This window comes from Protopterus annectens, chromosome 1.part0 (genome assembly GCF_019279795.1).
Source record: "Protopterus annectens isolate FY-2018-M chromosome 1.part0, PAN1.0, whole genome shotgun sequence".
In the NCBI taxonomy this organism is placed as follows: domain Eukaryota; kingdom Metazoa; phylum Chordata; order Ceratodontiformes; family Protopteridae; genus Protopterus; species Protopterus annectens.
The window spans coordinates 166,203,062-166,275,150 of record NC_056725.1 but is presented as its reverse complement, the minus strand read 5'-3'; the positions used below and the strand labels follow the sequence as shown (position 1 = coordinate 166,275,150).

Here is a 72,089-nt window from a genome sequence, read left to right as displayed (position 1 = left end):
GGCCCTAGGGCCAACAGCCTAGTACCTACCTATGAACCTATGAACCTATATTTGTATGTATATCACATTCAACAGATCCAGATAAATCTTATATGTACCACATATGGATAGATGGGGGTAAACATGTCTCATGGGGTGGGGATAGACAGTTAAGGTGTATGTAGCTGTCTGTATGCACAAGGGATATATGTACATCCCAGTTCTATAGTCAGATGTGGATTCAGACATAGGCTGAAAGTAGCTAAGTGTAGGAGGATGCCCAGTATGACCATCAATAGTAACAGTTAGACTCCAGACGAGACCTACCTGTACTCTGGTCCAGGATTTGTGTGCTACAGCTGATTGGCTGATGAACCAGTGTAAACAGTCCTGCACCTCAGTGATATACTGGCTGAGGGATCTCCTGGATGTGTGCTGCTGCCCTTATTTAGTGAGTCATATCTAGGGTAGGTACAGAGTGTATTGGATTGAGCAAAGTTCTCCATAATATGTGAGGTACATTTTACACAGCACTATGATGTCCTGGTATGTTGGTGGCAGATCAGTATAGATTAATGTGAAGATCCACTGACAGACATTTGTCTACTGACTCCATACACTGCAAGGAACCCATGCTACTGCACAAATTGTTCTAGTCTGCACAGTCTGCATTTGTCTGGCCAGTGGTTCCTCGTTCCCCTTATATATTGTCCTTTGTCCTGCTCTGCTCCAGTTGCAGGCTTTGTCCACAGTTGCTGCTCTTATGTAGTTGTAGTTATGGTGTGACTGGGGTAGATGTCGTAACATCACACACAGGGTTACGGACTTCACACCTCTGACTGTACCTGTTTAGCAGGTTGGACAGCATTGTGCCCCATATATCTGCTCTGGTCCTGAGACAGTTTGTGTTGCACTGTTATTAAAAGACTACATGCTGGCCATACCTCTCAAAGTGTTACAGCCAGACATCTGGACAAGGCCATATATAACAGTTGGACATAGGCCCAAACATGGGACAGGATCTTAATATTGTTTTTCCAAATATAGACAGTTGGTAGAATGGTTTGGCATTACTTTGCATTTTCTTATAGGTATATAGTCTGCATCTCAACTGTCTGTCATTGATGTTTTCACATTAACCTTTATTGGTTTGCCAGTAGTTTGCCAGACAAATGCAATGTTATAACAAACAGAACAGATGTATAAGGCATACAAGTGGACATTCTTAGAAACCTTGTTATTCGTGGGGTATGAATGGTGCCCACTGGACTTGTTGTCAGTACTACCACAGTTATGTGGCAGCCTTTATATCCTGGTGCTAGACTGAGTTGTCACAACCTGCTGTTCTACTAGGCACTATCTAGGTTACTCAGAGCTGTGTACTGTCCATATCTGTGGCCCCCTATCCCTCCATTGTCCAGCTTTCCTGCAGTTACAAATATTGACTTGAGGACAGTCTGTAGAACTCCTACTGCAGGTGTAGCTGATATGCAAAATAGTAGCCATGGCCAGTCATGAACCATGGACCCTATCAACCACAGTAATGTACTTAGCCCACTAAGCCACAACAGCCACCAGTCAGTGCTGTCTACTTCCTGACGCTATTAACCACACACATACATAGCACATTGACCCCTACATATCGTGGAAATGGAATCTTTTAGCAAGTTGATTGGGACAGCCCTGGGAATGTGTGGTCTGAGGCTATTACCTTACAAACATAAATGTTACTGCAGTTCTATGGGAACATGAGTGTGTGTGGGGTAGGAGACCATACCTCTCAACTGTACAGATTTTCACAGAAGGTCCTGATGTTTGCCTCATATTTTTGGTCCATTTTTCATAAAATTGTGTTTGTCTGGAAAATTACTGGCAAATCATTAAAAGACTGAAGTTAGGAACTAATGACAGACATTTCAATTTCGGACTTCTTACCCTTCAGATAATTCATGCTAGTGCAAAACCTGTTATTCTATCAACTTTTTAAGTTTGTGAGAGCAATATTTAAAAATTGTCCCTGTTTTTGGGCCTTTGCCACACATTTCTTTATGGCTTTGAACAGAGTATTTGCTCTAAGCAGTTGAGAGGTATGCATGGGACTTCAGAATTGACTTCCATGCATCTGTCCTATGACCCCGCTGTTTGTAAGTCTCTCACATAGTGCAGTGGGTTTTGCTAGCTTGGGGCCTACTGCATATTCTGGGGCAGCCAGTATTTGGCAGAGAGTTCCAGTTGTCCCACATAGATGTCAGTTGTCTGCTGCTATCCTGATAGCCCACTCGATTCCCTTGCATACATGCAGCAACACCATAGATATGCTACCACAGTCTACTACCCCATTCATTTGTTGTTAAGAAGAGTGACTAACCTTCAGCCTGCAGCAGTTGGGAGGACAGTGCTTCAGGGCTGACTGTTGGATGCATGCAGTACACACCCTATACAGGGAAATGTTCAGGTAGTGTGATGTGGCTGGCATCCTTTTTACTGTGTATGTGCGTCGGAGTGCGGTGTCAGCCCCTGGGTCCCTAGGTTGTCAGTGCATGTGCTATGTGTTGCCTCTTTGCCAATACCAGGGCATACTGGACATGCCTATGGCTGCCTACATGGACAGGCTCAGATGGTTCCTCCTCTGAGCCCTCCTGTGCCTGCGGGGCTGTATGTCCCTTCCCTGTGATGTTCCTGCAGCAGATGTTTCCACAGGACCACATTGGGTAGCATGGCACTTACTATGAACATGTGTGCCCATGTGGCTGGAGAGTACTGCAGGGCTCCACCAGATATGCTGAGGCACCAGAACCATGATTTGAGCACCCCAAACACATGCTCTACGATGTTCTTAGTTTGTGGATGTGCCTCATTATAGCACTCTGCAGTTGGTGTGTGTGCATTTCTGATGGGTGTTATCATCCACTGTTCCAGTGTGTAGCCAACATCCCCCAGCAGATGGCCGTATGGGATGTCCCCCCTGGCAAATGCCTGGTACAGCTGTGATGCATGCCAGATGTGGGAGTCGTGATAACTACCAGGGCTACAGCACACACACTGATGATAATGTCCTGGGCATTGCACATGACCTGGCAGTTGATGGAGTGATACTCCTTGCAGTTGACATAGACCCTATCCTCCTCACTGGGTGGTGCTTTGATGTGCACATGAGTGCAGTCTATGGACCCCAGTCCCTCTGGGTAGTATGTTACACAGTGGAAGAGATGCATACTGCTAGTCCTCTCCTCAGGGGTGCTGGGGAAATAAATGTGCTCACTGACATGTGTTAACATGACATCCAGGAACTGGTGGGGTACCCTGGATGCGGATGCCTGTGAGACCCCCATGATGTCTCCAGTAGGCCTTTGGAAAGTACCTGCAGTTAGTATTCTTAAGGCTACACATACCTTTGTTTCTACTGGGATGGGTTCCCCTCTGTTGGCTCTCGGTCTGAGGTAAGGGCAGCAGAGCTCGGTGAGTTCCTGCAGTATGTCCCTGTCCACCCTGTAGTGCTCTACTATCTCCAGCTCATGTAGCCCCTGAAAGGTTACCCTGGGCCTGAACACTCTTCTCCTCCTCAGGCTGGGCCTATTGTCAGCATCATCATCACTGACCTCAGCCTCTAGTGCATACAGATGTAGCAGAGCAGCAGCAGCCCATATCATTTTGTAAGTTAAAATTCCCAAGTGTGCACTCCAATGGTGCAGAGTATGTGGGAAAAATCAGATCGAAGGGTGTATGCATACTTTACACTGGTATGCTGCAAATGCAGTCTGTGTGATTGGTTGACTATGACACATTCCACCTGCCAGGTATATCATTGAGGCATTTGAATGGGCCAGTGTCAGTGGAACAGGGCTTATCAGTCTTTTATACTTGATTGGCTTTCCCAGGCTATTTCCTTTTATTTTTTTTCAATTTCTTCCACTGCTACGCCCTGCGGTGCTCTGCACAAACCCATGTCTCTAGTGTAAACATTGGTTCATAGGTTCATAGGTGTGTACTAGGCTAATAGCCCTAGGGCCTTTACAAGCCTAACCATAGGATTACCCTGGCATCATGCCACCCAACCTTAGTTCCCAGTGCCTCTGTTGAGTAGAGCCACTGGAGTTATCCTCGGGGAGAATTTTCTATTTCCCATCCACTCATCAAGAGTTGTCTTGAAGAGGGACAGTGAGGTGCTCTGTTTGACATGTATGGGAAGTCTATTCCATAGCATGGGCAGTCTCTGGGTTATGAACCTGTCCCTCCAGTATGTTCTGTTGATTGTGATAATGAGGACTCTTGAGTGTCTGGTGCAGAGGGATTGGGATCTCTTTAGATGTAGCATTTCTAACAGAGCTGGGTCTGACATGGCTTTGTAAGTTAAGCAGAGATTGCCTCTAAGTAGGTGATATGAGACAGAGAATAGTTGGAGTTTTTTTGAGTCTGTCCATATACGACAAGTGTTTAAGGCCTAGGATCCTCTTTGTAAGGTACTTTTGTGGCCTCTCCAGTTGTTGCAGGTGTCTAGTGAGGTACATGCCAAATGGGGCATTGTACTCGATGGTTGGCCTAATGAGGGACGAGTACAGGGAGTCAATGACCTTTTTCTTCCTGGATGCAAAATTGAACAAGGAGAAGGTCACTGTAAGCTGCCTGTCGGGTGCCAGGATCCGCCACATAACACAAGCACTCAGGTCACTCCAAAGCAAGTACAAATATGACTCTGTCATTGTCCATGCTGGTGTGAATGACCTGAGATGTACCTCCCTGGACTACATGAAAAGAGACATAGAGGAGCTCTCTGATCATGTAACCCAGGCCAGTATGACCCTGACCTTGAGTAGCATCTTGCCCTCATGAAGAATGATGCCACAGTATAAAGACAAAATGATCAATTTTAACAACTGGCTAAAGTATTGGTGTCATTCAAAGGGGATCCAGTATCTGTCAGCCTGGGATGACATGCTTGACAAGCCACGTTGCTTCACTAGGGACAGCTTGCACCTGTCACCCCTGGGTTTTTGAATACTGGCAAAGGTTCTTGCCTCCCCCATAGTGCCTTTTTTAGGCAAGGCTCAAAAGACAAACCCACCGCCATAGACAACACAAAGAAAAAAATACTAAGGGTAATGCTGCTCAACGCCAGAAGTCTAAACCTCAAGATGCACGCACTCAAGACTCTCCTCAGTATGGAGAATATCGATATCTGTGCAGTAACAGAAACCTGGTTCAAGGCTCCCGAGAGCACCCCAGCACTAACAGGTTATACTTCATAACATGCTTTTCGGCCCCAAAACTCTGATCAGTATTAGCAAAAAACTACGGGCGCTCATAAAATCATCTAAGGCCAGCTTCGAGAGAAAAATTGTACAGGACACTAAGGATAATCACAAGGCTTTCTTTAGTTATGTTAGGAACCTGGATGGGAATTCCCAGATATGCTCAGAATTAGTCCAAAATGACAAAAAAATACATCGAACCCATAGACATTGCCAACATCCTAGCTGACAGGTTCAGCGCAAACTCCCCCCCCCCTCCCCACCAAAAGGGCAAATATCTATCCCAGCAGAATGCTGCCCCCCTGACATCTCAGATGCTCAGGTAAGAGCTGCCCTCTCCAAAGCAAAAAACACAGCATCAATGGGACCAGACGGTGTCCCGGCTGCCCTACATGAACTCCAAGAAGAGCTAAACCCAAACATAAAACTACTGTTCAATCTCAGCCTTACTACAGGATATGTAACCAAAGAGTGGCGTACAGCAACAGTGGTCCCTCTATACAAAGGTGGTACCTCAACGGATCCTGGAAACTATCACCCCATAAGCCTGACTAGCTTGGTCTGCAAAGCTATGGAAAGGATCATCATGGACCTCATAAATAAAGATATTGGGGACCTACAGACACTGGATCCTACCCAGTTCGGCTTTGTTAAGGGCAGATCCTGCCTCTTAAACCTGGTCGATTTCTTTGAAACAGTCACCAAGGCCATTGACAAGGGGAAGGTGGTCCATACAGCCTACCTGGACCTCGCAAAAGCCTTCGATACAATACCCCACTCAGGCATTATAGATAAGCTCACCAGCTTAAAAATCAACCCCTATGTCACTAGATGGGTTGCAAACTGGCTCAAGGACAGAACCCACATGGTTAGAATTTCTGGAGCCATGTCAGACTCCAAACCAGTTACAAGTGGCGTCCCATAAGGCTCAGTCCTGGGACCTCTCTTTTTCGGTATATATTTCTCGGAGGTACAGGCCAACATGGAAGGACTGTGGCTGACCAAGTTCGCAGATGACTGCAAACTGGGTGCCATAATCGACTCTCCAGCTGACACAAGCATCCTCCAAAAGGGCCTCATAGAAACAGACAACTGGTGCCAGAGCCATGGCCTCAAGCTAAACGCCAAAAGGTGTATAGTCATCCCCTTTGGCAAAAACAAAGTGCCCACAAATTACCACATAGGTGGTAATCCATTAAGTACAGAAGAAGTAATTAGGGACCTGGGGACCCAAGTTGATAGCAATCTTTCATTTGACAACCACGTGGCCAAAGTGGTTAGAAAAACATTTTATATAGCCCACCTAATCATGAAGGGATTCACATCTAGATCAGGGGAGGTCATCGTGCCTCTTTACTCATCCCTCATCAGGCCCACAATATCATCATTTTTATTCATCCTTTCTTGATCTTGTTAATCCCACTGGGCTAGTAGCATCTCAGAGGTGGTGGTGGTGGTGGCTTAAGATGTTATTCAAACTTACTAGAGGAAATTTGATCAGGTCACAGTGGAAATAACCCTATTTTTTAAAAAAGTTTTTCATACTTCCAAAATAATGGTCACAGATCTGTTGCCATATTATGCATGAAGAGGGGGTATTGTCCCCTCAACTATCCCCACCTGATTTGTAAAAAGAAACAAAGTGCACATATTACATTGTTGAAGGGGGTGGCAGTCCTCCTCATATGCATGGACTGGCAGCAGAGCTCTACAGAATGAGATTTATGCTCAAGTTTCAGTTCAGAATTCATTCCTTTTCCATTTTAGTTTGTGAGACCATGAATGTGAAGGGAGCTGGCATCTACTCAGTCTACACCAGATTAAAATAATAATGAAGTTACACATTTTCAGTGGTTGAATTGGTTGAATGGTTGAACATTCATGGACTGACAACAGATTAGAAAACATGGTCATGTTTAAAGTACAGTCTTAATTGGTTTAATTTGCAGGCCTGTGCATAAGTACCACCAGATTAAAAGAAAGAAAAAAAATGAAATTAAACATTTTTATATGTACATTTAAAAAAGGTATCCCCCTTGTATGCATGGACCAGTAAGAGGCTAATGCATATCTCATAACCTTATGTCTTAGTGCAAGAATCAGGGACAAAGCTACAAATATCGGGGACAAAGACCCTAAAAATAGGGACAAATGTAAAAATTGCTCCTAGAAAATTTCTATAAGATTCACACTGGCATCCATATTCTGAAAATTATGAAGTTTAAAACTGAGATGTCCATCATTATTTAGGGACTGCAATACTCAATGATTTGCTAGAATACTCAATGATTTGCTAGAAAACCACAAATTTTAAAAGGAGCAAGACAAACTCTGCACGGTGGGACATATGAACTTATGGTTTACTATAGTAACCTCCCGGCCATTTTGTGCAGAAATGTGCATAGCCTGAGTGACTGACGTGCCAAATAGCCATGATGTAGTGTGCAAATCCTGCATGATTGATGTCATACAGCTGTGACAATGACATCATGCATACATTGCTTTTTGATTGCTTTACTTGTGTACCCCATCAGGTGTGCTGTAGCAAGGCCCACCTAGATCACACCCACCGCCCAACAGTCTGGGACCATAATGTGTTTTTTTTTTTAGGTTTTTGCAGGGGGGGCCACCTGCAAATGAAATACACCAACTCCGAGATTTCACTACATTGAGGAAAAGGGTAAATGGTGTGTTTTATTTTCCAAACACATTTCAGATCTGCTGTATCTAATTTGATGAAATGGATGAAATAATCTTCTCTTTATTAAACTAACAAGTTCATACAGTCTGTTGGCAGCATGCTCAGAATGCCGGCTGAATGTTCATCATGACTATTCATCGATTTTGAAACATGTCCCCTGGTGCTCGGTGTTGGGTGGGATTTGGGTGAGCCTTGCTACTGTGCATCCAGGGGGGTTACTGTGGTAAAGCAAAGCCCAAAATATTACTACTATTAACCTGAGAAATTGATAGAATAAGAGAACGCAAATTAACAGGATTTAGAATTCATATGGGATTGTTTTACCTTTGTAACCCCCACCAATACGCAGTAGCAAGGCCTGCCCAAACCCTGCTCAACACCCAGCACCAGGTGACATGTTTCAAAATCGATGAATAGTCATGTTGACATCTTCTTTGTCCGAATGGATATTCAGACGGCATTCTGAGCATGCGGTAAACAGATGGTGTGAGCATGTTAGTCTAAAGATTATTTCATCCATTTCATCTAATTCAATACAGTAGATCCAAAATGTGTCTAGAAAATAAAGCACACCATTTACCCCTTTCCTCAATGTAGCGCAATCTATGAGTTTGTATATTTAATTTGCCGGGGATGTAGGGGGGTGCAGTCTCCCTGCAAAAATGTACAAAAAAAATACATGTATGCATGATGTCACTGGCATATCTGCATGGCAGGTTAATCATCAGTCATTTCCATACTACATCATGGCCATTTGGTACATCAGTCACTCAGGGCACACCCATGTCTGCACGAAACGGCTGGGGGCATACTACAGTTTTGTAAGGTTTTCCTGATTATTTCTAGATTTGTTTCTGATTATATTGTAGAAATAAGAGTTTGAGAGCTATATGTTTAACCTGTGATCATTTCAGGTTTTACATCTTGACATAGTCGGCTTTAGGCAACAGCAAACCCTGTGGTTGCTGGGGGCCCCCTGTTCCTGGGAGGCCCCAACCACAGCATGTTATCTTAACCTTATATTTTGTAACATGTCTGTCAAACTAACAAAAGTTAGTACAACAATCTTGTATACTTAATAAACCAGGTGGGTAATAACTGTTATTTATATCTCTTTTAAAATTCAAAGATATTCTGATTATAATAATAGTGTTTTATCAAGTAACAGACATCACAATTCCATTAAATAATTTACCACTGACAAAGTGCCCCTGGCTTTGTGATACCCTGCTGTTAGACATTTTCTCCACTAAAACTAACTACATAGCCATCTTTAGGTCACTGCAATACCTGTGACTGCAGCCCCCCCCCCCTTAATCATCCATGACTGTGGGGGGGCCATAAAAGTTACTGCTGGCTGGGGAAACTTGAGGAAGAATAAATGTTTTAATTTCCTGATTATGCTCTTTAACCTGAACAGGATTGTGATATGGACCTGTTAGGATAAAGCTGATAATGAACATGAGCAACCAACAGCGCTGAGTGACTTATCTCAGTGCAAACTTTGGATTTTAAGAACAGCTGATGCTTCTGGTCATCAGGGATGGTTCTCTCTTTCAGGGGGGGTTATAAATGCTGGCAGAACACCAGATACTATAACTCTCAACTTCTTTGCTCAAAAACTCAGTGCAATGCCAAAAATAATAGCAGAGTAAAGGCTCAAAATCAGGAACTCATTTCAATTATTACTCTAATTCACTTAAAAAGTTAACAGAATAACACCTGTTGCATCAACATATATTTTTGGACAATAAGTATAATTTATTATTATTATTATTATTATTTATTTATTTGACATTTGTTGACCGGGTTAGACCAACTGGGACAGAGTACTTTTTCAGTGGAGACCAGGGGGAAAAGCTCTATAGTAAATGCATACAAAGTAACTTTTAGTTATGTACTTACCATAACTTTAGATGTACGGGATCCATCTCGCCTACATTCTCTACAGATGGGTTCAGAGCCGATCCTCGGCTCCGATTCGGCACGCTATACTATAGAACAAAGTCTCTTATTGGCTGAGTTACCTCATATCCCAAGGTGCACCACAACTGCTTCCCCAGATCTTGTTTGTCCGCACACATGCACACACACATAGACTGTTGTTATAAGATTGCCAGGTGTTTCAAGAGAGGAAGCAGTTGTATTCGGACCGTCCGGTCTTTTCTGGCCCCCAAGGCAGGGGGAAGGAGGGTGGGTTATTAGGAATGTAGGCAAGATGGATCCCATACATCTAAAGTTATGGTAAGTACATAACTAAAAGATGTAATGTGATCCTATCTCACCTACATTCTCTACAGATGGGACAGCGTCCCTAGCACCTCATTCCTGGGTGGCTCACTGGAAAACGGTCCGGAGAACCGTGGAACCGAAGGCAGCTCGACCCCTAGATGCCACATCCAATTTGTAGTGAGAAATAAAGGTGTGTAGAGAAGACCATGTAGCAGCCGCACAGATGTTATTAATAGAGAGCTTAGAATGAAAGGCTGCCGAAGTGGCCATAGCCCTGGTAGAATGAGCTTTCACAGGGATTGTAAGCTCTTTATTTGAAATGTGATAAATATGACTGATACAGTCTCTGATCCACTTGGCAATAGTGACTTTCGTGATGGATTTGCCTAATTTATTGTCCGAAAAAGACACAAACAGTTGATCTGATTTTCTTGTTTGTTTTGTCCTATGCAAATAGAAACGTAATTGTCTGTGCACATCTAAGCTGTGAAAGGTATATTCAGCTCTGTTTGTATAGTTAGGGAAAAAAAACGGTAATTCCAGTGATTGTTGCAAACAAAAGTTAGAACAAACCTTTGGTATAAAGGATGGGTTCGGTCTAAGAGATATTCTATCTTTGTGAAATACCAGGTATGGTGGTTTGGCACATAAGGCTTGAAGTTCTGAAACTCGCCTGGCTGATGTGATAGCAACTAGAAGGGCAGTCTTCCAAGAAAGAAATTTCAAGTCACAGGTTGCAGCCGGCTCAAAGGGAGGTGCGGTTAATGCGCCTAACACTACATTAAGGTCCCACGGTGGTGCAGGATGCGATATAGGGGGCAGTAGAAGCCAAGCTCCTTTAATAAAAGCTTTGCACAACTTATTGCTCATTAAAGGTGGTTCTATGTTTTCATGAAAATTGGAAATAGCTGCCAATTGAACTTTGATGGTAGACACCGAACAACCCTGGTTGAACAGGGAAGTTAAAAACTTCAGAACCTCTGACACAGAAGCTGTCATGGGGTCTACTCCTCGGAGTTGGGCCCAAATAGCAAACCTCTTCCATTTACTGCTATACATCTTTTTAGTAGAAGTCTTGTGGGCAGAGGACAAAATATGCATGACTTCAGGGTCGAAAGAATGGCTTCTAACTATGGTCGGAAGAGGAGTAGCTAAGCTGCTAGCTTCAATGAATGGAGGGACTGATGGAGCTGTCCTGACTGATGTGTCAGGAGGTCCGGAACTTGGTCCAGGAACCAGGGACCATCCAATGCATACTTGCGAAGAAAGGGGAACCAAACCTGACGAGGCCAGTATGGGGCGATTAGAATCATTTTGCTTCCCAAAGGAATCGCCTTCTGAATCACCTTGGGGAGAAGGGGAACCAGTGGAAAGGCATATAGCAGACCGGGGGGCCAAGCTTGGACCAGAGCATCCTTGGGGGTCTCCCCCGGGACTGGAATGAGAGAGAAGAATTGCTGGCATTTTGCGTTGAGGGGAGTTGCGAAAAGATCGCAACATGGAACTCCCCAACTCATGAAAATCTGTGTTACCACTTCGTGATTCAAGGACCATTCGTGAGGGGAGAGAACAGTCCTGCTCAGTCTGTCGGCTATCACGTTGGATGTCCCCGGAATGTGTGTTGCCACTAGAAAGTGTTTGGTAGCAATCGCCCAATCCCATACCTTCATGGCCTCTCTGCAAAGGGGGTAAGACCTGGTCCCTCCTTGCTTGTTCAAGTACCAGACTACCGACATGTTGTCGGACTGAATGGCAATCGTCCCCTGGGGGAGGTAATCGTGCAGTGCTTGCAACGCTAGAAGTACCACCCTCATTTCTAGGATATTGATGTGGAGAAGATTTTCGTCGGAGTGCCACGTGCCTTGGACCGACCTGTCCAGATAATGTCCCCCCCACCCTGTCTGGGAGGCGTCCGTAGTCAACGTGGCCGAGGGGGATGGGGGAACGAAGGGTCGCCCCTGATCCAAGTTGGAGGAAAGAAGCCACCAACGAAGATCCTGTTTGCACGTCTCTGTGATCAATATGTGGTGACTGAGAAGGCGGTCTTGATAAGACCACTGGACTGAGAGGAGCCACTGGAGTATCCTCATATGCAACCTTGCTAAGGGGATGAGAAGAATGGTGGCTGACATAGAACCTAACAGCTGCAGGACCATTCTCGCTGGAGCGCGACGTCTGAGGAGTAACGCCCGAACCTGAGACTGCAATGTTGCTATTCTTTCCGCAGGAAGATAGACTCGCATCTGCCTTGAGTCTATTTCTGTACCAATGAACAGAATACGCTGTGATGGCAGCAATACGGATTTTGTCCAATTGAAGGTGATTCCTAAGGAGCTGCCTAGGGAGATAGTGCCTGCTAAAGTTTTTAAGAGTAGATGCCTTGAGGTGGCAGTTAGGAGCCAGTCGTCTAGGTATGGAAACACCTGGAATCCTAGACTTCTCAGGTGAGCAGTCACCACTGCCAGACATTTGGTGAACACCCTGGGGGCTGTGGTGAGACCAAAGGGCAGTGCACGGAACTGGAAATGACTGTCCCCTAGGCTGAAGCGCAAGTGTCTCCTCAATGCCTGATTTATCAGAATGTGATAATAGGCGTCCTGGAGATCTATGGAGCACATCCAAACACCCTTCTCCAGAAGCGGGAGAATGGTTTGTAAGGTGACCATCCAGAATTTGGACTTTTTCACTGATCGGTTTAACCTGCTGAGATCCAAAATGGGCCTCAAGTCCCCGGTCTTTTTTGGTACCAAAAAGAATTTTGAGTAAGTCCCTGATCCGGCCTGATCTGCGGGGACAGGTTGGATGACTCCTTTTTGAAGCAGCTTTGAAATTTCGATGGCTGCCATATCCCGTTGACTGGGTGGCGGGTCTGGGATTCTTTGGGATGGTGGGGAGGGGGTTGAAAGAAGGGAATGGTGTAACCTCCAGCGATGATTCGGAGCACCCATTGGTCCTGGGTGATACTTTCCCAGGCCTCTAGGTTCCTCGAAAAATGACCTCCGACTGGCTCCAGAGCTGCACAGTTGGGCACTCCTTCAGGGATGCTGGAAGGAGGAGGAGCCACGAAAGGACTCGCAGTCTCCAGTGTTGCGGGGGCCTCCACCGCCTCTGGGACGGCGTCTCCCTGAAAAATTTCCCCTTCCTCTGCCTCTAGAAAGGGAATCGCTCTGCTGCGATGAGTAAGGCTTTTGAGACTTACGGAACTACATTTTCCCCCCTCTTCGAGCCTTGGGATAAGGTCTGAAGGGAGTGGAAAACCGGGCCCCTACGGCAGTCAAAGTCTTACCCTCCTGCTCGCAGCGAGTCAAAGTGTCCTTTACCTTGGGTCCAAAAAGGGAGGACCCATCGAAGGGGGCATCGGCAAAGGAAGACTTAAAGGCCTCCGCAAAGTGACACAGGCGTAGCCAGGCTTGCCTCCGTTGAGCAACACCTGTGCCCGCCGCTCTGCTCGCTCCTTCGGCTGCATACAAAATGAGCCTCATGGACGATTTGGATAGGGAGGATAGCGTAGCCAACTGGGAGTTAACCGTCTGGGCTAACTGCTCAGGTAAGTTACCAGAGAGGGTATCTGAAAGCTCCTTGACCAGATCCCTCTGCAGTCTCGTAAAGTGTGTCAGGTAGTTCAGAGACCTTAATGTAAAGGTTGCTGAAGCAAGGGTGTGCTTTCCGTACCGATCCATGCTCCAAGACTCCTTATTAGGAGGATGGACGGACGTTGAAGCCTCTGCCACATCTTGTTGGGTAGCAGATGCCACCACCAAGGCATCTACAGCCACACCTTTGGTAAGAAAGTCCTTATCAGGGGGTGCCGAAAGGAATTTATTGGGGCTAGCTGGCACCAGTTCAACAGAGTCCGGATGTTCCCACGCCCTTCGAGAGATCAAATCCAGGAGCTCATCGAAGGGCGGAGACTCCCAGGAGGAGGAGGGCTGAGCCCCAAAGGCCTTGAGGAACACCGACTCCTCACCAGAAGGGGGTTTGGACTGCCAGTCTCCTCGTTGCTTAAGGATTTCCAAGATGTCCGCAAAGGATACATCATCCGAGGACGACTTGGGGGACCCTTCCGCATCATCGAGGTCGGTATCTGAGGTGAGAGACTCATCAGGGGAGTCGACGTGCTTCCTCTTGCACTGTCTCTTCCTGGGGGGTTCCTCCGAAGACGTTTCGGAGGGGCCCCCAGGAAGAAGGGAACCCCCAATGGGGGTAACCTCAGGCCCAAGGGCTCCACTGTTATGAGACAGGAAGATTGCAAAGGAACCAGTCTCCGTGCCCAGGGAAGGTGGTGGTGAGATGGTAGAAGTGGCCAGAGAGGACTTGGCCAAGGCACTCCTCATGGCCTTGAAGGCGGGACCACCAGAGTCCCGGGAAGGTTCAACCCCCAAGGCCACAACAGCAGTTGGAACTCCCACCGCCGACGCACTGAGAGGAAGGCTCGGAACCGAAAGGACCGGTCCCAAAACGTCTCCCCCGAGGCCGACAGAGGAGGTCCGCATACCGAACACCGACCCTAAGGGCGGGGTTGGAGTTAGGGTTGGAACCGACCCGACAACTTCCACCGGCTCCACCAACACCAACTCCAACGGCGCTGAAGCTGTTGGAGGAGGAATCAAGGTGGCAGGAAGGAAAACCGGCTCCGGAGCCGACTGGGCTGGAGCCGAGACCAACTTTTGAAAGACCGGAGACTGAAAAAGCCTTTGAAGCACCCTGTCTACATCCGAATCGGGCATCCTCGAGGACCGAGAAGAGACCGACCGGGTCCGAGTCGACTTCTCCGCCGGCTCCGAGAAACTGGTGGACCGGCTCCGAATGGTTTCGAGAAGTATCGGCGCCGAGGGAGATTCCATCACCACTGCAATTTCCCTCGGAGCCAATGTGGACTTCGGCACCGAAGGGGAAGAGTCTGAGTGGGTAACCTTCATCGGCTCCGAAGGCAGTGGAGCCGATGGAGATGACTCGCCTCTCGATGCCCTAGCTCTCGGCTCCGAAGCCAGAGGAGTCGAGGCTGGAGACATCGAGGCAGACAGTTCCGCCCTCGGCTCTGAAGTCCATGGAGCTGACGGAGAAGCCTGCCTTGACTTTTTTGATGACGGTTCCGACGGACTGGTCGGAGCCGAAGATTTTTTCTTCCTCGACGGGGAAGAAGAAGAAGATAGGGCTTCCTCAAAGGAGGAGGGAATAAGCCCTTTCAAAATCAACTTATTTTTCCTCTCTTGGAGCACGCGAGAGGAAAAAGCGTGGCAAACGCTACAGGATTCCTGGAGGTGCTTCGGCCCCAAACAGTATACACATAAGGAATGGTCATCCGTAATGGACATTTTATAACTGCGTTTCGAACATTTTTTGAATCCAGATGGCCTATGTTCTTTAGACATGGCTAACTACTTCCACTGTAACTATCAAGAGAAAAAATTAACAGGTATGCTAAGGCAAGGTCCCTCTAACTTAATCGGAATCACTTGCCAGCAAAAAAACAACACAATTTTACCTCAAAAAATTTTAAACTATACAGTTACACAAAAAGTAGCTGTTAAACAGCTCTAATTAAACGCGTGGGTAGGGCCAACTTAAACAGGATCCTTTTCCTTCAAATAAAAACACAATTTACCACAAAAAAACCTAAGATACACAATCACACAACAATAAGTAGCTGTTAAAACAGCTTTTGGGTAAGTTTTAGCAAAATTTCTGACAGAAAAAAATCACTAAGAGGCACTTAGCTCAGCCAAGTCCGAGACCACGTCTATGCTGTAGAAGCGGCAAACGAGATCTGGGGAAGCAGTAGTGGTGCACCTTGGGATATGAGGTAACTCAGCCAATAAGAGACTTCGTTCTATAGTATAGCGTGCCTAGTCGGAGCCGAGGATCGGCTCCGAACCCATCTGTAGAGAATGTAGGCGAGATAGGATCACATTACATGTTGACTTATAATAATATAAAAATATATCCCATAGACATAAAGAATAACAAGTTACCACAGACTGCAAACAGAATCAACAATTCAGAAAGAGGAAGTAAAGAGGAGAGTACAAGGAATAATACAGAATAGTCTATTAACAATGTAAAGTTATATACCAAAAATAAAGTAGACTGACTGTGAAAAGAGGAAGATATGGTCAAGTATGGAAAGAAAATAAGTTTAAAAGTGTAGGATACAAGCAGAGGGATTAAAAAAGTGGATAGAAGTGTTACAATAAAGAAAAAAGGTAGAGTTACACTGAAGTAGTAGCAAGAAAAGAGAATAGGATACATTAGAGAGATGGGTCAGTTGGGAGGGAGCTAGCACAGGCATAGCTTTTTTTTACGTAAGTTTTTACTGCCCTACTGAATTTAGATTTGGGTCTAATGAGTCATATGTCTAGTGGTAGTTTATTCCAGTTTTCAGCAGGGTAACAACATTAAAGGTGCTTACCTATGTTGATCTTGGGTTTATGACTATTGAGGAGATGTTGTTCAGAGCGCCATAGTGATCTAGCAGGGGTGTATGGAGAGATGATAGATGTGATGCTGGGGCAGAAAGAGGGCTGGTATAGTACAGAGTGAATTATTAGAAGCTGAGAGAGTAGAAGGTTATGGAGGAATTCATGCCAGTTCAGTTTTCTCAGTGCTAAGCAGTAATGAGCAGAGTATGCTAGTTCAGCTGCAAATTTAGCTACCTTGTCATAAGTGGGCTCAAGTTTAGAAATAAGTGTAGCCTGTAAGTTGGTGAGAATTTGAGAGCCATAGAGAAGGGTTGGTAATAGGTAGGCATGTGATAGAACTATTTTAGCTGAACTAGAGAGAAAGTTTTTATTTCTGTAAAGGAGACCAAGTTTTTGATGGTTTTCTTAATATTACTTAGAACATGCAGGTCAAATTTTAGTTGGTCATCAGTAATCACTCCTAGCAGTTTGGTGTGGCTTTCTACTAAGATGGGTGTGTTGTTGTGGGAAGAGATGGTGAAAGATTATTTCAGGTGGGACATAGTTTTTGGTATGAAGAGTAAGAGAAAATATATCACAGAACATTCAGACACTTAGATCTTCTTGGTATTTGGTGGACCCCACTCCTCAGACTGTATAAATGGATACAGGGGGGCTCCCTTAGTCATCCTTGACTCTGTGGGGGCCCCCATAAAAGCTGTTGCTGGTTTGGAAAAAATGAAGAGAAAAAAATTAATCAATCTTCTCATTACACTTTTTAACCTAGAAAGTGCTATGATATGACCGTTTTAGGATAAACCTGATTATATCCTTCATTTTCAACCATGCCTATTCTAAGACCAGCCCTGCTCAGGTAGGTGTGTGCGTGTGTATGTGTGCATGCCCGTGCTGTAGGTTATGGGTGTCTGGGGATTGTGTGGTGGTTATTATTACTTTAATTTTCATCACAGTCAAACCTTAGAGGTGTGCGCATGGGGTCATTATATCTTGTGTTTTATTCGAGGATAGCGTGGTCATTTTTTCTTTTACTTTTCTCACAGAACTCAGAGGTGTACAAAGAAGGATACTATAGCTTGTGTAGGCACAATGTACTGTCTAGGAGAAACAAATTTCAATATATTATTGTAATCATTATTTTTTTCACTTTCCTCAGTCACACATCAGGCATATATACTTTTATATATATATATATATATATATATATATATATATAAATATATATATATATATATATATATATATATATATCTACATACATACATATACACATACACACACACACACACACACACACACACACACATATATATATATATATATATATATATATATATATATATATATATATACTGCTTTTGAAGATTAGGGGTGAGGTGTGAGGATGCATGCCATGTATTATGTATACCAGCAGTCACTTGAAATATATGACTGAAGCAATTTAAACCTCTGCTTTCATCCCAGTCTAACACCAGAAGGATGCATAGGCAGTGACTATTTTTAAGGGGGTTTAGGGAGGCAGACAGCTTTCCCAGATAGGATCTATGTATTCCTACAACTATTGGCTTGTTAGTTTATTTTTAGCTACTATTTTGTCAGCTTTGAACATTAAGCCTTGGGCAAAACTTATGTCTTCCTTGAAAGAAAAAAACAAATAAGACTGAAATTCTTTTCTTTCTAATGATTTTTGTTTAGACCATCATTGGTTTAAAAGGCTAAGATAATGTTCTAAAATGTATCCAATAACATCTGTAAACCTACAGCTTCTTGGGCCGTGTCTATTTGAGTTATTTCCTAAATGATTACTGTACTCACTGTCTTGGTCAGGAAATGTGTGTTGAAAAGATACAAGGCGATATTAAAACTTTACTGGCTCACTTTCACTTTCGCGCAGGAGTGGGCGTGGTCCAGATGACTGACGAGCGAATCTGAATATGAAGTAAGGCATGCCATGCATATTAGCTACTGACATGCATACTCTGATTGTAGATGAGCAGCATTTCCAACAGGCTTGCTAACAATTATTAAAACAAGTTAATCATAACGTTCAGAAGTAAAGGCTGCCTAACTCAGCTGCCCATCTACATTCATTGTATGCATCATGCCAATGTCTAAATATATTTGCCGAATATTTCACGTAATTGTGTCATGGAGTATTACAATGCTGCTGCTAATGGAAAGCAGTGGGTCCTGTGTAAGCCGGAGTTGGTATATCCAAGTGGCAGGGGGTGTGGGGGGCGCAGCACCCCCACAGGGGCATGCAGGGGGCCTGCCCCCTGCAAAGGAAAACCATGTAATTGTTTTGAAATTTGCATCTGAAAAGATGTGGAAATCACATTTTCTGCCTTGAAAATTACATTGTGTTGGTTATTCATGAGAACAGCGGTGCGTCAACCAGCTGAGGCGGGGTTTGGGCGGTGCTTGCTAATGCGCATCTGGTGAGCCAGTAAAGTAAAATATCGCCAGATACAAGAAAACTAGACCTGAACAGAAACAGTGACTTTCCTTCCATAATCATAATTTATATTCAACCATCAATTGTGTGAAAAAAATAAAGAGCATATAGAGTTATGGCTTTTTGAAAAAGCTGAACAATGAGACAAAATATAAGAAAAAAAGTGATGCGCACCGTATGGGGAGCCCAAGAAAGGGGGGGGGGTCAGAGGTGAGGGCAATAGGTTGTGTGTGCGCGCGCGCGTGTGTGTGGGGGTTGAAACAGCATGCCTAGAGCATCATTTCACCTAAGTCCAGACCTGTACATAAAGTTTGCGCGGCGGTGCTGCGGTAGCGCTGTCCGGTTCGACTGTCAGCTACAGCGTCTTCTGCGTGAAGACATGCGTGAATGGGCGTACCTTCGTTGAAGGTTGTGCGTTAGGGCTGGCGACTCAGCACGTAAAAATCAGCTGCCAATCATTTGCGGACCGGAGTTCTGCTGTGGCGACCTCTAACCGGGAAAAGCCGAAAGACAACATCACTGTTACAGCTAAATGCCAGTAACTGTCCCTTTGTGAGACAGGCCTGTTATAATAAAAGAGCATTATAGTTACAATATGTCTGTGCGTAAAAAGTTTACAGTGTGAGTTTAGGAGTTGTGGCGGTGATACCTAGTCTGGAAATGTCTGGGAGCCCCCAAAATGCCTACACCGGCCCTGCGTCTTGATTAGTAACATATTGCTTTCTTTTCAGTGTCATTATTATCGCGTTTAGCGTGTATATTTGCGCATGGTTTACGGTTCGGGTTTTAAGATCCACGTACTTTCTATACGATCGTTGTTGGGCGTGGTGTAATACTTGTCAATTAACCGCTGCGTGGTGTTTACATTGGGATATTTGGTGTTGGGAGGTTACCGTTATGAATGGACTGTTTGTTTTTTTTTCATCCGAGCGGTTTCTCTTCACCGCCGGGGACTAATACACAGAAAAAGAAGTAATATAATTTCAGAAATCATAATTCATGTCATTGTTGTAAAAGAACGGTGCTAAGGATTTTTGATTCTGCCCCCTCTCGAATTATATAAAACATATTTTATATTGATATATGTAAGAATTAAAACAACGACTTATTTTGAAGATCAATGAAAACCATATTTTAAGAAAGTCTTAACTAAATTCCTAACATACGTTGTAAAGGATGTTCATGAATAATTAATGACGTTCAGTAAAACGTAAAAAAAAACGTGAGCCGTGCATAACGTCAATGTGTCAAGATGGTAGTTGGTGCTTTTCCTATCGCCAAACTACTGTATCTGGGAATTCGACAACTGAGCAAACCGGTGGCGAACCGAATTAAAGCTGGAGCTCGAAGAAGCGAATTTTTCAAAACATACGTCTGCCTCCCACCTGCACAATGTAAGTCTGTTTGACATTAGTTTTTCTCATTTGTTTTGTATGACCGGGTATTTTGACATTCACCTCACATGCCTGAATATGTGGGACACGATTTCCGGAGTCAATTCGGTAGGGTGGAGCGAGTTGACAGTTGCAGTAGGCGGGCATTTGTGGTTTACTAGGAGTTGAATGGATGATGCTTTCATGACGTTTGGATGCTTACTAGTAGCCGCAACTGTAGGTTACGCTACGGACTAAAGACTTTATTCAGTTATCTGGTAGTATGCATAGTGAGTGGACTGGCATAATTTGGTAGAAAAGTCTCTTTCCATTAGGTCATACTGAAGATAAATGCAGCCTCTTATTTTACTTTGACAGTAATCTTCTGCAGTGAATTAAAAATTCGTATGCTTTCTATAATCGGGCAAAAAGTTTTATTTGTGAGACAGATTGAGTTAATACAAATGAGTTATATATGTAAGCTTTCATAAGCATCAAAGTTCTAAATAGCTTACCTGAACCAGTCAGTAGGCACTGTTTTGTATACACGTATGTTTAGATTTGTTAACCAGGGTAGATAGAGCATTGATCCGGATGAACTCAACCCAGGTGTGAACAAGCAACAGTTTTCCAATAATTTGATGTAGATAAAGATGTTATGCTAAGCTGATTGGAAGGACAGTAAATGACAAGGTCTATAATATCTCGCTGAGAGTTGCATGGATTGCGGATGAGAAGGATACCTCTCAAGTGTAGGGTCTTAAAAATTAATGTTCCTTGAAGTTACACATTGAAAGAATTTATTAACTGATATCCATGGTAAATAAAAATGAATCGTGTTAATTCATTAAATGATCTTTTTTTATAATTAAAACCAGCGTATTTAACCACCTTTTGGCTTCCTAGATGAAGTTGTTCGTAAACCGTTAAGTATGCTCCACATTTTGCCCATTTGTTCCACATTAATGAGGGTTGGTGTGCTTCTTTTTGGCAATGTGAAGTTGAGAGCTAGACGTTTGACCTAGATGTAAAACAGATGATGACGTTTAACATGCATTTCTTGAGAATGTGTTACATTGCATTTTTAATGCATGCCTGTAAGGGAAGGTTAATAGAGGCATTTTAAATACTAGTACTATATACTTCAATTATTTTACATGAAGAGTAACTTTAGGGCAGAGTTTTCTTATAATTTGCTGGTGGTGAGATCAAGAGGTGATAAAGAGATAACCGTATATAAGATGGAAAGAATGTATTCAGTGAAGAGAGAAGTAGATATAAATAATATATGTATTTGGTAGCAGTGGTATTCAGCTGATATTGATAGATAATTCTTGAGAGATTTCCTAAACTGAAGAAGGGAGGTTTGAGTCTCTGATATTGATGGAATGGATTCCCATAGTTGGGGACCAGGACTGGATTAACTGTGGTGGCTGCACTTTTCGATAAGTAGTTAACATGCAGAGAAGGGGTGTGGACTGGCTGAGAAGGGAGGCTAGAATCTTTTTACCTTATTGAGAATTTTTCTGCTAAAAAATTGAATGTGAACTGGTTAAGGAGTTTTGAATAAGAAGGTGCCAAGTAGTTCATATGCAAAGACAGCTAGTCTAATACTTTCCTATCATTTTAAGCCTAGACAGTTTCTCTTTTGGTGCTTGAATTAACGGTCTCACTTGGTTAGAGACTGGCATTACCCACCCCAAGGTCGATAGTTATATATTATCCCTAAAGAGAATAACTGGGATTATACTGTAGATAATTTGAGGGGACTTTATCCGTGGGACAAAGCAAGAGCTGCCTGTGTCCATTAGTAGTACAGGGGGTAGTCCTCGGGGTAAATTTTCTGTTTCCCATCCAAAGATCCAAGTTGCACTTGAATATGAACAGCGGCAAGCTTTGTTTTATGTGGATAGGGGAGTCTGTTCAGAGCAGCGGTGTTCTCTGCTTGATGTAAAGATGTTCCCACAAACCATTCTGTTGATTTTCTAGAAGAGGTTTAGATTCTCAGACCAAGTATTTCTGATGCTGTTTGACTTGCTAATGTGCAGTAAATCCATCAATATTAGGTCAGAAGTTGATTGTATGACAGATACTGGTCACTGCTTACCAGTCTGTAGGATATTGAATATAGTGACTGGTTTTTCAGTTGGTCCATGTAGGACATCTTGTTTAGGCCTTGTATTCTGTGGGTGTTTCACTTGTTGCATGTGTCTGGACAATTACATGCCAAAGAGGGCATTATGCACAACAATTGACTTAGTAATGGCTGTGTAAAGGGGGACAATAGCATCCCTAGAGCTAAACAAAATCCTTTTATAAGCTGTGCAATATTGAAAGAGTTTTTATGATAGTGATCACATCTTGGTCGAAAGGTATGCCACCGTCTACATAAGTTTCTAAATACTGACCAACTGGATCAGCTTTTAGAGATGTATTGTCAATATGGTAGTTCCTGGGATAATCTTCTTTTTTTTCAGTCTATGATTGTGACACTATTTCTTTGTCCTAAAAAAAAAAAAAGCTTCCTGCAGTATTGTTATGTGGTGATTTAGTGACTGCTCCTGGCTTGCTGTCATTTGCAAACTTAGTCAGAGCCCTTTATTATTAGCTTTTACTTCAGAAAAATAGATGCCAAACAGGAGTGGTCACAGCACAGAACATTGGGGAACTCCACCGGTGACTGGTCTCTTTTTGGAGGTAACTTATCTGTGAGCCAATTTGCAATCTGGCATGGTGGCACTGGGGTTTATTCCCAGTTTATTTAGCTTTTATACTATTCCTGAGAGGGGGGTTTGTTCTAAAAGCTTTGTCCAGGTCGAGGTCTGTGGTATATATTGTTTTCCATTCATCATTGCTTTTATAATCTTTTCAGAAAAGTTGTCCAGGTTGACTAAGCATGACCTGTCCTTGACGAATCCAAACTGAAATGGGTCCAGTGTTTGGAGTTTCCCCTATCAGGGCATAAGTTTTTCCATGGATTTACATATGAGGCTGGTCAGACATATGGGTCAGTGGCAGGTCCTCCCTTTGCAATGCAAAGACTTTAGGTGTTCTCCATTTGCTTGGTCCAAAACCTGTATGACGGCAGTGATTGAACAGTGTTATTAGGGGTGTGGCTGAGTCATGCTTCGTGTTATTTAGGATGCATCCAGGGATATTGTCAGGACCCATCGATGCAGTATCTTTAGCTTTTGTTAGCACTTTTTAGACTTGGTCTTATGTGATAACTAGAAGTGAGCCAGTTTCAAGTATATCTTGAGGGACAGACTGAGGGTAGAGATGGATAAAGTTAGAGCTAAATTTATTGGTCAGTAGATTCGCTATATCTTCAGCCTCAATGTATCAGCTCGGCGTATTGCTGCATAGTGCTTTTGAGATTACAAACATGCCAGAAAAAGGCCTTGTGATTGCCTTTGGCTTGGGTAGCTATTTTAGCCTCAAACTTTTTTGGTGTATTTTATTAAGCTCCTTTCAGTGACAAGGGCTCTAACATTCTGGGAATTACTTTCTTTATTTTTGGTCATAATTCTCTTCCTCTTTATTGTAAAGCTTGTTGATATTATGGTTCCACTGTATATTTTTGTTTCTGGCGTTTGCCATGTGCTTGTTCTTGCAAAGTACAGCTGCGTCTGTTAACTCTTTACTTGTTATAGTGTGGCGTGCATTTCTCCATATTCACTGGAGTTAACTGGATTTGAAGCTTACCAATGTGTCACTTCGAAGTAGGTAGTTTGCGTAAAAGAAAATTCTAAAGGTACTGTAGGTGCAAGGGATCTCTGGTTTTAATTTTATTTCAATGGAGAAAGCCATGTGGTCATACCTAACAAGTAATGAAGGTATGCAAGGGATGGTGCAGTATGGCCCCATATTAGTAAGGTCAAAATTCAAGATGTTATTTCCCCATAGTGGGTACTCTGATTTATCAGGACATTTGTACTGACAAAGCCCAGGAATCTTTGTGCTTGCGCACTAGTGGTGGTATAGGTTTCCCAGTTTATAGTTGGATAGTTTCATAACCCTGCACAGCCGGAATGCACACTGACATTTTAAACAATGTCTCAGTCACTACTCAGATGTCATTGTTTTCTAGGGTGAGTAGGGCTTGTAGGGAGTGGAGTTTCTTGTTTAGGCTCCTAACATTGGTCAGTAACACTTTCGTGTTTTTCTTCTGTGTAACAAAAGCACTATGGGAAAGTCTTTGCCAATAGTCAAAACCCTAAAGGGGGAGATGCAGGCCATTCCTTATGAAGCAGTGGGTACTGTTGATCATAGCCTACCAGGCTGAGAGATATTGGACTCCCCTTTGAATGACACAAAAAATTAAGCCAGTTATTGAAGTCCATTTACTTTTACTCCTACTGAAGTACCATCCTTGGAGAAGCAGAGTGCTGCTCAGTGCTACTCATAACTGCTTTGGACACACAATCTTAGTGTTCCATGTCTCTTTGTATAGTTCAGGGAGGTACACCTGAAGTCATTGACACCGGCATAGTTATACTGGTGCTTGTTCAAGGAATTGAGTGCTTGCATGGTGTGACAGATTCTGGCACCAGACAAACAACTAACCATCACTTTTTCCTTGCCAAGCTGGTAAGAAGCACATCCTGTATGTCCTGCAGTGGAGTCACTTATACAAGAATATTTGGTTAGGTCATTCCCTGCCTTAATGGCTCAGCATTCATGACTTTGGGATTCCTTGTGCTATGTGAGGAGGTAGGTCTAACTTGCTGTATGTGCTTTGTGCCTTTGTTGTGGTTTGTAGTCCTTTGAGGTTTAGGCAAGTTAGTTTTTAGAACTTCAGCAGCTACTATTAGAAGATTGAGTTGCATATGCAGTAGTATATGATTAGTGATTTATGTAAAATTGTAACCAGGCTCAAAGTTATCCCTGCCACAGTACAATCACAAAACATTTCATTTGACCCTGCTCATTATTTGCTTCCTGTCCTATTTGCTTTGAAGTCTTTAGCTGCCACTGTTGATGGAAAGTATGAGAGTCTGTCCAAAGTATGACTCTGTCCATCTGAAGGGAATAGAAGGTATGTGTTACTGGCAGTTGGCTTTGGAAACAAATAGGTTATAGACTGTCTTTCTCATTCGCAGAGTAGGAGCCACATTTTCTAATGCCTGATAGACTTCTTTGTGGATATGTACGAGCAGCTGATGTAAGATATCTGTTGGGCAGTTAAACTTCTCGGCATGTGGACTGTTTAGAGGAAGAAGCTTTAGTGGATTTCCCATTCGTGAGTTCCTTACAATAGAGGATGCAAATGAAGTCGTCCTTGTTTGTTGGTATACTACAGTACCGCAATGTGGTCTAACTGGGTTGGGCTACACCTTTCCAGAAGGACTTTGGTCCTATTCTCTTGTCCATAATATGTGTATTTTCAGAGGGGTTCACTGTTGTTTGGCTGAGTGGTTTCCTCGTATAGGGATCAAATGTGAAGGTCCTGTTTGGTGGAGTGTAAAAAAAAAATTCTTTTCACCAACGTGTGTGTGTGTGTGTGTGTGTGTGTGTGTGTGTGTGTGTGTGTGTGTGTGTGTGTGTGTGTGTGTGTGTGTGTGTGTGTGTGTGTGTGCGCGTGTGCATGCTTGAAAATCAGTCAGCCATATCTGTCTGCTCTCTCCATTGATCCTCAAAGAATTTTTATAGTATACATGTGTGTAGCTCTGCAGGGAACACTGTGATCATTGCTGTGACAGGGCTGGAATCTCCTAAAAGTGCAGAAGAAGACGGATTAAGATGGGGAGAAGTTCTTGAATTATTTTCTAGAGGTTAAATATCCTGAGCTGATCACTGTATCTGTTGAAGAGATCAAAAAAGGTTAGGTAGTGGAAGGTATTGAACTGAATTTTTTTTTTCTTTCCCTGTTACCATTGTTAAAGAGTAGAAGATCCATAATATTATGGCCCTCACTTGACCCATATCCTGGTGACTAGTTGTATTGTAGGGACTATTATACAGATTATAATTTCGTTGAAGTGCAGGGTCGCACCATCATTGCCCAACACTTGGTGTACCAAGTACACTTGGGCACTTGTGCTGTGTACCAAGATGAAATTAGAGAGAGTAGGACCTGAGCCAGACATGACTGGTTTATTCTAAAAAAATGTAAGTATCTTCTTGAATGCTTATGGATCTGCTCTTTGTGCAAATATATCTTGAAGGTCCATAAAGCATGTCCAGTCTCCCAGTGTTGGAATGTTAAGAACTGATTATAGGGTGACCCTGTAAAAGCTTTCCTTGGGGAAAAACAGATTTTTATTCACTTAGCTGTAAAGTAAGTATAATATCCCATGTGACATCTAATGGCAAAAAGAAATCTGGACCAAACGTTTGCTGTGCTACTGTTCCAGAGTGAGTTGGATATCTTTTTTCATGAAGCTTTTGCATCTCCTTCTTCCTTATTGCAGTTTCTGCCTCAGTGGTGTATGGAGAAGGGGAAGAGTTATAGAGGAAAAGTTCTTTGGGTATCCTTGAGCTGCGCTGCTGTGAGCCTTACCAGTGCATGTCTAGTGATGCGAGTTCTGGTGGCCATATGGAGAGAAGGTCCTTATTGATCAGCATCAGGTTTGACTATTATTACACTTAAGGGGTGTTTCTTGGCCACCATGGCTGCACTAGGAAACCTGTTGAATTGTTCTTGCTCCTGATGACAAGTTAAAACTGCTGGTTTAATTGCTTCTTTTGTTGGCTTTACAGTGTCTAGCAGGACTAAGTTTTCCACTTCTCTGTCACTGCGTAAAGGAGTATTATAGTGAAAGAAAATTTATTCCAGCATTAGGCAGAGATTGGTCTTTGATTTTCATTGTTTTAAACTGGTCAGATGTTTTGAGTCAAACAGAAAAGAATTCTGAGAGTATCTTGTCAATAAACAATGCTTTAGTCAGGTCTATGGCATAGAGAAATGAAGCCTATGACCTTGATTTGGTAGCTTCCAGTGTGATGAAGGATGCAGCTTGGGGGGGGGGGTGCTTGAGACATTCAGGCTGCTCATGGTTTGTGGTGAAGTGTCAGAGCTCCCATTAGAGTGAGGTCGGTGACAGAGGTGGCAATAGTTAACAAAATAAGCAGGTCATATGAGGGGTGCATCAGTGCAGAGTTGGGGGCAGCTGCCTTGCAACACTGATTTGGACAGCCACCTTCAACATCACCTAGCAAATAAAATGACTTGAGGATTTTCGCATGCTTAGCCCTAGGTCAGGATAAATGATTCTACATCCAAGCCAACCCTTGACCCTCCTCTGCATTCTAGAGCCTGATAGAAACTGTTTTTTTTTCTGCCATTAAAGAAGCTGGTGAATCCCCTGTAGGGAGCTGGTTTGAACCTGACTCTGACCTTGGAGGACTACTGATGAGCAAGATTGTTCATCTGCTACTGCGGAAAAATAAATTATGCTTTGATGTCTTCCCCAAAGAACACCAAGCTCGGCCATGGGGAGTGCAAGTATATAGTGATGCCACTTTCACTTGTATTGGTTACTGAATTGATGGCTTTATATTTGGCATGAACTGTGAGGTAATGTAGAGTCATAGTTGTGGCCACCTGACCCTACAGATGCTGCTTAACATTCAAGTCGGGCAGCTTATTTGTAGTATTAACATTTTTGTTAGGTAGTTAAAGGTCTAAATGGCAGTTTATACGTTGCAAAAATGTGTTTTCAAAACTTGTCTAGCTCACTCGACTCTTGTCTGGAGGGGGAACAAGCTGCACTTGTGAGACTGGGTTTTGCATAAGGGCAGCTGCTGACATCGATTCATCCAGCTAAAGATCTCCGCCCATATCTTCCCTTTAATCTGAGCAAATAAGTATATAGTCATCTTTAAGGGGAGCAAATCTCAATTTGTCATTTTTGTTCTGAGTTTATTGCAACCACTGCAACCAGGTCCTTAAGTTCTTGATGGTGGACGGTCCATTCGGGGAGTTTTCAGGCTTTTTTTTTCGCAGCCCCCTGAGGAGGGAAGACTGAGTCAGAAGGTCACCTTACCTCCTGCCAAAGCTTTATATTGCACTTTCTCCGGACTGAAGATATACCATATCTATGCCTTGCGGAAGAAGCACTTCTGATGACCTAAAAGTTCTGGAAAATAGTGTCAATTTTTCAACATTTTTTTAGGTCTAGGTTAGGATGATTAGTTTACAGGTAAGGTTATTTAGAGAATCTGGATTCGTAGGAAGGGACGGGCATCAGTACAGCTGGGGGGCATTAAAGGTGAATGATGGCTGAATTGGTAGGGGGGTCTTTTGGGGTGAAATTGTGAAGGCAACTTGCAGAGTTGACCAACTTCCTTCTGAAAGAAGACCATAAGTGGAAACTGCACTCTTGCTTCTGGGATACCATAAGGTAATAGCACACTGCTATGGCGGCTTCAGTGACTTTTGCTGCCCTGTGATGGCAAAGGGTGGACAGAGAGCAATAATAATGGTAACATCTGACTGATAGTAATGGGCCAGTGCTGAGGGACCAGATGTTCGTATATAACTAAAACCTACAGGGCACCAATGTCTGTCCCAGCTCTGGAGGGATTGATGTTAGCATGGCAAATGCCAGACAGCTTGACACTGGGGGACCCAGCATCTGTGCCATTACAACAGATGTTACATGGCTCAACCTCTGAAGATAAGACACTGTTGGGCCAACCCCACAATAGTTGGTGCTTCCTTATGCATAGGTGCCAAATTTGAGCATCTAGAGAGGGAGCTGTTACAATTACGAAGTGGTACAGTATCTGAACTAGCATCAGTTGTTGCGATGTTGGGATGATACCAGACATCTCAATGGTACAGTGACCTACATGCCCTAATTGGTACATAGGAATGACATCACTGTTCATTTGATTTGGATGGATAATTACAGGTTTTCACCAGCCCTTCCCTGTAGATATCTTTGTTTACTCAGCCAGCACCAGCAGTAAAAAACGTAATCCGTTTTTATTGGTGTTATATATTGTATCCAAAGCACTGTTGCCATTTGATTTGTTGTAGAGCTTTAAAGTTAGTGGACTACGTTTTACTAAAATGCTATATGGAAACTTGCTTTAAAAGTAAGGAAACTGAGGTACAGCAAGGTTGTGGTGGAGAGGGGGGCAGTATTGTGGGCTGTGTGTAGAGTGATCTGATTCGATCTTGCCTGACAATATTGTCTCACACAGCAACCACTCTTGTAACTGTGCAAACAGTCTGAAATGCTGAGTGAAGTAATGTTAAGATTTGCCATAGAACACATGAAACTCAGTAAAGCGGATGTGATACTTTATGCAATACGTTATGCAGTTATTCTGTGCTCCCCCAGAAAGAAACTGCACACACTGGTCTTCAGGGAGTTTGGTAGGGTGGAAGAATGTAACTTTTTTTTTTTTTTTTTTTTTTCAGATGTTTTCTGTGACACCAGTTTTTATTATATGCCAACCACAGTGTCAAAAGTAAGGCTTCAGTTTATCTTGCTTTGTATTTTGAGATTGATGAATCAGAGCCACAGCAGCTATGTAAAATGTTTCTGGACTGCATCTGATGACTGCAAGCCTTTATACTAGTGTTTCAGTTTGTACACAGGAAATTGTGGACGTTCTGATTATTGGCATTTCTCAAACGTATGTATTTTCTTTTAGTAGAGCCACTGTAAACCTAATGTTTGGGTTATGTCCACCACATTAATGTCTTCTTTCATTTGTCATTACTTTAGTGAAGTGCCAACTCGGGTTACATGTCGAATATGCAGATGTATGTAAGCTAAGGCAAGATGTTCCCTTGTACATCTAATCCCCATTTCTAGTGTTTGATGCATATCTGTCTTGGTAGAATAACATTTTTCTGCCTAGTAAGTGGATTTTTTCATCATTTCTGGCAGTCTGCCAGCAAGGTTGCAGATGGTAACTCCAAAGGATCTCCATTTCCAGTGGCGGGGTTATTATATAAAGAAAAGCAGTGGATAAAACCACAAGATTTTATTAACTCTAAAGTACCTTGGCAAAGCCATCAGTGTAGTGTAAAAAAGTAAGATTACATACATCAAAGTTTAAATCACAATGTAAAAATTCAAGTACCAGTCATCAAAAAGAGACTATAAACAGTAAAAGACATCTCCAGTTACACTGGAAAAATTAGATGCTGAGGTCTGAATGTATTGCATGTGAGAAGAATATAAGTAGATTCTAAGTATGTTTTAAATTTTGACCCCCCTCAAAAACTGAAATCTTTTTCCAAAATTGCAGCTTTTCTTCAGCATGGCATGGTAAAAAAATTGTAACAATGACTCTTCAGCTTTTTATTCTTTACATCCTTGGTGTTTCAGATGTCTTACCTTGAACGTCCCAATAGTCTATCTTGCACAAAAAATAGGTTGTTCTTTCAGTTCAACTTGAAAATGTCCCATTAAAATAAAACCTTCTACCATGAGGTACCCTCAAAACGGGTCACAATGTGATTGAACACTGTACATGTTCCACAGGGGAAGTACCCCAGGAAGTATTTGAAAGTAACAGAATATTTCTACTTTGTCTAATAAAATTGACTATGGCAAAGCTTTTTAATTGCCCTTTCTGTAAGCGCTTGTTTAAAAAAATCTTGGCCACCAGCAGTGTGAATCTTGGCTCTAGATGATTGTCACTGTTGAAGTGACACCCTGACCCTATGTACAGAAATGGCAAAAGGGGTTGTGGATGGATGGAGCAAACTTCCAACAAGCCTGTCAAAAAATGTACCTCATTTCAAATACCTCAGACTCTGGCTTGACCTATCACTAAGTGTCTGCTTCCAGATATTTAAATTTATTCTTGGATCCCCCCATCTTTTATTCTGGACCAGGAAAGACTTGCATTTTCTCTCCTATGCAGCTAGAGCATGCATATGCCAAGGTCTGAACACCACTGCTTAAAACTTATTACCGATTCTGCAGAGAACTGAGCTTCCCTTACGTTCCCAAATATTTAACTATTTCAATTCAAATACCATCTTGGCAATATTCCACTCCAACACTGTCTTGGCCTTTGTAGCAAAAGTACCTCTGAAAACACCTATCTACAACCAAAGAAGTCAGTGTCATTGTGGCCCAGTATTAGAAATCCCAAGATGAAATTAAACTGCACCAACCTTTGCTTCTCAGCACTTGCTCCCAAACTTTGAGAATCACTCCCAACCCATTTTAAAGACATAGGTACAGAGTCAGACTTCTGCTTCCAGTTAAAAAAACAATCTCTTAGTGAAGTCAAAATGTAAGCACCCTTTATGCTGGGCACAAAACCTAAATACCCTATGGAGTCTGCCCACTGCTTCCTCTACTGTGTTGCCCTCCTGGTCACTTAACTCTACACATCTCAAGGTCTGTTTAAATCACTCTGACCACGTCCCTCTCCATCTTCAGCCCCTTCTTCCTCCTGTATGTTGTAAATATGTATGTAACTGTGTACATGTTTTGTATTGTGTATAAAATTACTGCTTCTGAATGTTGACCAGTGTGCATCAATAATGTTTATCTTCTCACTCTTGGGTTGAGACTGAAGACCAGTACTGTACCTTTAACATGTCCAGTAAATAAATACATTTTAATGACTTCAGCAGTTAAAATAGTATATTTTCTCACAAAATAAGTAACAGATCGGCTAGTACTAAGATCTGATGTCTTTAATAAACATGCCCACTATTTATTGGTTTATTAATAAGCTTGTATTTGTTTTGAGTAGGGACTCTAAGATAAACCTTACGTGATTGACATCCTTCTTATTGTAGCTCCTTTCTACACATGTAATGAGATGGTCTTTGCCACATGTTCTGCCTCTGTATTCTTAGAAATTCACTATAGGGATGACATTTCTGCAAATGATGGTGCTTTCTATGCAAACAAGTCATAGTTTTCTTGCCTTACGTGATCTAAAATTTCAGTTTCACTTCCACAGGTCGTACTGGTGAGCATCAGGGAATGACCAAAATAATTAACAGCTTTAGCACCATGAGTAATAGTCACAATACATAAGTTTATCAAGTACATTACTTCTTTCTGTATCAGACCCTCTAATTTATTAAAGACCTCTCCAGAATCTCAAATGTGAACTCTGGTTAAATATAAATATAAAAAAATCTGTTAAGAAAACAAAATGTTAAATACTTGTATACATGAAGAGACATCCTACCTTCACCAAGAATGATATTGCAATGCCAACAAAAAATAATTGACTTCAACAATTGGCTTAGTTTCTGGTGTCATTCCAAGGGATCCAGTATGTGTCTGCCTGGGTTGACATGGTCAACAGGCCTCAATGCTTTGACAGCGATGGCCTTCACCTGTCACCACTGGGTTTCCAGCATTGTGCCTTTTTAGGCAATGTCCCAAAGACAAACGTTCCGACATAAAAGATCTGTCAAAAAGCAAATTGAATATTTGAATTGTTTGGCTTCTGCTACATACCTACAATCAACTGCATTAGTAGCCGAGTTAAGTACAAACTTGCAGTGTTAAAGATTGTACTGCATTTCATTTTTCTGCCTATTTAATTGTTTCATTGAGTATTGTGTCTGTCTCTCTCTCTAGTTATTTATTTTTCTATTTAATTGTTTCATAGAATACTGTGCTCTCTCTCTCTCTCTCTCTCTGCAGCAGTTAGTGGGGGCTATTGTGTTTCACTTCATTGATATTCGGTGTTAAACTCTTAGCCTAGAGGTTTTCTGTGTATTTATAAGTGTTAGCCACATATCTTTGACTCTATTACTGGCCAATGTCTGAGTTGTGTGGCTTCTGCTACATACCTACAATCAGCTGCATCACTAGCTGAGTTAAGTACAAACTTGCAGTGTTAAAGATAGTACTGCATTTCATTTTTCAATTTAATTGTTTCATTGAATATTGGGTCTGTAGTTATTTATTTTTCTATTTAATTGTTTCACAGAATACTGTGGTCTCTCTCTGTCTCTGCAGTTAGTTTCCCACCCTCCCTATTCTTGTTGTGGTATTAATTTTGGTGGCATTGTAATTGCCCGCCCCTCCTGTAAATTTGTGTTTGAACACTCCTCCTCCTGGGTGTATCTCATTTGCTCACTCAACAGAGTACAGTGAGATCATATTTTGACTTCAGACACTCCTACCAGTCCCATCTGTTTAGCTCTATTCCAGTCTAGTGTCACTAGCTCACTCTACCTAATACAGAGAGAACATTTGTGAAGGGCAAGCCACTTGGGTCCTTAATTTTGAATTATCTTCTGTTTCTCCTTTCTCCCTTTCCACTTTCCCAAAAAAAAAAACAATCTAAGCTTGTTTCCTGCCTCTCATGTAACTAGTCTAGTCCAGATACAGACTTGCTGTGTCCAGGACTGTTTGTAAGCTTCTGAGCCCCCCCCCCCAAGCCTTTCTGTGTTGGAGGGAAGCATTCTACCTTATCAGTGGGAGTGATGAGCACTAGTGGGAGTGATGAGCACTATGTAGCCTAGTCCAGATACAGACTTGCTGTGTCCAGGACTGTTTGTAAGCTTCTGAGCCCCCCCCCCCCAAGCCTTTCTGTGTTGGAGGGAAGCATTCTACCTTATTAGTGGGAGTGATGAGCACTAGTGGGAGTGATGAGCACTATGTAGCCTATCTACCACAAGATCCAGGTATAGATTCTTAGTTTTAGCACTTGAATTTGCTTATTCGTGCTCAGCACTTGTTTAGAACTTGCTGTTGGCACTAAATAAGCTACAAATTACTACAGCACTCAACCTTCCTCTTTACCTAGAGGAAAACAGGTTTTGTACTTGCTTAGAGAAAAAAAAGCTCTCGTACTCACTCTCTATTGCCTAGAGTAAAGTAGTTTTTTATTCGGGCATGTCCAAGGGTCATCTCCCAGTGTTCTCTCCTGTCTATCTGATGAATGTGGGCATCTTGGGACAATGTAGCAATTGCTTCATGTACACAGGCAACCCTCTCCTCCTACCACCCAACACCACAACCTGTGAGAGATGCACTTATCTAGCCAAAATGGAGGTAAAGCTCTCTCCAACCAAGACTGAACTTGACAGTCAAGAGGAGAAGGTAAACGCTTGCACCACACCACACTCCTCACATAGTCCCGTTAAACCTACACCACCAAAATCCACACACAGAAACACAAAAACATTCGCGGAGGCTCTCAATAATCTGCTCAAGCAACAGAGACCTTCAAAGCAGAAACACAAGCAACCTCTAATACCAACGCTACCCAAATGACACACAGCCCACAGACTCGGTGTGCCACTCAACCACAGCCCATAAGGCAAAACAACATACCCAACACACTAGTCATAGGAGACTCTGTAGTCAGGCACACTGATGTCCCACTCACCAGGCTAAACAAGGAGAAGGTTACTGTCAGCTGCCTGTTGGGTGCCAGGATCTGCCACATAACCCACACACTCAGGTCACTCCACAACAAGTACAAATATGATTCTGTCATTATCCATGTTGGTGTGAATGACCTGAGACGTACCTCCCTGGACTACGTGGAAAGAGACATGAAAGAGCTCTCTGATCTTGTAGCCCAGGCAGGTATGACCCTAACCCTGAGTAGCATCCTGCCATCGCCCAGAATTCTACCACAGTACAAGGGCAAAGTGATTGACTTCAACAATTGGCTAAGCTTCTGGTGTCATTCTAAGGGGATCCAGTATCTGTCTGCCTGGGGCGACATGGTCGACAGACCACGATGCCTTGCCAGAGATGGCCTGCACCTTGTCACCCCTGGGATTCTGGATACTGGATAAGGCTCTTGCTGCTCCTATAGTGTCTTTTTTAGGCAAGGTTAAAATGACAAATTCACCACCGTAACAGGAACAGGCAAGCAAAAACTGAGGGTAATGCTACTCAATGCTAGAAGTCTAAATTTCAAAATGCACTCCCTCGAGGCACTTCTTTTAAAATGGAGAACATCGATATCTGTGCAGTGACTGAGACCTGTTTCAAGGCTCCAGATATCACCCCTGCATTACCAGGCTATAACTCATACCACACTTTTCGGCCACCTAACCTGGACCAGAACACCAAAGGTGGAGGTGTATCCATATTCATTAAGGATATCCACACCTCCAGGCTAGTTGCTCAGCATAATGCATCCGAGGTTATCCAAATGTAACTAACTCTGGGCAAAATTGCAATCCAAACTGTAGTTTGCTACAGATCCCCCATCATGCCCCAGGATTCCCACTCCTCTTTTCTTGATATACTGGAAAATATTAGGGTTCAACCAAGCACCCTAATAATGGGCGATTTCAACTACCCCACCATTAACTGGGAAAACTACTGATGTACCAACTCCTTCGCTCAACGCTTTCTGGAATTCATAAATTCCAATGCCCTGGATCAGCTTATCCACACCCCCACCGGCAACAATATCCTAGATCTAGTCATTACCAACATGAGTGACCGCTGTTCCACACCTGAAGTCAGCTCCTCGTTGGTCAGATCCGACCATAAGCTAATCATCCTAGATATCCACATCCCACCCCCACCCCCGGTTAAGGAAATCTCGATATAAAATTTCTCCAAAGCCAACTTCATGCTTCTTAAGACAGAAGTGCCGAACTTCATGACACTCATGCAGATGGATAATACAGTTACAACTGCTGAATCCTACACAGATGCACTCTATAAGCACTTACACGAGTGCATGAATCGTGCTATCAAAAATGGAACCAAGACGCTATCCTCCAAAAAAGGAAGCCAATCTGGTGGGCCCTGCCATAAACAAACTCTACAACAGAAGGAAGAAACTGTTGCAAAAGAGAGTGAAATCCCATGAGTGGAGGAGTTCCCTGGTCAGCCCCAGTAAGAAGCTGAGATCCCTTATAAGATCCTCCAAAGCTAGCTACAAAAACAAAATCTCCACTGATTCTAGGGACGACCACAAAGCATTCTATAGCTATGTCAAAAATCTCAATGACAACACCCAGATCTGCTCTGAGTTACAGCACAACAGCATGAAAATTACAGAATCAACTGATGAGTCCTGGCAGATAGGTTCACTGCTAACTTTACACCCACCCCCTTACCCCCTAAAGGGCCCATATCTATACATGAAGAATGCAGAGTCCCTGTAATCACAACTACGCAGGTAAAACCTGCACACGCTAAAGCCAAAAACACAGCATCCATGGGACCGGACAACATCCCAGGCTACGTTTTACATGAACTTCAGAACTAACTGGTTCCCCATCTAAGCACCATGTTCAGTCATAGTCTTGCATCAGACTTTGTGCCCACAGATTGGTGCACAGCAACAGTTATCCCACTCCACAAAGGGGGATTCACCACTGATCCCGGGAACTTTCACCCTGTTAGCCTGACAAGCTTGGTCTGTAAGGCCATGGAACGTATCATCATGGAACTCCTAAACAAAGACATTGGTAATCTCCAAACTCTGGACCCCACCCATTTGGGGTTTGTGAAAGGCAGATCATGCCTCATGAACCTGATCGACTTTTTTGAGGCAGTCACCAAAGCTGTAGACAAGGGTAAGGTGGTTCACACAGCCTATCTTGACCTCGCCAAGGCTTTCAACACCATCCTCACATTCTGGAATTTTAGCTAAACTCACTAAACTAGGTATAAATCCCTACATCACAAGATGGGTTGCCATTTGGCTCACTGAGAGAACCCACACTGTAAAAGTTGCAGACTCAAAATCTGACTTCAAACCAGTGACAAGTGGAGTACCACAGGGTTCAGTCCTGGGACCTCTCTTGTTTGGTATCTTTGAAGTACAGGCTAACACAGAAGGCCTTTGGCTAACAAAGTTCACAGATGACTGCAAACTAGGAACCATAGTTGAGTCCCCAAATGTGGACGTCCTACAGAAAGGCCTCACTGACACAGATGCCTGGTGTCAGAGCCATGGCCTCCAGCTCAATGCCAAAAAGTGCATTGTCATCCCCTTTGGTAAAAACTCTGTACCCATAAACTACCACATAGGCGGCAGTCTACTTAACGCCAAATGTGTGATAAGAGACCTTGGGACCCATGTAGACAGTAGTCTCTCCTTTGATAATCACATCACCACAGTAGTTTGGAAGTCCTTCTACGTGGGATACCTCATCACAAAAGGATTCTCATCTGGGAGAAAAGAGGTCATTGTTCCTATCTACTCGACACTCATTAGACCCATTGTAGAGTACAACACCCCTTTTGGAATGTACCTCACAGGATATCTGCAGCAGCTGGAAAGGCCACAGAAGTACCTCACAAAGAGGATTACTGGCCTCAAACAGATGCCCTACACTGACTGTCTAAAAAAACTCCAGCTTTATTCCGTAGCATATTGCCTACTCCGAGGTGATCCCTGCCAAACATATAAAGCTATGTCAAACCCGGAGCTGTTGGACATGCTACACTTAAAGAAATCCCAATCCCTCTGAGCTACACGCTCTAGGGACCTAAACCTTCTCACCACAATAAACAAGACATGCTGGGTGGATAGATTCCTGTCCCAGAGACTTCCCATACTCTGGAACAAGCTACCCATCTATGTCAAGCAAAGTTCCTCATTAGCACTCTTCAAGAAAAATCTTGATAATTGGATGGGAAAAAGGAAATACACCCCGGGGATCACTTCTGTGGCTGTGCTGGACAGGGGCACAGGAAAATAACTTTCTTGGGTGGAGTAAGCCAGGGAACCTTGTTGGCTAGGCTTACTTAGGCCCTTGGGCCGATAGCCTAGTACGTACCTATGAAAGTCATGCTGCTTAACGCTAGGAGCTTTAACCTGAAAATGGATTCACTGGAGGCTCTCCTTACAATGGAAGATGCCAATGTCTGTGTGGTCACGGAAACTTGGTTCAGGGTTGTGGAGAGCACCCCTGCCTTACCAGGCTATACCTCATTCCACACATTCCGACCCTAAAATGAGGCCGGGAAGACTAAGGGTTGTGGAGTCGCTATCTTCATTAAGGACAGGCACACCTCCAGACTAGTGTGCCAGAATGATGCACTGGAACTACTCCAGGTGAAACTGACAGTTGGCAAGTCACCCATCCAAGTTCTAACTAGCTATAGACCCTCCTCCATGACTCGGGACACCCACTTCTCTTACTTGGATCTCCTTGACTCCATCAAGGTACCCCCTAACACTCTGATCCTTGGTGACTTCAACTACTCCACCATAGACTGGGTGAACTATTCTTGCACTAATACACAACAATTCCTTGATTCATCAGTTCTAACACACTAGACCAGCTTGTCTCACCCCCCACAAGGGGAGATAAAATTTGGACTTGGTTCTCACTAACATGGGCAACTGCTGCACCACTCCCATAGTATGCTCCTTCCCTGGTGAGATCAGATCATTGGACTGTCTCATTTGAAGTTTCTATCCCACCCAACCTCCCCAGCTGTAATTGAGCTAAACAAAACTTCTCAAAAGCTGACTACAACCTCCTAAGGGAGGGTATCTATAACTTCACACTACCACTCCCCGCAGAGGATGCAGACAACTATGCTGAGCAGTACGTCAATGCAGTATACAAGGGCCTCTACAACTGCATGGACTCAGCCATATCCAGTAGAACTAAAACCTGCTTCTCAAGGAAAAACAAACCTGTTTGGTGGACATCTCTATCAACAGGCTTTACAACAAAAGGAAGAAACTGTTTTCCAAGAGTAAAAAGGAACAAATTCCAAATTGGAAAAACTCCCCCCTTAGTCTCAACAAGCAAATTAGATCACTAGTGAAACCTCTAAGGCCAATTATGAATTGAAACTAGCCTCCAGTATGAAGGGGAAACCATAAAGTCCTCTCTTACATCAGGAACCTCCGTGACAAAGCCCAGGTTTGTTCTGAATTAGTACTTAACAGGATCACTTGCACTGATCCTGTTGACTTAGCAAACCTGCTAGCAAATTGGTTCAGTGCACATTTCACCCCCCCTCGTTGCCATTGTCATCCCCTTGCACAAAGGTGGTGTCACTACTGACCCTGGAAACTATCGCACCCATTAGCTTGAGAAGTCTGATCTGTAAAGCCATGGAGGGTATTATTATGGATCTCCTAAACAAAGTCATAGGCAATCTCCAACCACTTGACATCACCCAGTTCAGATTCATCAAGGGCAGATCTTGGCTGTTAAACCTGGTTGTCTTCTTTGAGACTGTCACCGATGTCCTGGATGAGGGAAAGTCGATTCATGCATCTTACCTTGACTTGTCCAAAACCTTTTTCACAATCCCCCACTCGGGCATCAACGAAAAGCTAATGCAGCTTGGAATAAATCTGTCTGTCTCATCAGGCAGGTGGCCATCTGGCTCACCGACAGAACCCTCAAAGTCAAAATAGGCACCTCCACCTCTGATAGCAGACCTGTCACTAGTGGAGTTTCCCCAGGGATCTGTCCTGGGACCCCTACTGTTTTGGCATCTATTTCTCAGAAGTCCAGGCAAAGCCAAAAGGTCTGTGGCTGACCAAGTTTGTGGACGACTGTAAGTTGGTTGGTGTCATTGACTCCCCAGCTGATGTTAATATACTGCAAGGGGTTCTCACAGCAATTAATGGCTGGTGCCAAAGTCATGGCCTCAAGCGAAATGCAAAAAAAGTATCATCATACCATTCGGCAAAAATACGACCCCTACTGATTACCACACCAGTGGCAACTCTGTAAGCACACAACCTATGGTGAGAGACCTGGGCAGTCAGGTTGATGGCAACCTCACATTCAATCGTCCTGTAGCAGCAGTGGTCAAAAAAGCCTTTTACTTCGTTCATCTCATAAGTAAAGGGATTGCATCCAGATAAAAAAGAGGTTATTACCTCTATATACTCCTCTGTCATTAGACAAGGAAGATGATAGTTTCAGGGATAGGGGCTTATTTACATAATTTAGGCATTTTTTGGACTCTCAATTAAAGGTATACCTTACAAGAATCCAATCTTATATTAAAAACATGTTGCACATATTGGAATGTGTGAAGCATATACAATGGAAATCAGAGTATTATTTCGTATGTGTAGATGTGAAATCTTTATACATAAATACAAACCTTTCTCAATTTTTATAAGTGGTTAGAAGGATGATGGGGGAGGGTTCTAGAACCTCATTTATTTGTCAGCTGTTGGAATATGCCTTAACACACAACTATTTTGAGTATGAAGGAAAAATGTTTTTGCAGTTGGAAGGGACAGCAATGGGGGCGGCATTTGCCCCCTCATATGCAATATTATTTATGTCCTATTTTGAAAATTTGTTTATATATATCCAACACAATTTATGAAGAACAACATAGTTATATTTAAACGTTTTATAGATGATCTGATATTTGTGTGTAAAGGGGAAATGCAGGAATTTGAGTGCTTCATGGACACATTAAATCAGAACACTTTTGGATTTCAGTTTACTTATAGAATGAACAGAGAAAGCATGGAATTTTTGGATGTTGAATTTTACATTGATATAGAGGGAAGTTTGCAATATAAACCATATCATAAGAAAACAGCAGCAGAAAACTTTTTGGAAGCTAGTAGTGCACATCCCCCACATTTAATAAGATCTTTGCCTTGTGGGGAATTCAGGAGGATTTCTACAAATACATCTGATAAAAGTATATTTGATAAGGTAAAGGGGAAGATGGAATATGGTGAGAATATTATGCAGGCGGCCCTGAATAAGCTAAGGGGAAACGAGAAGTGCAATGAGGACAATTTTGTTAGAAGATATGTTGGTCATATAAAGGAAAATAAAGAAGGGTTTATGGAGGTGGATCCCATATTTTTTGTGACAAAATTTTCCCCACTGACATTTAAAGTAAGAAAATTAGTGGAAAATTTGTGGCCTGTTATTAGAAGGGATGAATGGTAGGAAAGTTGTTTCCAGAAAAAGTTACTCTTTCTTATGGTTGTATCAAAAACTTAGAGTTACTACCTGTAAAATATGTAGTAAGATCAAAAATGTAGATGGTTGGATGGTAAGTTCATGTGGTGTGGTCTACATCAACATAGGAAGTGAAGCATTTAAAAGCAGATTGGTAAAATTGGAAGCAAAAATGATTAATCTAGGTACTTTATATCCTAAAGGGCTGAATTTGGAAGTAAACTGGGACTTAAAAGATTTATGTACAGATGAATAGGTAAGGAAATATAATAAATGTTACATTAATAAATTAAGAGGTTAGTAGGAAAAATGTAGTGGCACATTTAGTCATTGTTAGTGGGATGTAACTTAAACATTGGTCGGCACTATAAGCATAGGACATTCAATGGAAAACGGTGAAAAGAAAAGGAAAGGAAAAAGTATTAAGTTATTTACATTTATAAAGAAATTGTATGGTGATGTGTAAACTGTGTAACTGTATACAAGTGAGGGAGGGTTTATATCTGTGTGAGGCACCTTTAACATTTGGGAAATTAAAGTGATTATTAAAAGGAAGTGAATGTATTTAACTAATTAGCACTAATTAGGGGGATATAAAATGTCTACTGAATGTAATGAGGTTATTCCTTTGAGGCTGATGGAGATGGAGCTGAGGTACCAGAATGTGATGTGGAATAAAGAATTGTAGCCGCAGCTGTGTACTTGCTTGGTTTAGGTTATATTATACTAGTGGAGTTTCCCAGGGATCTGTCCTGGGACCCCTACTCTTTGGCATCTATTTCTCAGAAGTCCAGGCAAAGCCAAAAGGCCTGTGGCTGACTGTAAGTTGGGTGGTGTCCTTGACTCCCAACTGATGTTAGCATACTGCAAGAGGTTCTCACAGCAATTAATGGCTGGTGCCAAAGTCATGGCCTCAAGTGAAATGCAAAAAATGTATCATCATACCATTTGGCAAAAACACGACCCCTACTGATTACAGAGTTGCCGTTGATGTGGTAAGCACACAACCTGTGGTGAGAGACCTGGGCAGTCAGGTTGATGGCAACCTCACATTCGATCGTCCTGTAGCAGCAGTGGTCAGAAAAGCCTTTTACTTTGTTCATGTCATAAGTAAAGGGATTGCATCCAGAAAAAAGGAGGTTGTTACCTCTGTATACTCCTGTCATTAGACAAATACTTGAGTAGAATGCCCTGTTTGTGGTGTACCTCTGCATCAACTGGAAAGGCCACTGGAATACTTCACAAAGAGAATTCATGGACTCCAACACCTGTCCTATGCAGACAGGCTCAAATCACTATTACTCTACTCAGTATTGTACAGATTGCTCAGGGGTGATCTGTGTCTCACCTACAAGACAATCTCAGACCCTGCCCCCCTAGAGATACAGAAGTCTAACGTCTTATGCACTACCTGCTCAAAAGGCCTGAATCTAATATGTGACATCCACAAAACCTGCTGGAGAGACAGGTTTGTCTCCCAGAGGCTGCCCTGTCTCTGGAATAGATTTCCAATACATGTCAAACAGTGCACTTCACTGACCTCCTTCAGGTGCAACCTTGATGAGTGGATGGGAAACCACAAATTTGTCCCAGGGGTTCCACCTGTGTCTCTCATTGGCAGGGACGACAGGTGCTGACTGAGGTTTCTTTCTGGGAATAAACTCTTGGCTACGCTTGTAAGGGCCCCAGGGCCATTCGCCTAGTAACCTGCTATGATGCTATGCAGACAATGGGTCTGGTAAAGTGAGTGGCAGAGTTATGTACTAGATAGTCAACAAAATGTATTCATTTTGGCCCCCTGGGCTGTAAGATGTTTATGAATATTAAAAATATCCAAATTTCACTCCCTTAAAACCTGCTCAAAATTCTAAACTACCAGTTTTTAAAATGTAAAATTCATATTGCAATAAATATCTTGTAAATCTTATGCATATCTTAAATACTGTTGTGCACTGATATTTTAAATAATTTTCCTTTGATAGATTTAAATTCCAGATATTTGTAGTGGTGTAGATTTTTTAAGACATTCTACTCATCCTTAATTGTACTTTTTTACATCTGAAAAATCCCAAAAGGCATTTTCAATAGCAAAGTTAATCATTCTAGAAATTTTGCATTTTATCATTGGTTCGAAACTGCATCAAGATAATGCTCGTTTACCATTTCATTGTCATAAAAAAATAAGATGGGAAGTTAATGCAAACAGTATCAAAAACTGTCACCACAGTTTTATGGAAATTTTCATTAACATTAAAGTAAATTCACTTTCAGAGAAATAATAGAGAAGATGCTATTTTATAACTAATTTAAACATGTACATTTTTAGTTGAAACTGTAAAGGCAGTGGAACAGAACACATTTTAATCCTAATCTATTCCCCAGCCATTTTACTGTTCCGTAAAATATTTCGGAATATAGTTTAATGAAGTTGCATCATTTTTCAGAGCTCAAAAGCTGTGCCATACAAATTTCAAGACTGTAAAAAATTAGTCGGTGAAGTCATTTACTGGACCAGGTGTAACTTTATTATCTTGTGTACATTTTGTTATGTTGCTGCTGTTGGCCCACATATGTTAGTGGTGAATAGGAACCACAGTAGCTTATTAATGTTACAATGCTTCCAGACCATACTGTAGTGACCAAATTACTTTATACTAGTGCTCCACCTTGCACTTGGGTGATTATGGACATTTCTTGGACTTCTTTGGGAGGGTCATTTTAATGGTTAAAACATAACATTTGGGTTTTGCCTGTCTTCCTGTTTTTTTTCCAGCTTGCTTCATCCCTACGAGGTACCATCTCGGGGTTTCATACTAAAGGTGCAGAAGTAAGCAGACTTGAATTTCCCTTAAATATCCCACTGCCACTTCCATTGTCATGTATCCTTTCATTTGCTAGAAGAAAATATTCAGAAGATTTTGTTTCAGTTGCTTTTTTTCTTGTAGTGTTTTCTTCATTTTTTTCTTTTGATAATGAGTTCTAACAGTGATAACTTAATCCATCAAGAAGTGTTCCATCACATGGAATTGTGAAGTAGTTGGACAGTTGGCTGAGCGTATAGTAAACAGGAAAACAGGAACAGTAGTTTATTAAACTGAATAAGTAAATGTCTACTGAAGTAACTAAAGTAAAAACTATACATTTAGAATAAGAAAGCCCACTTTGCAAGATGAAGGCATAATTATATAAAAAAATAGTGGTAAAAAATACCTTTGCATTTTATCATAAATCTAAAATCCCATTTTTGTCCCCTAAAACTGTCCTGCTCCTTAAACCTCAAACTTCTTAATGGACTGTTGCCTTATTCAAGTTTGAGCGAGGAAAATGCAGTAACTGTGGTGGCACTCCCTCCCTCTCTGTCACCACAATTACTGCATTTACCTCGCTCAAACTTGAATAATGTGTTGGGTAAGCTGCAGCAGCTGCTTGCCTATGCTCTGAGTTTGTGCATGAGGTGAGTGTCAGCCCCTTACCCCCTCCCCACGAGCTATGAGATGTTAGTCTTTGAGCGCTTGGGGCTTGACCGCTTGTAGAACACATTAAGAAAAAGCAGTTTATTTAGAATTAATTTAAATAACTAGTAGATTCATGCAGAAACTCAGAATGACACACTTAGTAACTTGTCCGCAAAGTAACAGTTTATTAATAAAGACTGCCAAAAGCAATGTATAATTCACAGGGGAATGTTAAGGCCTCCTTGGTGAAGTCTTCAGAACTGATATCAGTTCTTTGCTAATTCACAAAAGACAGAATTTAGAGACAAATTGTCTATAAGGTTTGGATGACAAAAAAAAGAGAGGAGTCCTTCATTTATTTATTGGGGGGGGGGGTCTTGCTCAGTGTTTCCCTCCTCAGTATATTGTTTCAGACCTTGTGGACATTTTCATTCTTCTAGTTCTCACTTTCATCCCTTTAGAGGCATCAGTTTTAATGATAACTGTCAGTGTCCTAGAGGATAGTTGTAATTGTTCTCTTGTAGAGATCCCCAGACATTAGACTTTCATAGAAGTTAATAAATGTGCCAGAATTCACAACACAGATTCATCTTTAATTTAAAGCATTGCAGGATCTATGAAAAGAAAATTCCCAATATTTTTACTCTGTCACCTGCTCACTAATTATCTGACTTTTCTTACAGATTTTGTAAGAACTGTTACATTAATTTTAATGAGAATTGTTACATTTATTTCAATTTGTAGTCTGATCCTGCAGGCTTTATCTATGACTTTAGAGACAGCATAGTTATATAAAATCTTACCATAACGGTAGATGTTTGGAGAGATCACCATTGTAGAACTCCAAAATTACAGGACATTGGCTGGATGTATGGTACTTACAACTTCAGATTTAATGGGTCATTAACATTATTGAAAGGCTACAAACTAAACTGGATTCTTCCTGTTATTCATTCTGGTATACCATAAATACCCCCAAATGAAGAACACCTGGTTTTATCCATTATGTAAGACTTGTTCTATGAGGGAACAATGGAACTTTTTTTCTCCCAAAAGCAGAAATAATGATTTTATCAAAGACTGTTTCTGGCCCTGAGAAAGGAGTGGAGGCCCATTCTGTATTTATCGGTCCTTAATACCTTCTCGACAGTGGCGGATTTCAAGATGCTGTTACTTGAAATTCTTTCAATTTTCCTTTCTCAAGCTTTATTGGTTACCCTGGATTTCCTGGGTATCTATTTTCATGTCCTCATTCATCCATGTTGTAGAAAATACTTGTGCCTAATAATTTCATTTTCAGTTCTCTGCTTTTCCCTTTGGTCTTTCTACAGCTCCAGAGTTATTTACCAGTGTCAGTGTCTAGCCCCTGTCATAGCATTCTGTAAGCTCCATGTTGTATTGATCTACTGCTACCTGGACAGTCCTCTTGAACAGCCCTGAAGAAATGAGCTTTTTTCAAGACCTCAGATTCACCATAGACCTTTTTCTTCATCTGGCTTTTGCCCTTTACTTGAAAAAGTCTTCCCTCCTACCGTCTCAGGATCTGGTTTTCTTAGGCTGACATCTGAACACTGTCTTCATATGGCATTTCTTACCCAAAACAAGATGCAGTTTCTGTTCTCTTATTTCCAGTCTCTCCTTCCTCTAGAATTTACTTCAGAAAGAGAGATATTGAGGGCTTTGCGGTTCATGGCTTCAACCATACAAATTATACCTTTTGCCAGACTTCAAATGATGAAAATTCAGTGGTGTATTTGGTATATTTGGGTACAGCACTGCCTCCATGAACTTCCAAAATCTTCTCTTGCTCTTTGTAAATAAGAAGCTCCTTTGGTGGATCAACCATATATCATTCAGCCCAGGATTGCTCTTTCTGGTTACATCTCCTTGTCAAGAGGTTTCCATAGATGCTTCAGATCTGACATGGAGAGCATGTTACATGAACATAAAAAGTCCAAGATAATATGGTCAAGGCAGGATGGAAATAACCATTTAAATATCAAGGAAATGACAGCCCTGATCCTGTTGTTCTTCAGTCTTTGCATCACCTTTGGTCACCCGGAATCCTCACACACAGTACCACTCTAATGTTGTATGTCAGCAATCAGGAAGGAACAAAATCCTGTAATCTCTGCAGACTTGCCATGACAGATGGGGAGATTGTGCTGGAAAGCTGTCTGTTCCTTCATGCAGGGTACATTCCCTCAGAGATTAATGCAATGGCAGATTACCTGAGCAGAGCAAGGCAGACCCTTGCATATAGATGTTGAATAGCAAGGTCTTTTTGCAGAGTATCTGTGAGTCGGAAACTCCAACTAGTGGTGTGTTTTTTTTTTCTTTTTCTTCTTTTCTTCCATTTTGAACAGGCAGTTGAGACTGCTTTGCTCCACAGTCTTTGAAAATGGACATCATGTCAATCACATGGAAAGGGAAATTCCTTTCTACTTTTCTAAAGGTCCTGCTCAGATCAAGGACATCCTAAAAATGTTTTTAATGACTCCACAATTGTCCTAGATGACATTGTTTTTGTTTTCTCTCCCACCCCAGACAACATTGGTTTTGTTTTCTCTCCCACCTGGAAATGGGCAGTCACCACAACTTACCCCATGGGATGGAACTGCTCACACAACCAAAGGGCTCTGTCATATAGTTTCATAGGTTCATACTAGGCTATCTGCCCTAGGGCATTTATAAGCCTAGCCAGAGTGTGTTTGGCTTTCGCCACCCATTTTAAATTAACTTTGCTATGCTCTTTTTTGAGGTTAGTATACTGTGCCTCTGTCTAATAGTGACACAGAAGTGATACCTGGGGTAAACCTATGATCTCCCATCCACTCATTAAGATTCCTCTTGAAGAGAGTCAATGAGGGACTCTGCCTAACCTGGACTGGGATTTTATTCCAGAGTGAAGGGAGCCTCTGGGTTATGAATCTGTCCCTCCAGCGTGTCCTATTTATTTCAGTGCTGAGGTTCAAGTCTCTCGAGCGTGTAACTCGATGGGATTTGGATTTTCTGAGGTGCAGCATGTCCATTAATTCCGGGTTGGACATGGCTTTATACGTCAGGCACAGATCGCCTCTGAGCAGGCGGTATGCCACTGAGTAGAGCTGGAGTTTCTTTAACCGGGCAGCATATGGCATCTGTTTGAGCCCTTTGATCCTCTTGGTGAGGTACTTTTGGGGTCTTTCCAGTTGCTGCAGGTGTCTGGTAAGGTACATTCCAAAGGGGCATTGTACTCAATTATGGGCCTGATGAGGGATGAGTAAAGAGGCACGATGACCTCCCCTGATCTAGATGTGAATTCCTTCATGATTAGGTGGGCTATATAAAATGTTTTTCTAACCACTTTGGCCACGTGGTTGTCAAATGAGAGATTGCTATCAACTTGGGTCCCCAGGTCCCTAATTACTTCTTCTGTACTTAATGGATTACCACCTATGTGGTAATTTGTGGGCACTTTGTTTTTGCCAAAGGGGATGACTATACACTTTTTGGTGTTTAGCTTGAGGCCATGGCTCTGGCACCAGTTGTCTGTTTCTATGAGGCCATTTTGGAGGATGCTTGTGACAGCTGGAGTGACGATTATGCCGCCCAGTTTGCAGTCATCTGCAAACTTGGTCAGCCACAGTCCTTCCGTGTTGGCCTGTACCTCCGAGAAATATATACCGAACAAGAGAGGTCCCAGGACTGAGCCTTGTGGGATGCCACTTGTTACTGGTTTGGAGTCTGACATGGCTCCAGCAATTCTAACCATGTGGGTTCTGTCCTTGAGCCAGTTTGCAACCCATCTAGTGACATGGCTCCAGCAATTCTAACCATGTGGGTTCTGTCCTTGAGCCAGTTTGCAACCTATCTAGTGACATAGGGGTTTATATTTAAGCTGGTGAGCTTATCTATAATGCCCGAGTGGGGTATTGTATCGAAGGCTTTTGCGAGGTCCAGGTAGGCTGTGTGGACCATCTTCCCCTCATCAATGGCCTTGGTGACTGTTTCAAAGAAATCAACCAGGTTAAAGAGGCAGGATCTGCCCTTAACAAAGCCGAACTGGGTAGGATCCAGTGTCTGTAGGTCCCTAATATCTTTATTTAGGAGGTCCATGATGATCCTTTCCATAGCTTTGCAGACCAAGGTAGTCAGGCTTATGGGGCAATAGTTTCCAGGATCCGTTGAGGGACCACTGTTGCTGTACGCCACTCTTTGGGTACATATCCTGTAGTAAGGCTTAGAATGAACAGTAGTTTTATGTTTGGGTTTAGCTCTTCTTGGAGTTCATGTAGGACGCAGCCCGGGACACCGTCTGGTCCCATTGTTGCTGTTTTTTGCTTTGGAAGGGCAGCTCTTACCTGAGCATCTGAGATGTCAAGGGGCAGCACTCTGCTGGGATAGATATTTGCCCTTTTGGTGGGGGGGGAGTTTGTGCTGAACCTGTCAGCTAGGATGTTGGCAATGTCTGTGGGTTCGGTGTATTTTTTGTCATTTTGGACTAATTCTGAGCATATCTGGGAATTCCCATTCGGGTTCCTAACATAACTAAAGAAAGCCTTGTGATTATCCTTAGTGTCCTGTGCAATTTTTCTCTCGAAGCTGGCATTAGACGATTTTATGAGTGCCCGTAGTTTTTTGCTAATACTGATCAGAGATGCCTTCCCTTTTTGGGATTTTGCTCTCTCATGTAGTAGTTTCCTCCTTCTATTGTATAGTTTGTTTATGGCTGGGGTCCCCCAGACAGGACATCTGCCTTTGGAGGATTGGAACTTGGTTTTATTTGGGATTGTATGATCCATGCATTCCTGAAGGTGTTCATAGAATGTGTTTATAAAGGATTCTGCGGTTTGAGCTGTATTTTCCACAGGCCCGGGGGCTTTGAAGGATTAAACATCGGTTTTGAGGAGTGTGAAATTTGCTTTAGAGAAGATGTTCTTCATCTCACATTGCTGCAGTCCTTACATATGGGTAGTCCGCTGTCCTCGGTCGGCCCGAATACCAAAGTATTAGGCTGACGTCGGTCAAGGCGCTTAAAACTGACATCAGGACGTCAGGGTACAAAAGCGCATGACCGACGTCATTTCCTCAGTCTTTTTTGCCGCATGGTCCGATGCAGAAGCAGCGTTGCAAGTGCCGTTCGGCGTTCTGAAATTTTTCGTATTCGGAGTTTCAGACCGAATCCAAGTTGGCTAAGTACCCCGTTGGGGAATATTTTGTTTTTTTCTTGCCTCAGTGTTTTACCGGATGTCAGAAAAAGTGAATAACTGTATTTCTTGTGGGAAGCAGATACCACATAGGGATTATCATTCTTTGTGTATTCCTTGTTTGGGGCCTGAGCACTACGTTGTTGGGTGTCGCTTTTGTGCTAGGTTCAATAAACGCACTATTAAGCGAAGGTTAGATTGTGCTAGGCTGGTCTTTGGGAAGCGGTGCAATTATAATATGCCGTCGGATTCTCCGGCACCCGCTTCCGCGAAGAAGCGCAAAGACAAAGCAGTTAAACCCAGGCAAGATGAGTCGTCCGTTCCGGACGCCGGTTCTTTAGAGGCTTCAGTGGAACCGGTGGTTCCGACGGAGACTTCTCTGGAGTCTCAGGGGGAGACTTTGATTTTGCAGGAGGTGGTCTCCCAGGAGGCAGGTCAGGCTGAAGGGGCTTCTCAAGTTACTGTAATCCCCTCCCATCCTAGGGTGGTTAGGCCTTCTCCTTCTGTTTCCAAGGCTTCTCCCAGAGGCAGGCCAGTTTTAGCTTCTGTTGGTGTCACTCCTAGTTCAGCAGGGTCTGTGCCTAAGAAGCACATGCTTAAAATGGCAGAAGATTTGATTACTCTGATTAGAGGTTCTTTGCCCCCTCCTGATAAGAGGCCTAGGGTGGAGCCAGAGTTGGGAAGTTTTGAGCAGGCTTCGGATGTTTCAGAGTCTTCAGCTGAAGACTTGCAGGAGTACTCTCCTTATTCGGATTCTGATGCAGATGATTCCACTCCTTCTGCTTCTCCTCCAGAGGATTTTTCTTTTTCAGAGACCCTTCATTCTATGAGGGAACATTTTAAGTGGGAAGGTCAGGACTTCTCTGATTCTAGGAAAAGGCTTAGGGAGTTTTTGCTGTTACCCCAGCATAGGCCATTGGCTATACCCCCTGTTCTGGATGTTGTGGAAGATGTGTTTGCAGAGGCTTCACTTAATCCTGATTCTCTGCCTCCTGCTCCTGTTAAACCGGATAGGTATTACAGGGTGCCTGAGGCTCATAAATATCTTTATAAGAGTCCTAGGGCGGACCCAGAAGCTATTAGTCAGGGACCTAAGGGTGTCAAGGCCTCTGTTGTAAAAAATCCGGTTCCTCTAGATAAAGAAGCCAGAGCTTTGGATAGATGGGGAAAGAAGGTCTATACATCTTCTACCTTAGCTATGAGGGCTTTGAATTGCCAGTTTCATATGTTGAAATATCAAAACTTTCTTCTTTCTCAATTGAAGTCTAAGGTGGATGCTCTGGCGGAAGGCATTGAGTGTAAAGAATTACAAGATTTGGTGCATGTCTCTGAACAGGTGGGTAAGCATTCATTACAGTGTGGTTTTGATGCTGTGCAGGCCTCGTCTAGGGTGGCTACCACTGGCTCAGTTCTTCACAGGCACGCCTGGCTGAAGGATCAGAATTTATCTGACCATGTTAAGACAAGGATTTTGGATGCTCCTTTGCAGTCTGATGTGTTGTTTGGTTCACCTGTGGAGTCAGTCTTGAAGAAAATGGAAGACAAGGCTAAGTCTATGCAGGCTGTTAAAGATATTTTGCAAGTTCAGCCTCCGAAGTTTAGTAGGAATTGGCCTGCTAAGGGGTGGACGTATCCTTCTTATGATTCTCAGTCTAGGAGATCTAGACGTGGTAGGGGCAGAGCTCAGAGTTCTTTCAGGCCTAGAACAGGGAGTTCACCTGCACAATCTTCGGGTGAGGGCAGGGGCCAGTCCTTTCGTAAACAGGCCCAATGACCTACTTTTTCAGCTGCCAGATCCTTCCTGCCTGGCAGCACCTTTGGGAGGAAGGTTAGCACTCTTCAAGGAAAATTGGATGTTGATTACCCAAGACAAATGGGTATTGGATATCATACACCAGGGTTACAAGTTTTATTTCCATACCTTGCCTCCTTTCAAAGGCATGCGGACGTTCCTCCTCAGCAAAGACTAGAGGCTCGCAAACAAATTTCTCTACTACTTCAAATAGGGGCCATACAACCGGTCCCTCTGCCAGAAGTGGGCCTAGGATTTTATTCTCGCCTGTTTCTAGTACCAAAGAAAGGAAACACGTGGAGACCAATTTTGGATTTATCTATCCTCAACACATATCTGGACATTCCCAAGTTCAAAATGTTGACGTTACAACAGCTTTTACCTCTGCTGGGCAAAGATCACTGGATGGTGACTCTGGATCTCAAGGAGGCTTACCTTCATGTTCCTATCAGGCCCAGTTGCAGGAAGTATCTGCGTTTTCGGGCTGGGACTTCACATTATCAGTTCTCTGCATTGCCCTTTGGCTTATCTACTGCCCGCAGAGTGTTCACGAAGGTTCTGGCCCCAGTGGTAGCTTTCTTCAGGCTAAGAGGAATACAGATCTATCCTTATTTGGACGATTGCCTGATTCTGGCCCAAGAAAGGACGAACTTCTTCATCATTTACAGTATGTGATGGCAGTGTTAAGATGCCTGGGGTATTCTGTGAACGAAATAAAGTCCAGTCTAGTACCCTCTCAGGACATGTGCTTTCTGGGTGTGAGACTGAATACAGCATCCCAGATGGCCTTTTTGACCCCGGACAAACAAAAGAATCTTTCTCTGTACTTCCACCAGTTGTCTCGTCAGTCCAGGCTGACTGCAAGGACAGTCCTTCAAGCCTTGGGGTTCATGGCATCTTGTATTCTGGTACTTCCCAATGCCAAACTGCATATGAGGAAGCTACAATGGTATCTCAAGAATGTATGGACACAGCACTGCCAAGATTTGGACACTGTCATTCAGATAATACCTTGCATTCAAAAGGAATTTTTGTGGTGGGCTCAGGAATGTCACCTAAACAAGGGACTCTCTGTGACCCGGCCAGAGGCGAGTCAGATTTTAACGACAGATGCCTCAGACAAAGCTTGGGGAACTCATCTAAATGGAAAATGGGTACAAGACACGTGGCCTGCCAGACTTCAACATCTACATATCAACTTGAAGGAGATGTTAGCGGTCCAATTTGCATTGATAGCTTTCAAGGATTTACTTCTTCCAGGGCAGGTGTTGATTCAAACAGACAACACAACTGTCATGTGGTACATCAACAAGCAAGGGGGGACGCATTCTTATCCTCTATGCAGACAAGCAATGATTTTGTGGGAGACTGCTCTCAGTTTACAGCTAAATCTTCAGGCAAGGTTTCTGCCAGGAGCACAGAACTCCTTAGCAGATGTGTTGAGCAGACAAATTATGGATCCCCACGAGTGGAAATTGGATCCTCATGTATTTCAGAGATTGACAGTGTTGTGGGGAACTCCAGACATAGATCTGTTCGCTTCTCCACTAAATTACCAGCTGCCAAAGTTTTGCACAAAAAGGTTTCATCCCACAGCTTGGAAAGTGGATGCTCTCTCATTCAATTGGAGCAATCTTCACGTGTATGCCTTTCCACCTCTGCCTCTCCTCCCAAAGGTACTGCTGAAGGTCAGACAGGACAAGCCAAACATGATTTTAATAGCTCCAGATTGGCCTCGACAGCACTGGTACCCATTACTGAGAAGTCTGGTACAGGAGCCTCCATGGCCTTTGCCTTGATTCCTCACCTGCTGTCTCAGGAGAACAGTCATTTACTCAATGTCAAACTTCATTCTCTACATCTGACAGCCTGGCATATTCTGTTTTAAACCCTGGAGGGTCTCAGCTTCCACAACAAGTTTTGAATGTTATTTTGGAGGCCAGAAGGCCTAGTACAAGGAAAGTTTACGCAGATAAATGGAGGAGATTTTTATTTTGGAGTACAGCAAAGGACTTTGATGTTTCTAAACCTAATTTAAGTGTTGCGCTTCAATACCTTACTGAGTTATTGGACAAAGGTTTGTCCTTCTCCTCTATAAAGGTTCATGCTGCAGCAATTTCTGCTCACTATGACTGTGACCCACCATTATTTTCTCAGCCTTTGTTTAAGCAATTCCTTAGAGGGGCAAAGAATATAAGACCCCACGTAGAGCTCCTACTCCTGCTTGGGATCTCAATTTTGTGTTGGAGAAACTCACTCTACAACCTTTTGAGCCTGCAGCATCGGCAGAGTTGAAATATTTATCATGGAAGACTGCTTTTTTGTTGGCCATTACCTCTGCGAGAAGGGTTTCTGAATTACAGGCCCTTATGGCAGTTGAGCCTTTCTTAATTTTCCACAAGGATAGGGTGTCTTTCGTACTAACCCTTCTTTTATGCCTAAAGTGGTTTCTAGTGTGGCTTTAAACCAAACTATTCATTTGCCTACTTTTTATGCAAACCCCAAAATAAAGGGAAAGGATTTTGCACACTTTGGATATACACAGACAGTTGCGATATTATTTGAGCAGAACTAAAGGGTTCAGGCAGTCTCAGCAGTTGTTTGTTTCTTTTGCTTTGGGTTCTCAGGGCAAACCTGTTTCAAAACAAGCTATTTCTAAGTGGATTGGTTTTTGTATTGCTTTCTGTTATTCCCATCATGGTAAGGAGATTCCAGCTGGGATTAGGCCTCATTCCACTAGGGCTACTGCCACTTCTACAGCTTTTTAAGGGGTGGCTACTAAAGATATTTTGGAAGCAGCTACTTGGAGTTCAGTGCATACTTTCTCTAAGCATTACCACCTTCCACTTTATTCTAAATCTAGGGCTGGATTTGCCACTGCAATTTTACAGGGCATGTTGGCAGCTCCTAATGCTTTATAGTTTTGCCATCCTCCCTTACCTCTGCTTTGGGATTCTACCCATATGTAAGGACTGCAGCAATGTGAGATGAAGAACATAGTACAGTTTTGTACCTACCATAAATGTAGATGTTCAAGATCCACATTGCTGCAGTCCAATTACCTCCCTCCTTCCCTCTGTTGTTGGAGGGGGTGGTGTGGGTTTTGTTGTACATATTGTAAATATGGTTAGTGCAGGTGGTTGATTAGGTTTTGCTGGTTTTTGGCTTTGGCCTTTCTTGTTAGGGCCTTCTGACATCTGGGGCAAGAAAAGACTGAGGAAATGACGTCGGTCATGCGCTTTTGTACCCTGACGTCCTGATGTCAGTTTTAAGCGCCTTGACCGACGTCAGCCTAATACTTTGGTATTCGGGCCGACCGAGGACAGCGGACTACCCATATGTAAGGACTGCAGCAATGTGGATCTTCGAACATCTACATTTATGGTAGGTACAAAACTGTACTTTTTTCACTGTGGTTTTCAGGGCAGGGGGTGGAGTCGGGATGTGAATATCCAGTGAGATTAGTTTATGGTCTGATCTTACCAATGAGGGATACACTTCTGGTCTGGAGCATAGAGTCCCCATGTTGGTGATGATCAGGTCCAGTATGCTTTCCCCTCTTGTGGGAGTGGTAACGAGTTGTTCCATAGCATTTCTAGGAACCTTTGTGCTAGGGTGTTGGAGCTAGAGTAATGCTCCCAGTCTATGTTTGGGTAGTTGAAGTCGCCCAATATAATGGTGTTTGGAGAGACCTTCATATTTTCCAGTATTCTCAGGAAGGCCGAGTGGGGTTCCTGGGTTTGGGAGGGTGGTCTGTAGCAGGCTATAAACTGGAAGGCAGTTTTACCCACTGTTAGTTGCACATGGATAGTCTCTGATGCTTCGTGCTGTGCCACCAACCTGGAGGTGTGGGTATCTTTGACGAATATTGATACTCCCCCTCCTTTTGTGGTTCAGTCCAAGTTTTGGGGCCAAAAAGCATGGTATGAGGTATAACCTGGTAGTGCTGGGGTGCTCTCGGGAGCCTTGAACCAGGTTTCTGTTACTGCACAGATATCGATGTTCTCCATGCTAAGGAGAGTTTTGAGTGCGTGCAACTTGAGGTTTAGACTTCTGGGGTCGAGTAGCATTACTCTTAGTTTCTTATCCCTTGTGATACCTATGGAGGTGGGTTTGTCTTTTGAGCCTTGCCTAAAAAAGGCACTATGGGGGTAGCAAGAGCCTTTGCCAATATCTGAAAGCCCAGGGGTGACAGGTGCAAGCCGTCCCTAGCAAAGCATCGTGGCTTGTCGAGCATGTCATCCCAGGCTGACAGGCATTGGATCCCCTTTGAATGACACCAATACTTTAAGCCAATTGTTGAAATTGATCATCTTGTCTTCATATTGTGGCATCATTCTTGGTGAGGGTAAGATGCTACTCAAGGTCAGGGTCATACCGGCCTGGGCTACATGCTCAGAGAGCTCCTCTATGTCTCTTTTCATGTAGTCCAGGGAGGTACATCTCAGGTTATTCACACCAGCATGGACAATGACTGAGTCATATTTGTACTTGCCTTGGAGTGACCTGAGTGCTTGTGTTATGTGGCGGATCCTAGCGCCCGACAGGCAGCTCACCTTGACCTTCTCCTTGTTCAGCTTGGTGAGCGGGACATCAGTGTGCCTGACGATAGTCACCTATTACAAGTGTATCAGGTGTGTTGTTTAGCCTTAAGGGCTGTGACTGTTCGGCACACTGGCTTTGTGAGCTATGTGTTGCACGTGTTTTGTTTTGGGGTAGCGGTTGCTTGGGTGTCTGCTTTGGAGGTCTCTGCTGCTTAGGCAGATTTTTATTTAGAGTCTCCCAGTATGTTTTTGTGTGTTTATGTGTTTGGTTTGCTGTCATGGTAGGTCTATGTGAGACTGGAATTGTAGTGAGTGTGGTTTCCTTCTCCTCCTGACTGGTTTCGCCAGTACTGAGTTGAGAGGGCTTAGCCTCCAGTATGGCTATATGGTTGCATCTCTCACATGTGTTGGAATTTGTTGGGAGGAGGAGAGGGTTGTCTGTGTACATGAGGCAGTTGTAACATTGCCTCAAGATTCCCAGATTCACCAGCTGGACCGGAGAGGAGATTGACAACTGACCTTTGGACACACTAGAATAGTATTGGGGATTCCTTTATAATTGAAAAAAAGGGCGAATGGGGAACAAGGTACTCAAGGGGAGTTTGTGAGGGTGTAGTGCTTTTAATTTTTTAGGTCTGACTTATATAATTGCTTTAGTGAGCAAGTGCCAGGTAACTTAAATGCAAAAATGACAAACAGTAACTTTCTTTCAAGTGAAACAAGGAAATAAGTACAGTAAGCAATGAAGATATCACTAGGGATCCACAGAAGCGCTGAAAAGCCGCGTTTTAGGTGGAATTAGCGTTTCAGGGAAATAAGCAAACAAACAACAAGCATACAAACAAAGCTAGATTCAGCAGGCCTGGATCTAGTCTATGCTACAGCAAACAAGGTGTACCAATTTCTTTAAGAAACAGTTCAAATATGCAGGCACTATAAGCCTTTAACCAGAAATTCCCAGCTCAGAAGGGCAGAGTCCAGCCTCTTCTCCCACAAGAGTGCAGACCATGAACCTTCTTAATGTAAAATAACTGGCCTGAAACCCAAGTACTTAAACCAGAACTAATACACTTTTAGAGTAACAGACACTGAGCCCTCAATCAGCAGTTCCCAACTTAGAAGGATGTAAGCTACCTGTCCTGCCACCACAGTGCAGGCCACAAACCTTCCTAATGTAAAACAACTGGTCTGCAGCCCAAGTGCTTAAACTAAAAGGCTTAGAATGAGATACACCAAACAGTAATAAATGCAATTGAGTACTTTTAAGATGACGCAAAAGCAAAATAAAGTAGGAAGAAACACAAATACAGTAAAAGCAGATAAATTTTTTTTTAGAAAAGTAGCAAAAACAGTAGTAAAAACAATTCACATGCAGTGCAAGCTGGCACACTTGAGTATGTAGCAATATTAGTCCACACACAGTTTGAAAAAATTTAATTAAATTAAAAAGGACTAAAAGCAAGTGCAGAAAGGGTTTATTAGGTAGAATGTGGTAAAGAGATGGGACTGGTGGAGTGTCCTAGATCAAATCTACAGTGGGGTGGGCACTGCAAAAGCCACCAAATTTAAACTACAACCAAGAACGGGGGGGGGGGGGCAGTTTCAACAGAGATGTGAGGAATCACAGTGCAAATTATAAAACCAGAAAAATATATACTAATCTCTGTATATTTGCAGAACAGTAAGACAACAGATATCTAAGCAACAATTTATCTCTGTAATACAGAATAATACAGAAAAATATACTCAGCTCTATATATTTGCAGATAGTCTTGTAAGGCTGTCTCTCAACACACAGGTTCCACTTTAAAATGTTAAAAGAGGCAAAAGCAAAATAAGGTAATAAAGTAGGAAGAAACACAAAAAGGCAGATGAAGTGCAAATTTTTTTTTTTTTTTTTTTTGAGATGGAGGAAACAGAGCAGATTAAGATACTACAGGGGAATGCCCTTCCCAAGTGCTCTCTCTGTACACTGCAGAGGAGATGGGACTGGTAAGAGTATCCAAAATCAAAATATGATCTCACTGTACTCAGTTGAGTGAGCGAATGAGATGGGTCCAGGAGGAGTGTGCATAAAGAGATTTACAGCAGGGGCGGGCAATTCCAAAGCCACCCAAGATTAACACCACAACAAGAAACAGGGGGGGTGGGGAACTACAGAGATTCAGAGACACACAAAATATTTACTGAATGCAAGACACACAATATTTACTCACTCAAATCTTAAGTGCAGAAAATATACTTAAATCAGCTTATGTCCAGTTGATGTATGCAGACAAGTCTCAGTAGCCAGCAACTCGATTTAAAATGAATTATATATATTATATACCCAGACTTACCAACAGTAAACTGTCAGTTTGGATGATGTGATTATATGATACCATTCAGGCAGATATGTTGTGAGGATGTTACATGAGGCTAGAAAACCCTTTATAAAGAAAATGTTCTAAGTTTCCAAATGGAAGAGATTTTCTGTTTGGTGCCAAAAACAGTACCTTTATTGTATAGGTATTCCTATTATTCTGTCCTATCCATGTGAGTTGCTCAATTCAGGACTGGCATATTCATCCATTATCTCTGCCTCCTTGCGTTTCGATTCGATCCATCTCTTTCTGTGCATGTTTTGAAGTCAGACAGTTTTTAAAAGGGGGCCACATACAAAATCTGTTTCTCCTGCTTGAGATTTGAATTATGTTTTGGAAAGGTTACTTTTCCCCTCCTTCTCAGCATGTCTTAAAATTGTGTAACTGGTATGTACTGCCTTGCTGGTAGCCCTTAATTCAGCAGTGTCACAAGAAAACAGTATCCCTTTAGACTAATCCTTCTTTTATGCCTAAAGTTGTCAATGAAATATCACTAAACCAGTTTATTAACTTGACTTTCTTTCCCTAATCTTCAGAATAAGAGGGACAAAATTGTACAGTTCCAAGACATTTATATCTCAGTAGACCAAACTAAGGCAATTAGAAAAACTGATCAACTATTTGGGCTGCCCGGCTTCTAAATGGGCCATATCTAGCGCTAAATCCTTTTGTTATTAATTTCATGGAAAATCTCTTCAGACAAGGTCAAAACTCATTCTTCTGGTGCCTTTATAATGGTCTTGACTCAAATTCCATTTTAGAAACAGCCATTTGGTCTTTCATTCACACCTTGCAAAACATTATAAAGGACCAGGACCAAAATTTGTAGATAGAACAGGCTAGATCTATCCTTCAAGGAATTCTAGATTCTAGCTCCATTCCTCAGTCCTTGTCCCAGATATTCTTAAAAAAATGCTTTGTGAATCTTCCCATAGCTGCTACAGTTCATAGGTTTATAGGTTTATACTAGGCTATCTGCCCTAAGGCATTTATAAGCCTAGCCCAAAGTTTTGTGGCTTACGCCACCCCTTATATGAAAAAATACTGTGCCCATTAGTTTGTTGTGCCTCTGTCCAGCAGTGACACAGAGATGATTCCCGGGGTAAACCTATGATCTCCCATCCACAGGTCAAGATTTCTCATGAACAGAGCCAGCGAGGTGTTCTGCCTCACATGGACCGGGATTTTATTCCACAGCATAGGGAGTCTCTGAGTGATAAATCTATCCCTCCAGCACGTCCTATTTATATCCGTGCTAAGGTTTAAGTCGCTTGCTCTAGTGGTTTTGGTGGATTTGGATTTTTTGAGGTGGAGCATGTCCATTAATTCCGGGTTGGACATGGCCTTGTATGTCAGGCACATGTCACCTCTGAGCAGGCGGTATGCGACTGAATAGAGCTGGAGTTTCTTCAATCTGGAAGCATATGACAGATTTTGGAGTGCATTTATCCTTTTGGTGAGGAACTTTTGGGGTCTCTCCAACTGCTGCAGATGTCGGGTGAGATACATCCCGAATGGGGCATTGTACTCGATCATTGGTCTGATAAGTGAAGAGTACAGGGGAACAATGACCTCACTAGATCTGGATGTGAATCCCTTCATGATCAGGTGGGCAATGTAGAAGGTCTTTCTAACCACTTTAGCAACGTGAGTGTCAAAAGAAAGGCCACTGTCAACCTGGGTCCCCAGGTCCCTGATAACCTCTTCTGTGATTAGTGGATTGCCACCTATATGGTAGCTTGGGGTTACCTTGTTTTTCCCAAGGGTATGACTATACATTTTTGGTGTTTAACTTCAGGCCATGGCTCTGGCACCAGCTATCTGTTTCCGTGAGTCCCTTCTGAAGGATATCAGTGTCCGATGCACTTTCCACTATGGCCCAGTTTGCAGTCGTCTGCAAACTTTGTCAATAAAGTCCTCCCATGTTGGCCTGTACTTCTGAGAAGTAGATGCCGAACAATAGGGGGCCAAGGACCGAGCCCTGTGGGACACCACTTGTGACTGGCTTGGAGTCTGACATAGCGCCAGCAACTCTAACCCTGTGGGTTCTGTCCTTAAGCCAGTTTGCAACCCATCTTGTGACATATGGGTTTACATTTAAGCTGGTAAGTTTTTCTACAATACCCGAGTGGGGTATTGTGTCAAAAGCCTTTGCAAGGTCAAGGTAGGCTGTATGGACTGCCTTTCCTTCATCAATGGCCTTAGTGACTGTTTCGAAGAAGTCGACCAAGTTCAAAAGGCATGATCTGCCCTTGACGAAGCCAAACTGGGTCAGGTCCAATGTCTGCAAGTCCCCTATATCTTTGTTTATGAGCTCCATTATGATCCTCTCCATAGCTTTGCAGACTAGACTTGTTAAGCTTATGGTGCGGTAATTACCAGGGTCCGTAGAGGCACCGCCTTTGTGGAGTGGGACCACAGTTGCCGTACGCCACTCCTTGGGCACATATCCTGTGGTAAGGCTGAGATTAAACAGCTGCCTTATGTGCGGGTTTAATTCCTCATTTAGCTCGTGTAGCACACAGCCGGGGACACCATCCGGTCCCATTGATGCTGTGTTTTTAGCTTTAGAGAGCAGCTTTCACCTGCGCATTTGAGATGTCTGGGAGGCTACACTCCACTGGGATAGTTCTCTCTCCTTTAGGGGAGAGGGGTGAAGTTTGCACTGAACCTGTCTGCCAGTATGTTGGCAATGTCTGTGGGTTCAGTGATTTTTGTATCATTTTGGACTAATTCTGAGCATATCTGGGAGTTTCCACCCAGGTTCCTAACATTGCTGAAAAAGGCCTTATGATTGTCCTTTGAATCCATGGCAATTTTTCTCTCAAAATTGGCCTTAGTTGATTTTATGAGTGCTCGTATTTTTTTACTAATAATGATCAGGGGTGACTTCCCTTTTATGGATTTTGTTCTATCATGTAATAGCTTTCTCCTCTTATTGTAAAGTTTGTTAATGGCTGGGGTCCACCAGACTGGACGTTTGCCCTTTGTGGAAAGAGTCTTGGTTTTATTTGGGATTGCCTGATCCATGCAGTCCTGGAGGTGTTCATAGAAGTCAAGTCAAGTCAAAATTTATTTATATAGCACCTTACAGACAATAAATGCCACCAAAGTGCTTTACAAAACAATAATCAAAAGCAATAATAACATATAACATAAAAATTAACTAAAAGTAACAAATAACATAAAACAAAACAACATTAAAAATCATTTCACCTCATTAAAGGCCAATTCATAAAAATAAGTTTTAAGATTTTGCTTAAAAATTGTCACAGAAGAAGACTGCCGAATGTATAATGGAAGCTCATTCCAAAGTTTTGGAGCTGCGACAGAAAAAGCTCTATCACCCCTCATCTTTAGTCGTGCCCAGGGAACCACAAGTAGGGACAGATCTTCTGAACGAAGTGTCCGATTGGGAACATAAGCATGGAGCATATCTGCCAAATATACTGGCGCTAAACCATTTAAAGCTTTAAAGGCCAATAACAAAATTTTAAAACGAAGGCATTTGTAAGGGCTTCCGCAGCTTGGGTTGTGGTTTCCACTGGCTCAGGGGCCTTGAATGATACCACACCAGTCTTGAGTAGTGTGAAGTTTGCTTTAGAGAAGTTCTTCACTGTGGTCTTTTTTGTTTGGGGTGGGGGCGGGATGTGAATTTCCAGTGAGATTAGTTTATGATCAGATCTCACCAATGAGGGATATACTTCTGGTGTGGAGCATTTTGTCCCCATGTTTGTGATAATGAGATCTAGTATATTTTCTCCTCTTGTGGGAACAGTGACTAGCTGTTCCATGGCATTTGGAAATTTGGAAAAGCTAAAATCATGGAAAAATGTATACACAAACAACTACTTAACCATCTCCTTCAAAATAACCTACTAGCAAACACTCAACATGGATTTAGACCCTCACATAGTACTACCACTGCACTACTTTCTTTTACTAATACCATAAACTGTAACCGTAATAATAACAAACTAACTGCTTCTCTTTTCCTAGACCTGTCAAAAGCCTTCGACATGGTCAACCATAAACTTCTTCTACACATACTAAAATCACTTGCCTTGGATTTCTCCTCCTTAACCTGGTTCTCATCCTACCTTGAAAACCGACAACAAGCAGTACTCTGGAAAAATTCTCTATCTGCTCTACTACCTATCTCCTTAGGAGTACCTCAAGGATCAATATTAGGTCCACTCTTATTCTCTATCTTTATTAATGATCTTCAATCATCTATCCAAAACACTACCTGCATACAATATGCAGATGATTCTACCATCATTTGCACAGCTTCCACCCAATCTGAACTCCAGTCACTCACACAATCTACCTTTTCGACCGTCGAACAGTGGTTCTCAAAAAGATGTCTCCTCCTCAACTCCAAGAAAACAAAACTATTACTATTCTCACCTACCCACAAATCTTCTCAACTAAATTTTACTATTACTGCAGGTGGCAATTCTCTTATCTCCCCAGACTCTGCTACCAAACTGCTCGGTGTTACTATTGATAATAATCTGAACTATGATTGTCACATCAATAACACTATAAAAGCAGTAAATAAAAAGATAGGTTCACTGTACAGAATCAAACCCTTCCTTACACCAGAAGCACGGACCACCTTAGCTCAATCACATCTTATCTCCACCCTACTGTATGCTTCCTCTATTTACACCAATCTCTCTAAAAGTAACCTGAAAAAACTAACTACATCCTATCATAATATAGCCTGTTTTGCCACAGCATCCCAGTACAGAACTCACCACTGTCAGAACTTAAAACACTTACACTGGTTAGAACTACCTAACAAGCTTATCTATCAACAACTTTTAATTACACATAACATTCTTTATCAACCAACAAAAACACCCGCTCTCAGTAACCTCCTTACCCCCTACAATAACTTGAAACAGCTGCGATCTGCCGAAAAGCTACAAGTCAACACAACTAGAATTACAAATTCAGCAGGTAACTGTCTATTTTCAAACTCCGTAGGGAAAATATGGAATAACCTCCCCTCACACATTACCTCACTAGACTCCTTTCACCTTTTTTAAAAAACAACTTCTATTACATCTGAACAACTTCTGGCTCTGCTCCTGTACCAATCCAGACTAAATGACTTTTCCTTTCTTCAGTCATATTTCCCTATTTAAATATCCCTATCTTTCTCTGCTATCACAAATTACTTAATTACTGTACTGTTCCAAAAAAAAAAAAAAAAAAAAGTACAAACAATTTCTTCAACAATTATGTTTATACAACCTTTCTTAATATATAGTTAGGACTATTTGTTTTTCATCTGTTTTTTTTTAGCTGTATTTTTTACTAGACTAAAATGTATGCATTGTTGCTTAAATGTTTAACCTTGTTTTCAATTGTGGAGCTTTTCTCCCCGGGCCTCCACTGAAAATGGAAATTATCCAGCTGGACTAGCCCGGTCAACAAATGTAAAATAAAATAAAAATAAAAATTTGAATTTATGAACTCCAGGAACCGTTGGGCTAGAAAGTTAGGGCTTGAGTAATGTTCCCAGTCTATATTCGGGTAGTTGAAGTCACCCAATATGATGGTGTTTGGAGATACATTTATACCCTCCAGTGTCTTCAGGAAGGCTGTGTGGGGTTCCTGAGTTTGAGAGGGTGGCCTGTAGCATGCTACAATTTGTAGAGCAGTTTTGCCTATGGTTAGTTGCACCTGGATGGTTTCGAGCTGTGCGTTGCCACCAACCTGGAGGTGTGGGTATCCTTTATGAATATGGATACACCCCTCCTTTTGTGGTGTGGTCCGGGTTTTGGGGCTGGAGCATGATATGAGGTAAAACCTAATAGTGCCGGGGTGCTCTCAGGAGCCTTGAATCAGGTTTCAGTTACAGCACAGACATCGATGTTCTCCATACTGAGAAGGGCCTCGAGTGCATGCATTTTGAGATTTAGACTTCTGGCATTGAGCAGCATTACCCTCAGTTTCTTCCCATTTTTGTTTTCTAGTGTGGTAGGTTTAGAATTTGAGCCTTGCCTAAAAAAGGCACTATGGGGGTGGCAAGAGCCTTAGCCAATATCCGGAATCCCAGTGGTGACAGGTGCAAGCCGTCCCTTGCGAAGCAGCGTGGCTTGTCAAGCATGTCATCCCAGGCAGACAGACACTGGATCCTCTTTGAATGACACCAGACATTAAGCCAATTGTTAAAGCTGATCATCTTGTCTCTATATTGTGGCATCATTCTTGGTGAAGGAAGGATACTGCTCAGGGTCAGGGTCATACCTGCCTGGGCTACATAATCAGAGAGCTCCTCTATGTCTCTTTTCATGTAGTCCAGGGAGGTACGTCTCAGGTCGTTCACACCAGCATGGACAATGACTGTGTCATATTTGTACTTGCCGTGGAGTGACCCGAGTACTTGTGTTATGTGGCGGATTCTAGCGCCAGATAGGCAGCTTACTGTGACCCTCTCCTTGTTCAGTCTGGTGAGTGGGACGTGATCAGTGAAGGACATAGCACAGGTTTGTAATAGCATACCATAACAGTAGATGACTGAGATAATTACTGATGCAATGTTATCTTCAGAAAATAAACTTGTAAAACTGATAACAGGCTCCACGAAAGGTACACTTCCACTTTATTCACCACTTCATTAAAAAAATCAAACAACAGAAATAAAAAGAAGGTTATACTAAGCGCTTTCACCCCGCAATTCTTAGGGCATCCTCAGAGTATAAAAACATACCAAATGCACTGCAATTTATGTACTTGTTAGGTGTTGAGACTAACGCCCATAATTGATAGATTAATTAGTTAATGAACTCAAAGTTACCTTGGTTAGTCAATCACTTTCATAAAGCAATTTAAAGAAACATCTAAAATCCATCACTATAATTCTTAAAATTTGTAAACTTTCAATCAAATATATTGTTGGTATAAATATAAATTATACATATAAATATAAATACAAATGTTGATTAACAATTGTATGTTTTTATACTCTGAGGATGCCCTAAGAATTGCGGGGTGAAAGTGCTTAGTATAACCTGCTTTTTATTTCTGTTATTTGATTTTTTTTAATGAAGTGGTGAATAAAGTGGAAGTGTACCTTTCGTGGAGCCTGTTATTAATTACTGATGCAGTATTGGCACCATCCCCCCACACTTTTACTTGAATATTTTCCTCTTTCTTGGTTATAGTGGACTTGCTGTGTATTTTCCTGTCTGTCCTTGTCATCATGTCTTACTTTTGTTTGTCTTCTTTTTGCCTCACCCCCCCCCCCCAAGTCTGGTGTTAAAGTCCAGAGGATTTTTGTCTCTTGTGTACGATTTTGAATTGTCATGGATTGGATATTTGACGTGAGAGAAAGGTGCCCATAATTTGCTGTACTAGCTGCATGTATGAGGTAATCTGCAGAATCTTTCTCATATGTAAGCAGTACTTCACCAGTGATGTACTGTAATGGTAAGATGACCTTCCATTTCACTTTTGCAGTGTTCATTGCATTAGGGATCCCCTGCCAAGGCAGCCCAACATCTGGCCACTATATCAAAGCCTTTAGGTTGCCTTAAGGCACGCCGTATGTCACATGTATGCTCCTTGTGTAGCATAGGCATAAAGGCAATGTCTGGACGTACCACCCTCAGAACTTGTTTGCCGCCAGTCCAAATGTCATAGTTTAATAGTCAGTCTGAAGGCATTTCAGTTGCTCGTTCACCTAGCCTTTGCAGATAAGTGCCCTGTTGGGGTTCTTTTTACTTTTACGTTTGGGGTTTCATGTCACCCAAGAAGGGTAAATGCTAGTGGGGGGGGACAAATTCCCCATAAAGACCATCACGGGTAGTGCTTGTGTTTTTGTTGTTTAGGAGATTCTCACTGTCGTACATCCTGCAATATTTGTCAGGTTTTTGTGCCAAAGACCTTATGCAGTCATCTTTCATCCTTTGCTGTTTATTTATAAAAACAGCACCTCATACTTCTAGTGAAAGATGCTATGTAGGGCACTTTCCGCTCTGAGGACAGCCATCAGTGAAGGAGGCCAAGAAGCCTAGGCCTGAATCTTCCGCTGTTCAGCCTCTGCCAGACGTCTCTCCTGAGGTGAGTGAATGTCCATAGATTTGCCCGGCTTTATTGTTGGATTCTTTTGCCATGACCACTTTGGAGGCTGGTGGGGATCTAACTTTAAGCACATTCGAGGAGGTTTTTCAGACGTACATTTCAGAAGTTCAGGGGGAACCATGGCTGATAATATCTGAGGGGCCTAGAGGTGTATGCCGTCCTGGGTCACAGCCTTCCAAATTTTATAAGGCTGACATCGCACTGAAGAAAAAACAAAAGACTAAACATATTTCTCCTGCTCCTAAGGATCCACAGAGTGAATGGCTGACCTTCACTCCATGTGTGTTTTAGTGCTTTGATGGCATTGAAACCTCTTTAGGGAGTTTCTGTTCCAGCCCCTTCTTGGTCCTCTACTCCTCTAAAAAGATCCAGGGAACAAAATTTCTCTGAAGAGGGGCTGGATTTGGTTGGGGAATCCCTTGCTTACTCTTCTCAGATTCCGTCACCTTTGGACTATGGGTCAGAGGAACAGGAATCTACCCATCCTGGTACTCCAAGAGATTTCATTTGGGGACTCCATCTCCATGATGTAGCTTTATAAATGGGATTGCGCTTGGGTTTCTGAGGTGCACAAAATGTACTATGAGTTGTTGCAAAGGGATTCTCCTAAATGTTCTGTTTTCATTTTGGCTGCCTTGTTGGATGCATTTCCTCATGCTTCTAAGGCTCCAGACTCTCAGCCCCCTGTTGCCAAGAAACCTGATAGATTCTTTAGGGTGCCTGAGAACTGTAAACTTTTTGTACAAGTGTCCAACTGCTGACCCCTTGGCGGTGTCTCTAGCTTCTGACAAGCCCTCTTAGCTACTTCCTTCTCCCAATTTACTGCCCTTTGATGAAGATAGCAGGACCATTTAAAGGCAAGAAGTTTTACTCCTCTGCTACTTTGGCTTTTAGGGCTGTTAATTATCAGACACACATGTCTAGGTATTTGTTGGCTCTCCTATCTCAGGCTTGTCAGGTTATTTCTGATCTTCCAGACTCTGAGGGTAAAACCTCTGCTCTTTCCCTGTTAGGGACTTCCTCCCAGGTGGCTTGTCATTGCATTAAGTGTAGTTATGATGCAGCAAATGCTTCCTTTAAGGCTGCTGCTTTTGGGTCACTGATTATGTTCAAGTCCCTTCAGGATAAGGGTTAAGGATTTACAGAAACTTTTATTTATTTATTTACATTTGTTGACCAAGAGTGTCCGACTGGACGTAGGTTCATTTTCAGCGGAGGCCCGGGGAGAAAAGCTCCGCAGTTTAAATAGACAGACATTGGATTACATAGTGATTAACAATTTGATTAACATAGCAATTAATTACAAACATATTTACAGATGAAGAACATCAGTAGACAACTAGAATCTTTATCTGCGAACTACTTAACAGACCTTAACAAATGTTACAATAAGAAGTTCCTGCTGTATAATAATAAGTACTAGGCTTATTTAAATATTTGCGTGTTTCTCCTGTGCCTAAATTTAAGAGAAACTACTCCAGTAAGTCAGTGTTTGTTTCCAGGCAGTCTCACCCTCCTCCTAAGGGCAAAAATGATGGCAAGCAGGCTACTCATCCTTCTGTGGCTCAGATATCTCCTTTTCCAGATAAATCAAGTACTGTCTGACAGTCTGACTAGCCTGTTCTTCCCAGCCACTTTCCTCTTTCTCTTCGCCTCTCTGTCTTCCTGTTTGGCTACAGATTACTGCCTCATCAATAATCTATTTATTTCCAGGTAGTGAGTGGGAGAGAAGTGAGTTGGCAGTTAGATACTGTTTTTTTTTTTTGCTGTGTAATGTTTCTGTTGCTTGTTTGCGGGCTACATACACACATGGGCATCTGTACTGTACCGTGCTACCCAGGAACCGTAGTTCAGAGAGGTTGTTCACCTGAGTTTTCCTGGAGTCATTTCTACTGCAGTGGTACCTTCACATCCCATCTCCCCAAGGCAGCTGGGTTAACCTGGTCATGTCCCTCTTCAGCCAGCTACTGCCAGCCCTTAGTGTGCTGCTTGAACTCTATTTGCTAGCATTGCAGTCAGTGCTGTATTTCTGCAGACCTATTGGCACTCATTAACGTGTTTTTAAGAGATAAAAATGAAAAATTACCACTCCGGTAAGCTGCGCTCAGTAAGTCCAAGTAAACAACAAAATAAAAAAGAACACTGATACTTTCAACTCTTTTAATATAAACAGTAAAATAAAGTGCAGCAAAGCTTTCGGGTTTCACCTTCCTCAGTGCTATATAGTTGAACGTATCTGTGTTTTTTATTTTGTTTTTTAAGAGATTCAATACTCTTTTTAAAAGGGATCTCCATGGTTAAGATGGTACACGCTGTCCTTTCAACAAAATCAGGACTGATTGTCCTGTTTAGTTCAAACACCAAGTACAGCTACAAAAGGAACTGGAGATACAAATTGGTTTAAAAATATTAAAAACAATATAGAAGAGGATAGGCTGTGTTCAGTTCCATTGTGTGTGAATAGGTTGAATACTAGGTTAAGTAAGCAGATTTTGTAGGTAGCTGTGCAGTCCTGTGAGCATTGTGTTGCCCAGCTGGATTTTGTGTCTTTTTTTTGTCTTTGTTACCTTTATTTAGGTGTTTTTGCCCTGAGCACATACTTTATACTTCAGCTGACATTTTTATTTTATTAATCCAAAAAGGTTAATGTTCAGGTTCCTGTGTCTGTCTTCATACTAAACTGTATTGACATGGATAGAAGTACACTTTTTTTATTTTCAGAAAGGAATTCCTTCGTTTCAGCTGTGATCAAGAATACTGTAGGGAGAATGATGTACTGGACTTGATACCATTAGAACCAAATTTGTTCTTGCTTCTTTAAGATCATGCCAATAATTATTTCAGTGAATTGTACTTGATAAAATGGCATATATTTGGCAATAACACAGGAATAACTTTAACATTGGCTGAGATACTTGAAGCATTTTATTTAAAGGTTTGGGAAGGACTTCCTGAAGACCCTTATACATTTCCATCATTTTTTGTGCTTCACTTGATAGTTTTCTTTATTATGACCTGTCTGTATGCATATTTTATCCACGGGGAGGGGATTTGAAGCTTCTTTTAGATTAGATTAAATTATATTTATAGTCTTAAGATTTTCATACTATGCTTCTGTGACGCATAATTTCTTAGTTTCTTCAAAAATCCATTAGCATTTAGTGGTGTCTTGTAAGATGCACACATTTTATAGTCAGTCGTCTAATATTGTATTTTTCCCCTCTTTTTAGTGTACCATTGGATAGAAATGAGAGCAAAGATGAGGATTATGGGATTTAAAGGTGCTGTCATCAAACCCATGAATGAAGAAGCAGCTGCAGAACTGGGTGCAGAGCTTCTGGGAGAAACTATCATCTTTACTATTGGAGGTGTATGCCTTATTGCAGAGTATAGTCGTCAGTCCTTCAACACAAAAAAGAAGGAGGAAGAACTCAACAATAAACTTCTTTATCTGAATCAAGAATTGACGGAACTCAGCTCGACAGTTGAGACACTAGACACTCAAGTACGAGAAATGAAGAGGCTGCAACTGGCGCAACCTGGATTTAGCAAGAATTAAGAAGAAAACTGAAAAAAAATTTAAATTTACTTAGAATGGTGTTGTATGATTGTGACAGTTCAGTATTAATACACAGTTTAAAAATGGATTCTTGTACAATAAAAAAAAACAAAAACAAAAGAAAAACACTTTTTGTTGGACTGTGTGAAATCTAGGATGTTCAAGTGATTTTAATGTCTTGTATGATGAGAAAGGCTAAAAGAATGATTTTACCTTATGTTGATTGACCCTGGGCGCTGTGCTAAAATGCTAACGCATGTCATATGTAAAATAATTTATTGGAGTCCTTTTATATCCTGATGAAAATGGGATGCAGCCCCATTTCTATTATATAGATTGCTGTATCTTACAATCTCTGAAGAAGTTAGCAGTTATAAAATGGCAGTTTTTAAGTGTTTTCTACTGTGTTATACACTTGAGGTTTCTGCATAAATTCTGCCTCTGTCAACAAGAGACCCTGGCAGGAAATGGTGCAGGCTGTCTGTACCAAACTTGTGAAACAAAGAGTTATATAAAGTGCTTAAAACAAGAGTTATGTGTCTAAGTATGTTTTGGAAAGCTGTCAAATGAATGTTCTTCACCAACAATCTTTTTTTTGGCAGTCAGAAGACTGTTTTGGCTAGAAAAAAACTACTCAACCTGGCTTATAAAATTCAGGGCAACATATACCTGACTCGGTTCTTTTTTTTTTTTTTTTTTTTTTTTGCTGCCTAAGTTTGCATTCACTTGATTTTGTGCATTTCTCTTAGTTCATCACTGTAAACCAGACTTATTTTCTTTCAGTCAGTAAGTAGATTTTTGTGAGTACTTTGTGATGTATTTTTCCCCCACAAATGAGTTTTTTTATTAACTTTACAGTCAGTGGGTTGTGGGCATCAAGTCCCCCTCTGGATTTCTACTATCAAGTCTATAAGTTTTTCTTGTGGACTTAACATTGGTGTGGTAATAGAACATATGCCGTCCTGATTTTCGGAAATCAGACTTGAGTACTTGATACAGATACTTTGAGAAATCACATTTTAGAAGGCTGTGATTTTTTTTTTGTTGTTAAATATAAAAAAATGGCTAGAAATCCAAAGATTGATTCCTTTTAAAAGTATAGAGTTAAAAGATTTAATCCTTCTGTTTATTCTGTTTAATCTCCAGTTTTTTCTAAATAAAGGAATTATTATAAATATTTTGAAAGTATTTAAAGAAAAGGAAAAGCACTCTGAAGAATCCATAATGAAGAAGAAACTACCCATTGCAAATTCAGGGTAGGCCAACACCCTCTGCATTGACTAACTCCTAGAAATATCTTTTCTTTCCCTTCATAACTTCCATTCTCTCCCAAATCAGCCAACTCAAATGCTTCCCCTTACCCTTCATCTTCTAGTTCATTCTTACTTTTGCATACCTCCTAAAATTCACCATCCCACAGTCTGAAGTATCTCTTGCTGTTAGTTTGTATTTAGCTACCTGTCATATTTATTGCACTTTTTATTCCCCTTCTCCAGGTAGCATATGTACCCTCATCATTTGGCAGATCTCACCAGCTCTGTTGTAACTCTCAGGCCATCTGGACATCTTCTCATCTCCTTACACATGTCACCCAGTCTTCTCGTAACAACTTCTCATAGGTAGGTACTAGGCTATTGACCCTAGGGCCTATACAAGCCTAGCCGAAAAGGTACCCTGGCTTTCGCCACCCAAGAAAATTATTTTCCTGTGCCCCTGTCAAGCAGAGCCACAGAGGTGATCCCCAGGGTGAATTTCCTATTTCCCATCCAATCATAGAGTTTTCTTGAAGAGTGCTAATGAGGAGCTTTGTTTGCTATAGATAGGTAGTTTCTCCAGACTATGGGAAGTCCCTGGGACAGGAATCTATCCCTCCAGCATGTTCTGTTTATTG

The 72,089-nt window shown here is 42.3% G+C and overlaps 1 protein-coding gene across 1 annotated transcript; it reads left to right on the top strand.

Moving 5' to 3' along the window:
- The first annotated feature begins 19,483 nt into the window (after positions 1 to 19,483).
- OPA3 (outer mitochondrial membrane lipid metabolism regulator OPA3) lies at positions 19,484 to 70,729 on the top strand. Its single transcript, XM_044055256.1, has 2 exons — positions 19,484 to 20,426; positions 69,870 to 70,729. Exons 1-2 carry the CDS (start codon positions 20,285 to 20,287, stop codon positions 70,196 to 70,198), a joined length of 471 nt encoding a protein of 156 aa, XP_043911191.1. The 5' UTR covers positions 19,484 to 20,284; the 3' UTR covers positions 70,199 to 70,729.
- Positions 70,730 to 72,089: the final 1,360 nt, after the last annotated feature.

Bases quoted from the DNA above. Each gene is read 5' to 3' on its own strand.
- OPA3 (XM_044055256.1), top strand. From the start codon at position 20,285: ATGGTAGTTGGTGCTTTTCCTATCGCCAAACTACTGTATCTGGGAATT. The intron at 20,427-69,869 runs GTAAGTCTGTTT...CCCTCTTTTTAG, and splicing joins CTGCCTCCCACCTGCACAAT to TGTACCATTGGATAGAAATG.